We start from the raw sequence: 72089 nt of genomic DNA, 5'->3' as shown, positions 1-72089 counted from the left end.
TGCTGTGCCAGCATTCATTAGATATAATATGCTGGCTAACGTCCTTGCAGTGCCTGGAAGACCTACTTAAGGGCTTCAGGGTGAACACACATGAAGGAAGACCTTCCAAGATGAAAACTTTCTTCCTGGAACTCGAGTGTTTTGGCCTAAAAGCTTTTTGGAAAGTCTAGCATCTTTCCCTTGCATTCTTTCTCCTACCATCTTATTGTTCTTGTTTCAAGAGCCATTTTACAAATCAGCTTCCCCCAGTTAATAGGATGAGCAGTATGGAGGAGGCTAGATGTTTATCACTGTGTTTAGATTCTAAACTGCAGGGGCAGGGGTAGAGGAGGATAAAAAGGGTTCAAAAAATGCGTAAGTAAAACACACAAAAAAATCACTTTGGAAGATACTTTTTCTACCTAAGCTCCTGACCTTTCACCAATGATTACAGATTCTCCTCATTCAGTGATCTTTTCCCATCTCAGTTTGTGCCTTCAAATTTTTTGGTAACTTGAACATAAATGTCTTCCTGACTGAAGGCATGATCACTTGGGACACACAATTCAGAGATTTTCATTGATAACAATGAAGTTGATATCAATCTAGACCATGACTGTCTAGTCCATTTTCCAGTTGCGGTATGATCTACCTGTGCAGAACAATTCAAGGAATTGGGGAGTGCTAACAATCACTCCAAAAGACATAATAGTTCCTGTGTGTTTTCCAAGGCATTCAATGTCTTTCCTCTAGAACATTGTATCTGATTCTCATACAAATTTCCAAATCTAGTTTATGTCCCACCATCTGATTATAAATCAGAGGGGTTTGGTTAACAGTGGAAGCAAAGAAAATGGAATATGTCAAAGACAAAAATTAGATGACACTATCCATGGCAGGGACACTGTAGGTTTTCAGAACTCTTGAGGAGGTCCATTTTTATTGTAAATTTATGCATCAAGTTACATTAATGTGACATCATTAAATATTTGTTTAGTTGAATTTCTTTTGTTTTGATTCAACTCTTATCAAGTCACCTTCTGATTACAATTTGATAGCCTAGAAGGAAAAAATTGAGTGTATCTTCTAGACTTGGAATAGATTCATCTTAGAGACAGATGTATTTCACTATCAATAAAACTAGTAAATTGGCAGTTATGGTTTTACACATTGGTCACATGAACTTGGTTACCATGAGCTCAGTCCTGAGAGGTGAATCTACTCATGATGTACCAATAAAAATCAAGTTGTTAAGCTTGCAAAACTGACGATCAGTCTCTGGGCCACGTAAATCCACTAAAGCAAAGAATATCATATTGTGAGACCTACTAAAAGCCAACCAGCCACCATTCCATAGCAAATACACACTCCCTCTGTATCATTTTGCAGAGCTATGAGGCCCTTGCCCCATATAGTTGTTTTTCTGAAACTCAGCTACCCAGGAACTTGGCAACATTTGATTATTTATATCTTTACTGAATAAAATCTTCTTTCCCAAACATATAGATCAATTGCTAGTTAAGCTTTCCTCAGTTATTATCAATGCAACTGGGCTGTGTTAAACATGTTTCACAACCTCAGACCAATGACAGCATCTCTCCACTCGCCATTTGTTCTGTGGCTCCCATAAATGAATGGCTTCTGTCGTATCTCCTTGCCCCCTACTAAGCCACTATTAAACTCCTGATGCCACTCCTTCAGCTCATTGACTGGGGTAGGGGTGTCCATTTTTCAAAATAAATGATGTTGTGTATTCCCCAATACTGTGTATTTTTTGACATGATGGAGAAAAAAGCCACAAAATTACACCTAAGTACTGCTACTGACACATGATCAACCATTTGACCAGTGACCCAACATATCACATCTTGTGTGAAAACAGTACCTCTGGCTGTCTTGAGGTCATGCATGAAGCTGAAAGAATCCCCTCTACAAGAAAAGGTATTAGTCAAGATGCTCTAAGCCAGTCATAGTCAATTTTTTCTCCTTCAGATAAGCATTTTCCTTCAAGGAACTCTAGAAAACAGTAAACATTGAATTTCCTTGATTTTTTCATTTCTGTATTCCCAAGTCTGAGCAATGCTTGGCATTTAACTGACATTTAATTCAATAAATATATGTTGATTTAATTAATTGAATGATAAATGATTTTGAATTTTAGTTTTATGTTCTCAATTTTGTTTTTCTCCTGTATATTCCAACTTCCTTTTCCCTTTCCATCTTTAAAATGTTTCTCATATCACCTTCATGTCATAACTTTATGCTGTTCTTACTCTTTCTCAGGGATATATGATAGAAGTAGTAATAATTAAAAATGTATCGGCCATCAAAACAATAAGAATTAAAAGTTCCCTTAGAGCACTAAAGGATCACTCTATGACAGATCCTAAATGGCTTGTGAATAGAACACACTATGTATGTGATACATTAGTTATAAAGTATTTTCTCTTTCTTATCCTAAAATATAATAATCATATAAATCATCACATACTTGTATAGTGCTTTATGGGCACTTTCATAAACATTCTCTACTCTGATGCTTTTAAGAACTGTATGCTTTTTAATATGCATATCTCTACATATTGAACTTTTTAAAAGAGATTCTGATGTCCTACAGTCTCTTGTTTTATTCTTTAACCTATTTGTTTTTCATCTCATTGTCTCCTCTTCAAATAGCAAATCATAATTTCATCATTGCTCTTTCAGGTGTTACACCAAAGCATCTATATTTACGATTGTGTCATTGGTTTATATTTTTAGAATAAAGAACAAATGGCTTAGGAAAGGGTAAAATTAGAACTCATCATGGTTTTACATTATGAATACATTTCAGAAGATATGTATGTACACACTTCATTACACTTATATATTTGCTTAAATGTCACACACGTTTCCCAGCTCAACACTACACCAAAATATAGCTCTTCTGTTTCCAGAGGTATAAAACTCAGGAAAAACCCAAGTATGCTACAAATTTGTGTCTCCTTGTTACTACTCTGGGTGAGCTTGTAAACTCATATATACAAAAAGCTTAATTCCAAAGTCATTGTCCCTGGAAAGGAACTAAAAAGTTTCCTGACGTGGAATCTAGGGTTCCAGGGTAAGTGATTAAACCCACTGTCATCTTTGCAAAACAACTACATTAATGTTCTTCTCTTTCCCATTTTGAATTTTAATCTTTTTATTTTTTTACCAAAACTTCATTCACAGTTGAGCTTTGCCCAAATTACCAAATTGGTGATTCCTCATACTACATTCATGTCCATGTAGCAGGCAACAAATTCTCTCTATTTGACTTTCTTTTTATTGGAAGGTGAGACATTTCTACCATTGAGATGGGGTTAAGATAGCAAGGCAAGTCCAATAAAGGCCTTTTCTTCTTGCCAGGCACTCTGATTACACTCTGCACACTGTACTAGGTAGTTGGATTATAGTGGCACAGGTAGCACTTTTATGCTTCTGTCATAGTGAGGACTTAGGATACGTCTGTGCTCTATAGGATCCTAACTTGGTGTATTAGTCTGTTCTCATGCTGCTATGAAGAAATATCCCAGACTAGGTATTTTTTTTGTTTTGTTTTTTTGTTTTGTTTTGTTTTGTTTTTGAAATGGTGTTTCACTCTTGTTGCCCAGGCTGGAGTGCAGTGGAACGATCTTGGCTCACTGTAACCTCCGCCTCAAGTTCCAGTGATTCTCCTGCCTCAGCCTCCTGAGTAGCTGGGATTACAGGCACCTGCCACCATGCCCAGCTAATTTTTTGTGTTTTTGGTAAAGGTGAGATTTCACCATGTTGGCCAGGCTGGTCTCGAACTCCTGACCTCAGGCAGATTCACCCACCTCGGCCTCTCAAAGTGCTGGGATTACAGGCATGAGCCACTACGCCTGCCCTAGACTGGGTAATTTATAAAGAAAAGAAGTTTAATTGACTCACAGTTTTGCATTGCTGGGGAGGCCTCAGGAAACTTACAATCATGGCAGAAGGTACCTCTTCACATGGCAGTAGGAGACAAAATGAGTGCCAGCCAGGGAAATGCCAGACACTTATAAAACCATTAGATCTCATGAGACTCACTCACTATCATGACAATAGCATGGGGGAACCTGCCTCCATGATTCAGTTACCTCCACCTGGTGGTGCCCTTGAAACATGGGGATAATGCGGATTACAATTCAAGGTGAGATTTGGGTGGGGACACAGAGCCAAAACATATCATTCCACCACTGGCTCCTACTAAATCTCATGTCCTCATATTTTAAAACACAATCATGCCCTTCCAACAGTCCCCCAAAGTCTTATTCCAGCATTAACCCAAAAGTCAAAGTCCAAAGTTTCATCTGAGACAGGCAAGTCCCTTCCACCTACAAACCTGTAAAATCAAAAGCAAGTTAGTTACTTCCTAGATACAATAGAGTTACAGGCATTGGGGAAATACATCCATTCCAAATGAGAGAAACTAGCCAAAACAAAGAAATTACAGGCCCCATGCAAGTTTGAAATCCAGTAGGGCCGTCATTAAACCTTAAAGTTCCAAACTGATCTCCCTTGACTCCATGTCTCACATCTAAGTCACACTGATGCAAGAGGTGGGCTCCCATGGCCTTGAGCAGCTCCACCCCTGTGGCTTTGCAGGGTACAGTCCTCCTCCCTGCTGTTTTCACAACTGGCATTGAGTGTCTGTGGCTTTTCCAGGTGCATGTTGCAAGCTGTCAGCAGATCTGCCATTCTGGAGTTTAGAGGATGGTGGCCCTCTTCTCACAGCTCCACTAGGCAGTGCCCCAGAAGGGACTTGGTGTGGGGGTCCAACCCCACATTTCTCTTCTGCACTGCCCTAGCAGAGGTTCTCCATGAGAGCTCCATCCCTGGAGCAGACTTCTGCCTGGACATCCAGGTATTTCCATACATCCTCTGAAATCTAGGCAGAGGTTCCCAAAGCTCAGTTCTTGACTTCTGTGCACCCACAGGGTCAACACCATGTGGAAATGGCCAAGGCTTGGGCTTGCACCCTCTGAACCTGTACCTTGGCCCCCTTTTAGCCAAGGCTGGAGTTGAATCAGCTGGGATGCAGGACACCATGTACCAAGGCTGCAAGGTGGGTGGGGTGGGGGTGGCCCTGGGCCAGGCCCATGAAACCATTTTTCCCTCCTAGGCCTCTGGGCCTCTGATGGGAGGGGCTGCCACAAAGGTCTCTGACATGCCCTGGAAACATTTTCCCCATTGTCTTGGTGATTAACATTCAGCTCCTCATTACTTATGCAAATTTCTGCAGCTAGCTTGACTTTCTCCCTAGAAAATGGGTTTTTCTCTTCTATCACATCATCAGGCTGCGAATATTCCAAACTTTTATGCTCTGCTTCCTGTTGAACACTATGCCGCTTAGAAATTTCTTCTACCGGATACTCTGAATCATCTTTCTCAAGTTCAAAGCTCCACAGATCTCTAGGGCAGGGGAAAAATGCCACCAGTCTCTCCGCTGAAGCACAGCAGGAATGACCTTTGCCGCAGTTCCCAACAAGGTTCTCATCTCCATCTGAGACCACCTCAGCCTGGTCTTCATTTTACATATCACTATCAGCATTTTGGTCAAAGTCATTCAACAAGTGTCTAGAAAGTCCCAAACTTTCCCACATCTTCCTGTCTTCTTCTGAGCCCTCCAAACTGTTCCAACCTCTGCCTGTTACTCAGTTCCAAAGTCACTTCACATTTTCAGTTATCTTTACAACAGTGCCCCACTACCTCAGTACCAATTTACTGTATTAGTCCATTCTCACACTACTATGAAGAAATACCTGAGACAGTAATATATAAAGGAAAGAGGTTTAATTGACTCACAGTTCTGCATTGCTGGGGACGCCTCAGGAAAGTTGCAATCATGGTGGAAGGCACCTCTTCACAGGGAGGGCAGGAGACAGAAAGAGTGCCAGTGGGGGAAATGCCAGATGCTTATAAAACCATCAGATCTCATGAGACTTATTCATTATCACAAGAACAGCATGGGGAAAACCACTTCCACGATTCAATTACCTCCACCTGGTCCCGCCCTTGACACATGGGGATTATGGGGATTACAATTCAAGGTGAGATTTGGTGGAGACACAGAACCAAACGCATCACTCGGGTATTTTTATAGTGCATACTATGTATTAAGAAAACTACACTCTATTTCTTATTTTTGCATCCTACTTAGCAGTTAGAATACAGGCTAAAAGAAAGTTTTAACTCCTAAATGCCTTATCACTACCTTAAATGCTACAACTTCACATCTGTAAATGTATTTGTTTACATACCCCACCTAAGGTCTACATACCAATTTCCTAATTCCAAGTTGCCTGTCCTACTTTCTAAAGCTTCCCTGCCAAACTTAAATGAATGGAAGAAGATAGGGACTGTCTCTCTGCAGACCTGTCACAATTGCCCTGGTGGTTCCTTGGCTATGTGGAAAAGCCATCTGAGTCAGTCTGACCCCAGAATCCCCATTTGTCACCATGACCTTGCCAAGAACCATACTGCTCACTTGCAAGGAATAATATACCAGGAAAAAATTATATTCTCTATCCTTGAAAACATGTACTCTAGAAAAAGCAAGATATTATTGTTGCAATTTTAGATTTTGGTTTGCTTTGCTTCACACCAAGAAGTTAAATATTTTCTTTCTAGAGATATTACTGGATGACTCAGCATACCTAATTAGTAGAATATCCCATTCAGAAGGTCACCAAATCATGAATTGCCCCTCCTAAATGTCTCATTTAATTGAGGCTTGCATTTTCTCTCACTACACCTTCAACATATCCACGTGGCTCCCTTCTCCATTTCTGTCTTCCGCCCAATGTCACGAAATGCCTTTTCTAAGTTCAGACTGTGTCACTTCTTTGCTTATAAGCCTCTCATGGCCTCTCAAACATTTAAATCCAAATTAATGCCATGGCAACTAGTCAGCTAACAGATGGGTTCGGCCTTCCAATCCATTGTGATTTCTTCCCAACACTCTATGCTCCCCTGCACTGAACAGGCTCCACATCCCCATCTCTGTGCTGCTGCATAAGCCACCTCCTCTACCTCAGAGGCCCTCTCTCTCCTTCTCTACCTGATCATTTCCTTCATCTTAAGAGGCACATTTTCATGTTCTTGAGGTGGAGAAAATCTTACAAAGTTGATGTCAGAAGAAAACTGTTCTCTTCTAAGTAAGTGGTTAATCGCATGAGTATATGTGAAATCAGCCTTACTTAGGAGTATCTGCTTATCCGATTATCATCTCAATTAAGTTATTTGCATTGATAGCACAAATAGATGAAATTTATTTAAATGTGTATCCTTAATTGTCTTGAAAATATCTTCAAAAATATTACATTATGATTTAGCATTTAAATAAAAAGTTATTGGGAACATAGAAGAATGCTTGTTTTGTGCTTGGCAATGTGACTAGAGGCAGCAGAACTTGCCAAATCTAGCAAATTTTTAGAAGAGAAGCTGATGTGACTGATTCATGCATCATGAGGGATCGTCTCTCAAGCAGCAGATATCTGTCTGTCAGGAATTTCCACCTGAATTTCAAGAAAAGCTATTTAATTTCCTTTGGCTAAGGAGAAAAATGCCACATGTTTAACCAAACAGGAAATACAGATAAAACCTGGTTCTCTTCCATAACCCTCAAAAATTTTATTTTCAGTCCTAACAAGATCAAGATCAAAACTGTCAGCTATGAAAGCCCCATGGCACAGCCTTGCTAAATACATAACTATTGATTACCAAAAGTGATTCAGAAGACTCTTATTCTCAATATGGAGAAAGTTAAGTTGCAAACTTAGAGTGTGATAAGAAGAAAATACAAAAATAAAGACTGTTAGCGGGTTTTATTCAATGGTTGTATTTAATCTAATGCTTCTTTTTTCCAAAGTTGTTATTTGGTCAAAGACATATTGCCCAATTGATGACATCTTAGACTCAAGGAAATCTGATGTTTCTTTATGTCCTAGGCACTCTTATGCACAACTCTTTTCTTTCTTACAGCATGTAACAGAGAAGACGGATGTTATTTTTATATGATGTGATTATTACACATTGCATGCCTGTATCAAAGCATCTCATGTACCCCATAAATACGTGCATCTACTATGTACCCACAAAAGTAAAGTTAAAATTAAAAAAAAAAATTCTTACAGCAATGCTATGGAATACATACCCCACTTTACAGACAGAAAAACTGTGGCTCAGGATATTTAAGGCACTTGCCCAAGGTATATAGTGAGGAAAGTACTGAAGTACTTGAGCTTGGGTCTAGTGTAACTCCAGTGCCAAAGCTCTTGACCATTACGTGATATGCCTTGCCACTCTTTCCTAGTAGGAAGGCCACAGTTGACTCTGCTGAGAATGTGTTAGCTGTGTCTTTTGAATCCGTAACTGTCTGAATTAGTTGGCTTAATCGTCAATAGGAGAAGATCCAGTGACCCTAAGAACACATAGACATCATCAGCTGAGTGAATTCCTACGGCAATGTCAGTTTCTAAAGAAGGCTATCATCTTTTGGTCTCATTTTTCCCCATGTTGTAATGTTGCCAGATAGATTAAGATTCCGGCTGGGCGCGGTGGCTCACACCTGTAATCCCAACACTTTGAGAGGCTGAGGTGGGTGGATCACCTGAGATCGGGAGTTCGAGACCAGCCTGACCAACATGGAGAAACCCTGTCTCTACTAAAAATATAAAATTAGCCAGGCATGATGGTGCATGCCTGTAATCCCAGCTGCTTGGGAGGCTGAGGCAGGAGAATCGCTTGAACCCGGGAGGTGGAGGTTGCGGTGAGCCGAGATCTCACCATTGCACTCCAGCCTGGGCAATAAGAGTGAAACTCTATCTCAAAAAAAAGATTCCTTATATGCAGGAAACCATGGCTCATACTTCTTTTTCTCACTTGAACATAGCTGGACACATCATCATCAATAAATATGTATTTATTAACAAGTTCATCTTCAGTTTCTAAGGAAACAAAAATATAGTTTGTTATTAAAATATATATACACACACAGAGAGAAAAATCTGAGTTTATTCCCATACTATACTATTGTTCAATATAGTTTGGGTTTGGATCCAACAATTAAGGATCTATCAATGGGTCTGCATAAAACTATTTCTTCCCATTACCCCACTCCAACAATAGAAGTCATCATGATTTAAATTCAATAAATTACAATATCTCTATTTTACCCTTGGAACATTCATGGCACCCACTGATCTTCTAGGGCATGGCAGCTGGGATAAGGAGCTCCAAGAAGAGCAATCATACTTCCTGCCTCCCTATTCATTGTCCATCTTCCTAGCATGTGAGTACTCCCTCCTCAGTCATCTCCCAAAGAAATCTGATGGACAGTTGTCTCTGGAGGTGCTCAGAACCCATTCATGAAAGGCAGGAAGTGGCATAAACAAACAAAAGCTATTTTAATGGACTGAACCTTTAGGGCTGAGCTATTTGGAACTGACTTCCATACTTCAACAAAATACATTTTACCTTTGGTTTGTTTTCACATTCTAAAGAGCAATTGTGACAGTTTTGGTCTTTATCTCCATGAAACTCTGCCTTCATGGATTGAGACTGACAAAAATTATCTGTGAAATTTCATAGCTACTGGGTGTTAAAAAGAATGTACACCGTAAACAAACTCATTCTTGTGGGCAGCGAGTTCTGACTTTTATTGGCTTCTGAAGTTAAAAACTACTTAATAACCCGTCTTTGTTTTTCTATGGGTAGTATTTATACCTCAAAGTAGAAGTTTGGATAAAGTATTACTTTAGAGATTACCTTAGTAAGCCTGCCCTGAAAATCCTAAGGACCTAGAACATGTTCTAAAATTATATTTCAAAATTAGATTTGTCTAAGTTTTAAACATCTAGCTCTAACCTTATATTCCCTCATTTTGAGTTTTAACCACTATTTGGTATTTATGGAAAACAGCTCTAAGTTAATGAAAGAGAATATATACCATTAAAAATCTATATGCCGATTAGATTTATAGAGCATAATTCAATAATTTTTTATAAAGCAATAAAAACACTTGCCAACTCTCATGAAAAACAACCATATGTTTTGGTTTTAATAATGAAAATGTTTTATAAATAAGCTCCAATTATGGCCCATATTATTTAAAAAGCATTGAATCTTTTCCTCTTCCAAGTATATTTTTTCTCTATTTTTTGAGGCAGTCTTAATAATTTACATGTAAATTTATAGTATTTACAGGGTTTTTTTAACCACAAAAAAATCATTCATTTTTTTTTCTTTTAGTTTCCAGTGTTCCCTAAAAGGACATTTTTTAAGTTAGATGACTAATATATCAATTATGAAAAGATTTTATCTTTCTAAGAACTACTTTTACCTGTGGATTTCAAAGCAAATTAAATCATAACCACAGATTATTCTATCAAATTTAAGGAAAGATTCATTCCATGAATTAATATGCCCATTTAAATTACATGAAAATAAAACATTTGATGTATTTTATATATCCCCATATCACTTATGTGTAAGTATAAAATACTGCCGTATTCTTTCTGGAAAACAACTTGGCAATATGTATTAAGAGCCTCAAAAAGGTTCTTGCCCTTTGACCCAACATCTATCATAAGGACATAATCACCAAGGCTTACCAAAATTTCAATATGACTGTTTATTACAGTGTTATTACAATAGTAATAAACTAGAAATATCAGCAATGTCCAACAATATAGGCCTGGTTAAGTGACTTATGGTCAATCCATTTGATGGAAACTGTACAAACATTAAAATTAAAGTTTTAAAAGAACATTTAATGAAATGAAGAAATGCTTATGAAAAACGTTAAGTTAAAAGAAGACAAAATTGCATATGCTAGTGTTTGACAGTTTTACAAAATTGAAATTATGGTCTATATACTATAAATAGACAAGAATGGGCATACAGGAATGGAAGGAAACACACCAAAATATTAATCTCGGTTTTCTTTGAGTAGCAGGATTATGAGTCATTTAAGTTTCTCTTTGTATTTTTCATATTTTCTACGATGAATATCTATGATTTTATAATCAGAAATGTTATTAAAAATAATATTGCAAAAAGTCTAGCAAAAAAGAGTTATAGTTGAATAAATAATATTGAAGAAAATGACTTACTGAGATAGAAAGTTGTTTATAGATAAGAAAAAAAGTATGTCAAAAACATTTTGCATAATATGCTCCAATTTTTAAGTATACATATGAATTTGCATAGAAAAAAGTTGGAAGGATATATTTATAAAAATATAAATAGCAATTATCTTGAGACTGAGGGACTATAGATGAGTGACATTTTTTAAAGATTTAGACTGTCTTTTGAGAACTTTTTACTGCACACTCTCACCAGGGAGACTTTTGTATACCTACATATATACTTTTTATTAATAATATGTGTTCTACTATACTAATAACCTATACACATTATAAATTATACACACAAAAATAGAAATATTAAGAGGAGATTTAAAATACAAATAGAAATTCTTATATTTCTTATTTCCAACAGATGGTCTTAGAACGTGGACACTCAATTTTGGAGAGCAAAGATCTAAAAGAGCTAATATTTATGATCCTTTTTCTCTTTTAATAATAAAATATTTCAAACATACTGAAAAGCACAGAAAATACTATGACAGTAACACTATCCAGATTTAACAAAAGTTAGCATTTTGCCTTATTTGCTTCAGAACTTTAAAAAAATAAAATAAAATAAATCTATGTAGATTTAACTATTCCTACTTCTTGTTCCTCCAAGGAAACAACTATCGGAAAGATGTAATACGTTCTTCATCACTTTACCATTATACTTTTCAGCATATACATGTACCCACAACAAAATAGAGTGTCTAGTGATTTTTAAAAATTATTAATTATTTTAAAGTGCATATAGTGTATATATTTTGCAAATTTTCTTTTTTAATCAACTACATGTTTCTGAAACGTATCTGTGGAAATACATGTAGATCTAATTCATTCATTTTAACCACTGTATAGTATTATTACATTTTATTATTTTCAATTTATATTTCTATTTCATAATTGACAGACATTTATGTTGTTTCCAAATTTTGACCATTTCAATACTGCAGTGAATAGCTTTAGACAGGACTCCTTATACACATGAACAAATGTTTCTTTATTATATGCACCTAGACTAGGAATTGCTGTGTTATAGATAGGCTCAACTTCAACCATATTAGATATTGCCAGATTTTTTCCAAAGGGGTTGGATGATTTATACTACCAGCCCTAATATAAATGTGTGTGTGTACACACACATACATACACACAGTTTAATATTTTTGATCATTAATATACATTGCAAATATAATATCTTCTCCCTGTCTGCAGCTTGTTTCCCAGTTTGCATTTAATTTAATCTAATTCACCAATATTTTCCAATATGGTTTGTATCTTTTATTTAACATATCCTTCTCTTTCCCATTTTTATATAGACATTTTCTACATACATTAAAATGTATATAAAAAAATTCTAAAAGTTAAAAAATTTAATTCTAAACGTTTAAAAATTTTTCTTTTTTACACAACTGAAACGTTCTTTTGCATACGGTATGAGACAAGTAATCTCCACATTTACGTAGATACCCATTTGGCCCAACAATAGTTTTTAAATTATGAATCCACCAACATCTCATGCTCTCTTTGCAGAGTGTCCAATGCCCATATGTCTGTTTTGGGGCTCTCCGTTCTTTCACTGGTCTATTGTTCTGCCTTTTAACCAATACTCAAACGTCTTAATTCCTATACCTTTATAAAGAACTTTAAAATCTTCCAAAATGACTTTCCCCTTTTAATCATCTTCAAATCTGCCTCGACTATTTTTTATTCTCTTCCACGCAAACTTTAGGATCAGCTCTCCAACTTCTGTCCACCCTTTTAGTGGGTGAACTGTTTATACCCACAGTTTACTCCCAGAAAATGAGGACAGCAGAGTGTCATTGCTCCAGCAGCTTTCATGGCCTTCGTTGCATGGCACTTTGTTGCAAGTTCAATCCACCAAATCCTAGGGAGTTGACTAATCACCCATGATTCCTTTTACTCAGGACTTTCTTCCGTAAAATAGTTTCTTTTCAATACGATAAATATAGCTGCATAAATAATGTTGATGTTATTCTTTGGTTTTCTCTCTTTCTCCCCACTATATGGATATTCAATACACCCACACCCCACTCAAGAAGTGATCGTCTACTTTCTGAAGAGCTTGTTGAATTGTGAGCCAAGTAATTATGTATTTTCCAAACCCCAAAGCAGAGTGCACGATTTAACCTATGGTCTTAGAATTAGGAGAATATTTGTAATGAAAATAGACCTTGAGAAATCCAAGATGAGTTGTTTTCCAAATTATGTTCATTTAAACCTTAATAAGACTAATCATTGTGTCATGTTAAAGGCAGCTCTCTCTCAGAAGAAGGAAACAAAAAACAAAAAGGAGGGAAAAAAGGCAACCTCATTTTTTGCTGATCAAATTCAAGATTTTTCTCTGAAAGGTTTTTCTCCTGTGAAATGTTCAATTTATAAATGCATGCAAATAGTACATTATTTTTAGTTATTTATTTATAACTAGCATGTAATTTATTTTAAAAATTATATTGTAACTCATGTTAGCTAAGTATAAACATATTAATCACTTCACTGTATACTTCAATAAGACAAAAAAGACCAGAAGAAACTATGTTTGCTATTGCTGTTACTATTATTATTACAAGGAGATTATTTTTAGCACAGATCTCTGTTGTCTTTTTATACTACTTGCCCTGAAAATTGCTAAGCAGTAATTTCTGGACCAGAAACATTGTGCTGAGAAATGACAAGTTCCAGGAAAAAGGTAACCTGGTTGCCACAATTTCAAGAAAATATTCCCCAACAGGTTTCTGTGGGACCAATCCTACGCCTGTGGAGTTTCAGCCAAAAGGTGCCAGGATTGCAGTCCAGGATGTTTGTGGGAACTTCTAGTCTTTCTGACATTTTGCTATCCTGGTTTTTTACTTTGGGGATGTGAACTTCTTGGACAATCATTGGGAAGTTTAGAAATGTTGTTCAGTGTGTGTCCCTAACCTCTTAAAACCCACAGCCAAAGCAAACCAAGCAACAAAAAGATGAAGGGGAAATAAGAGGGAAATCAATATCAGAGTGGAGCAAGGGAAGAGCAGCTTCGTAAGCTGTGGGCCTGTCTGACGTGGGGTCCCTTTGTAAACTGAATCTGGTATTTTTCTCTTTTCTCTCCTTCCTTCCTTCCTTCCTTCCTTCCTTCCTTCTTTCCTTCCCCCCTTCCCCTTCCCCTTCCCTTCCCACCCCTCCTCTTCTTTTCTTTTCTCTTCTTTTCTTTTCTTTTCTTTCTTTTTTCTTCTTGTAAGGTCCTGAGGAGACAGCTTGCCCAGCTTAATTCTAGGCCAGCACTGAAGCTGAGTGATCTTTTGACTGGACTCTGCAGCTGCAAGAGACATCAGCCCTATCAGGCCTGCACCCAGCAAGTGTGAGAGCCTATAATCATTCTAGGCAAGAGAGGGCCTAGACCAGGCAATCAGGCTAGGGGCAGGGCAAAGGAGGCAAACCAAACAGGAAAGCTGTGTGTGTGTGTGTGTGTGTGTGTGTGTGTGTGTGTGTGTGTGTGTGTGTGAAGCTACATGTTCTGTCTTTCACTCTTTGTCAACGTTGGTATCAAGCACTTGAGCACAAATGAAATTTGGTTTTATGGAAGGCGTTTAAATGGATGCTAAAATGAATCTCTAGCAATCTGAGTGTCCAGGCCCAGGTGGAAACTCATGGTCTACAAAGTGGGGCACTCATGCTAGGGATTCCTAGATTATCAAAAAAATATCCAAACAGCTCTATTTCACATTCAAATAAGTAAGAGGGCCAATAAAGCTTTCTCTCCCTTAAAAGTACTAGCATTTTACAACTGTAAAAGGCTCCACCATAGTCCATATGAAACCCTGATTGCACATGAAATGCCCAGTTAAGCTTGGGGGTTTGGCCACACTGTAATCTTGCTACAGTACAGGCCACATATGATGGAATTCAGCTTTCAGGATTTCAGACTAATTAGAGAGGCACCCAGTAGCACTATGCGGGTTCTGTCAGCATTTCCACTATAAAATCCCCTTTTCTGGGGTTTATAACTTAGCCAATAAAAGATAGCCCCAGGCTGGAATGTGCCACGCAAAAAAAAATTCAACCCAGGAACAAGATTTTTTGTTTTAAACTAAATTTCATTAAAAATAAGTTCTTGTAAGAACAGAGCAATAAAAATATGCTGGTTTCATTATTTCTGACATTTTCAACTCCTTGCTTTGTTTAAAAATAAAAAAGGAAAAAATAAATGCATTTTCCAGGCATCAGGTCTAGGTCTCTTTTGGTTGGTGTATATTTTAATGAAAAATATTTGAGTTATTGGGGCTTAGAAGAAACTATTGCCTGCCACACACTAGTTGTATTTCACATTTAACCTTTTGTTTCAGATTTAACCTAGTTCAAATCGATTTGGAAATAGAGTGTATGATGCGTTGAATCATAGGGATTTTAATGGTTTCTCATGATTAGCACATGTTAACCACCATCACATTGTAGAGTAAAATTCTAAATACCAGTAGGGCTTACTGAAAGCAAAGCTTTAGGATGACACTAGTGTTTTACATTATCCATTAGTGCTTGTAAATGACAACTCCATTTTATACATCTTGGCAACAGGAAATGGGTAAAGTACAATTTTCATATACTTACTATTATATACCCTTATGTACAAATAAAATTAAACATTATCTCCCTAGCTTTAGTTTTATTTATTTTATCCTTGCTAATTATAATTGTGTCTTCTTTATAGACATTTTATCTTAAAATATTAAAACAGCAGGAGTATTCAAATTTAGCCAAAAACCAAAAAGAAGGTAAAGGATGGGAAAACCAATATATCTTGAGCAATTAGTCTTATGCCTGCCAGTGTTTTAGGTGCTTAATATGTGCGTTCTCAATAAAAATTCAGAGCAATCTCATGAAAATAAGGTCCTGGGAAGTTAAATAACTTTACCTGTGGTCACAAAATTAATCAACAAAGCAGATATTCAAAGTCAGTGTGTCAGATTCTAAAGACTGTACTGTTTCTGTTATCATTTACTGTGAAGTCGACTTTCTCTTCCTTAAGTTCATTTATTATAAGACTATTGCCTGGTACGTTTCCTCAGTTTCTACCCACAGTAACTCTTAAATTACCCTTGCTTCTAGTTGGTAGAACTTTCTAGTCTTAAAGAAAATGGTGAGAGTGGAACTAAATTTCCGAGTGTTAGATTTCCAGTATGCCCTACTTTCATGGCAACCCCAACAAGATGAAGAATCAGAAAAGCTCTTCCAGAGAAATGCAAAGTGCTCCTTCCAAGGAAACTGTCAAGATTCTCAGGTCCACTCAACAGAGAATTAAACGCAACATTGAATACTCCAGAAAAGGGCCATCTAAAAGTCCATGTCAGCCTGGCCAACATGGTAAAACCCCGTCTCTACTGAAAATACAAAAATTAGCCGGGGTTGTGGCACATGCCTGTAATCCCAGCTACTGAAGTCTGAGGCAGGAGAATCACTTGAACCCAGAAGATGGGGGTTGCAGTGAGCCAAAATCGTGCCACTACACTCCAACGTGGGCGACAGAGCGAGACTCCTTCTCAAAAATAAATAAGTAAATAAATAAATAAATACATAAATAAATAAAAGTCCATGTGAGCCCTTTTACAGACAAGAAGTTGAAACTGGGTCTCTCTTTACTAAGGTACATTTACTTCCAGTATGTTTGACTTCAAGGCCTCTGACTTAAGAAAGAGTTATTTTATGCTTTTTTTGCAACTTACCACTGAGCTGTACCTCTCTATAGAACAAGCTGCATTTGCACCTTTGGAGGCCAATGTCGCATGCGATCTCCTTTTGTCCATTCATATGTATACACTGGGAAGAATGGCTGGGAGTGTCCTGGGGAGTCCCTGCTCTGCCAGATGACTTGCTCTTGGCCCCACTGATCTCTGTCCTGGTGCGGGAAGGAGTTGCAGGTAAGGGCCAAGAGGCTCGAGAGACATCTCCCTAGCTATTAACCCGCCTTTCCATTTCAACACACGCCATTCTTCTATCCAGCTACGGCCCTTGCCACAGGTATGATATTTGTGCCATCTACACATAAATGAAAGAAGTAAGGGGTACCTCCAATAAAAATGTCCTGAATTTTGTCTATTTAAGTAAGAGCCTTAAAGGAAAACCACATGCTTTTAATGGCCTTTAACTGGTTAAAGAGAACAGTAAGTTCTCTCCCAGAAGCTTGAGAACAGAGCTCCTTTCCTTCCGGATTTTTTCTTGGTTAACCAGACTAGGGAACAAACGAGTTGTAAAATATTTGTTAGGCTGTGAAGCTTAACAAAGAAATGTTAAACAACACTGATGATAATATTGATTTCCTTCTCTCCATTCCTGCTTACTCAGAATGACTGCCCTTGGCTTATGGCTGTTTGGAGCTATGCAAAGTCTAGGAGAAAGTGGCCCTCACTGACCACTGGCTACAGTCGGTTCTGCTTAAAAATTCCCTGGCAAGGTCAACCCACAATTCCCGCCTCTGATTACACAGATTCACTAAGGTACATTATACATGCATATGCACACATTTGTCCATTTAGGCCTGCTCAGGAAACACCCAATTTACCAAAATCAGATTTAGAGGAAAGAACATTTACGGTAATTTATCCATGTTAAAAAAGGTTCTCCTCTGCTTAGTAAAAGAAATCACGGCAGGGTTCCTAGAAATCACGCATTTCAAATGATTCCACTTACAGTCAACAGCTCAGCAAAACATCTATAATGCAAAATGAGGAAATGAAGCCTAAATACACATATCATATCTCTCAAACTGATTACAGTTTTTCTGAGATATATATTCCATCTTACATTCTTGAGGAAAAAAATATACAAGTATAAGGTTCAAGGACTTAATATCTTTAATTTTCTTGACAATTGCCAACAGTATGTGACACGGTGCTTTTTATAGAACCAGAGCTCAGAAAGACTCTGTTACCAAATGACTTAAGGCCTGCAGCACATGGCTCAATGCCCATTAGGATCATAAATTACTTGAGTAATGCTAATTATTTTTTGCCTTCAGTGCTCGTGATCAATATGTTTGTGTTTGTTTTTTTGTTTACTTTAAATGTATTTCTTTGCATTTATTAAATTTCTCAACAGTGAGCACAGGACCAAGGGCAGAGAGACCAAGCATGTCACGTTTTTCATTGTTTCCTCTGCACCTGCCCAGGTGAGGAGCACACAGTAGGCATACAATAAAAATTCATTAAATAAGCAATTGGATCATTGAAAACATCTGCCTTTACTAAGGCAGGCTTAATATACTTGCAAATATATTCCATAGCATTGCTTTGAAAACTTTTTTCTCTGAAAAACCAATGAATTGCAGAGAAATTCCTGGGGGTTCTTCTAACATAAATGAGTTCAGAGGGACATGGTTAATTCCTGCCTGCTCCATAGCTATCAGATTTGCATTCCAGGACGAAGACGGATGTGAAAGAGCTCTCCAGCTTCAGAACGCTTCAAAAGCCTAATTGTGTTAAGTCAGTAATACTCTGTTGAGTAATAATTTGCTACCTGACATTAAATGATGAAATGTTATAATAAAACACTAGTATGCTAAATTAAGTGCCAACTAAACAACAGTTCACAAAACCCAGATTCACCACAAATTAAATTCTAAACCTCCTTCTTTTGATGAGCGTTTTCTTGGTTTTTCAGCACTGCCATTGCAGACCAGTGATTCCTGGACAACTCACTCCCAGTCTTCGCACCCACTCACTTTCCTTTGCACCCCCTTTCCCCACAGCTTAAATCTTGTCGTCAGGGACACAGGCTAACTCCCATGCATGCCCTGTGGAAAGCAAACTCCGATGGGGAGGAAAGAAACAAATATTATCAGGCTCCCGAAGCATGTGACCCTGGATCCAACAGAAGACATTTCAATTTTCAGATCACTCTCTTTAATTCACCCACAGGTCTGTGGGCCACAGTCTGAGCTAGCCACTTCCCTGTCTGGCCATCAGTCTTTACTTCTCTTCCTTAAGTGAAAGAGCAAGAAAAGAAAGAAAAAAGAACAGAAAAAGAAAAGTATCTGAAATTTTAAGGACACAGATAACAAGCAAGGGGAGTATTAAATAGTTTTGAAGTTTTTTAAATCTCAGTTTTTTCTTCTTCCTTTTTTTTCTCCACCACGCTACCCCCTGCCCCACCAGGAGTTATTCTGAAGTTCTACGTTGCTTGCCGGCTCTGCACTGAGTTCTCACTCCCCAGCACTCATCAGGGATGATTACAAGCCACATTCCCTCAATAAAAGCAAATAAGGAAACAGCTTTCCTTTACCATCCTGACCACATATGTGTGTAGTGAAAGTGGGAAGGAGAGACCATAATATATGTCCTAGCAACACAAAAGCACACCCTCCACTTTGCATACATATTTACCCAATTTCATCTAGAGGTCCCATGTGCTTCAATTGCTCATTTATTCTTCAACCTTGGATAAGGAGATGAGGGAGGGGGAGGGACAGACAGTCCTATAGATGACAGATCTGTAGACAATGTTGTTAGCATGCCAGATCTTATTACAGGACCGTGGGAGGTCATGTACGCCACATCCAGACTCCATGGGGACCACCACATTTAAAACAAGATGAAAAAAATGTGATGTGGGGGGAAAAAACCCTCATGGGCAGCCTTCAAAGGCAGAGACAGGTTGTGACTGGATTAACATTTATTGACTGTTTAAGCCTGCTTTTTTGCTTCAGGACAGAGATACACGAGTTTAATTGCAGAGGCTGTTCTGCCAAGTGATCACCAGAGTGGCAACCAAAGCTTAACTAATCGGTCCTTCATTAGCGAAAAGTCTCTATTACAAAACAAATTAAGCATGCTCTGATCCTAACCTACAGGTCCAATGGCATTACGGCAAAGTTTCAGCTGTTAGAGCTGTGAAAAACTTATTAAGGGTTAGCGCTGAGATAGCACTTGGCTATTGATTTTACAATACACAGGTATTATGATTTATGGAGTGCTGGTGTCACTCTAACAAGCTGAAGGACACACAATATCATCTCCAGCCTCATTAAAATTCAGAAGCCTCCAGAACTAACTCATCAACCACTGTGCATTGTCACAGACTACGGAGCCAGGCCCCAGCTTCAAAACGTCCGAAGCTTTGAGACAGTCACCTCCCTACTTGCTTGGCAATCAGAAGTATGGACCAGCCCTTCAAAATGCTCTCAGTGCCTTCAATTAACAATCAGAGGCTATTTTCATCCTGAGTTGTGAAATACATTTTGTTATTTAATTTTGCCTTTTAACATCCAGAAGTATTTTGTGCATATCTACTACACAACTGTTTAAGAAAGAAAGACTATACACCAAGGCAGTATGTAATTCAGGCAAGGATCTAACTAAACCATGCCAAAAAAACAAGATTTTTTTTTAACACATAAAAAGCTGGCAGAAGTAGCTGTGGTAATCCATCAATAGATATTCAATGAACACCAATTAAGTTCAAGTCATAGTAATAAGAGTTAATCGTTATTAAGCATTTACTATATTCTAGAATTGTTCTGTCCTTTCATTTTATTAATACAGTTAATCCTCATGAAATCCTTTGAAATTAAAAGCAATTTTTTATCTTCTTCTTAGTGATAAAAATACAGAGAGACAGAGAAGTTAAGTGTATTGCTGCCAGGCAGAACAGCCAATATTTCAAAGTGAGGCGGTTTGATTTCCAGGTGTTGTCCTGGGCCAATTCCTAAATGTAACAATCATTTCTGTTAACAAAAGCTGCATCTTTTCAACTAACTTCAATGTCTGTAAGTCTGTAATTTGAGGATGTTTCCAGTTAAATCGAATTTAACAGCTTAAAAAATATTGATCATTAGTTTTGTTGAAAAACCTTCCCATACAGTGTTATTGAAACACCCTTCAGTTATTTTCTGAGTTACGTAATCACAATGAGTATATTCTTTCAGAGCACCCATTTTCTGTGCCTTTAATCATTTTTGATACTTTCATTTATTTGTATCTTTCTACTTTGCATAAAATGATTGATACATCAAACACATAGTACTTTTTTCTTTTTTTAAAAAAAACCATCATTTCCCACTCCCAAACACAAACTAAGCCCTATACTGAATTTTTTACAAGCATCTGTGGTATTTGCAATCAAAGTTGTCATAAATAAATTAAACTACAAACTTCTAACTTAGTTTTATGTCTGTATTTTTCCCTAACAATGTTTACCAAAGAGTGGAAATAGGCAAGTGATGTGTCTATATTGTATCTGAAGCTAAAGAATTTGGGGACTGGTGTAGCTGGAGAGTCTTCTTTCAAAGCTCTCTCACCCTTAGGTTCTGGGGCTACAAAATATGGCCCTTGGAACAGTGTTATAATTTTATTATTGATTCATGTTCAACTTCATAACGTCAGATCATTTCCTCTTTAATGTGCATAGTGAATCATTTTCTAAATTTCATTTGAGATTTCTTTTCCCATGTACTTCACACACATTATATCCCTATTAAAGATTATTCCAATTCTTACTAGCCATTTTTACAACTTGAAAGGTTATTAGATTTCCAATTCTGTTTGTCATTGCCTCCCACTGTCCTGGTGTCTTTCATCATCTAAGTGCCCAAGAATATCATAGATGTTACAGATGGATAGCTGGCATCTATTTGCCTAGCCAATATTGAGTTGGGAAAATCTCCTTTGTTATTTATCCACCCAAGCAGATTTCCTCTGCTTCTCAATGTAACTTGCCAGTACCAGGGGGTCTCCATGGTTCTGATTATCTTTGGATCGTGCTGGCCCTTTAACTCAAAGTGCACTTCCCTCCACTCTCCACCTATAAAATCACAATTCATTATTAGTGGTAGGGTCAAGTGTTATCCCTTCCTGGAAACCTTCTGTGATTCCTTAAGTTAGAATTAATCACTGTATCCTCATTTGTTTCCCTGTGTTAGCAACTTAATTTTGACTGAGTCAAAAGCTTCGCTGAAAGGAAGCTGTATATGAAATCAGAGTTTTGCCCAAGTGCAGTTTCGTTGCATTTACTCAACTATTCCCTGGGAGTTTAGACTCTTCCATAGTATTCATCTCTAATACTTTAGTCTTGTTTTCATGTCTTGCAAATATTGTTTTTCTGACCCTCAGCCCTTTCGGTATTCATTTAGTCAAATTTGTTGCTCAGTAGCTTGTATCTTTCTCACATCAACCATGTGATAGAATTTCTTGTGTCCATCGTGGTATTTCCTTTTAAAATATGCACCCCTTCTGAACTCCTTTGTCCGATGGGATATGCCTAACTGTGACTTCAGCTTCACTTTGATCCACAAGATCCTTAAGAGCTGGTGGAGACCTCAGCTATAAGCTTAATACAACTTCTCATCTTATAGATAAGAAACTAATCTGGGGAAGACTAAAGGGACTAACTCCAAGTCATCCTGCTAGTTAGGGTGACACAGATGGATTACCATCAGTATCCCGTTTTTAAACCTGAGAAGATCAAATTAACCACACCTAAATGTGGAAAAATAAAATCAACCATGATGGTGCTGGTCATGTGGAGTTTACTGAAATAAGCCTTTACACAGCCATGGGCTCTGTCCCAGTGGGGTATCTTGACAATCCTCCTAAGTTTTCTGATTTTTATTTCTAAAAATTAATACATATTCTATATTTGCCTGAGTTTCTTTCTATCCTCTCACAACCTTGACCTCTAAATTTATCTCACCTTCACCAACGCAGTCTTCATCCTCTGTAGCTTTCCCTATCCTCCTTTCTCAGGCAGAACAAGCCAACACATCTTACAAAGCTTCCACAGTTTCTGCACATAACTTCTCATTCCATGAACAGCCTCCAAGTCTTCACACAGGGAATGTTCTTCTCTCCAGCATAGCCCCTCACAATCCTAAACTTCATTCACAACTCATCTCAAAGACCAACTCATTTTCCGACCACATTCAACCTCCTCTCTTAGAATGAGTTGTTTAATTGGCTTCTTTTCACAGTATCTTGCTTTTGCCTCAGTGCTAACTCTTAGCCCAATCTGTTTTCTATTAGAATTTCTTTTTTATTTATCATTTACTAGACTGCACTCTCCGAAGAGAGCTATTTTCCTTTAGGCACTGAGTGACCTCACGAAGCATGACCTAAATAAATGTTTGTTGAATAAATAAATGAATGATGAGAAAGGCATTTTGAATATCTGTTGCCTATTCTACATAAATAGATCTACCTAAAACTCCAGAAATGTCTTGTTAGTCAAGGCTTTTAAAATGTAATTTTTTCTAGAACGGATGGCATAAAGGAATTCCATGGTGCATAAAAACAAAGAATGTTATGACATGCTTTATATATTGTGAATCAGTATTGCTATCTCCAAAAATGACCTAAACTTTATATTCAATTATGATCAATTGTAATTTCTCTTTTTGGAGGGTAATTGCTCTTACCTTCTTTATCTGAGATGGCAGGGGGAGACAGTTTCAACACCTACAGTCTCACTAAAAATAAATAACTTCACAAAAACTATTATGAAGCAGCTTCATCATTGATATTTAGACAGTTTCAGCCCATTCCCAAAAGATTCAAATGAGGACAGAAAAAATAATTCATTCCTCTAGATATTTCATCTAAACAAAATACATATTTAAATATCAGGAAATACCACTGTAGCTGTCTGGATATTCTTTTTTCTCTTTGGCGCACGGTCAGATCAGTCAGATCGTGTCCACACCATTAGGTCAAGGGTGTTCTCACACCAAACCTAGATGTGTCTTTGCTTCTCCTCATCACCTGTAACTTGTGACGTCACCCTTTCACTCCTTGAATAAATCCAGTATCAGCCCCAGCCCATATAAATCTGTTCTGCCCCTTTGCTTCTGTCTTCATGTACAGCATACTGTAAATAATCATAATGGAGTGGTGTAAATAGTTCTGTAGTACACTGGAGACCCCTATTGGTGAGACTCAGACAGTGACTTCGGAGCCTGACATCCTAGCAAACAGAACTGGATCTGCGTCTGCTGGGCTCCTTGGGGTTCCAGTAAAGCAGAGAACGATGCCTTTAGCAATTTTTGCACATTGATTAATCAGTTTATGAAAGCAAATGTGTGTGTGTATTTACTGTACTTTGTGTTTGTATGATGACATCACTAAATAAGAAGGCAGCACAAATAACAAAATATATATATTTTATATATACATAATAAATATATATATAAATATATATAACCTCCTGTAATTTTAGGGTAATTCATTTTCAGTAGACAATACACAATAAGGATACATGCAGCATTGCTGTTATATAAATACATATTGATCAAAATATGGCAAAGCATTCACACAGTTCAAAACTCTGAGCGTTAGCTAGTAAAACATATACTCCATTTGTTCATCTTTGAAAGCAATATCCTGTGCTTTTCAAGATTTCTAAGATAGAGTTTAATAAATAACTAGGTTTTTCAGGGCTCTTAAAAGGTACTTTGCTTAATTTAAACTAAGAGTTACCGGTTTAGAACCTCTGAACGTTTAAAATTCTGATTTCAAATTATAAAGGAAAAATTAATTTATAATAAAGAAATCACTACCTCTTAAACACCTCAGCACATTTTTCAGTGTGCATATTGAAATTAGTTTGACAGCTTAAAAGATGCAAGAGGTACAGTTTTTATTGTAAGTATAATGTAAAAGGTAGTGGAGAATGCCAAATGTACCACAAATCATTCATTTCAGGTGTGGGATCGTCTGAGAATGTTATTTTGTGAATTTGCCCAGTGTTTTTCCTCTTTATTTTCCACAGATACCTTTAAAATAAATTTTTAGAAGAATAATGGCCACATGAATGAGCTATTTCAAATAGGTGCTTTAAAAACACTAAGATTTCTACCCTGGCCACACTGTTCTAAAGAAGCAAAATCATCACTTACCAGATGAAAAATGCCTTTGTACCTAGACTTGAAATGTCCATATCCCTTAATTGGCATATTCATATAATATAAAAATAATTTAATAATATTAGACAAAATGCTAATGGAAAAAAACTAGAAAAAATTTACGGAAACAGTCAGTTCTTGATCACCTTTACTACTGGTTTTGGTAGTATTTTTATACTTGTTTTCTTCTCCATTTCTTTCAAATTAAATTACTATTCTGCCTTCCTCCTACTTTCTTCCCAACACACAGACACACACACACACACACACACACACACACACACAATCTCCTCCTCAAAATGCAATATTTGCCTTGACTTTAGCTGAAGCTCGAAGCATAGGAAAGGTCCTGAGTGTAGAGCGTAAAAATCTGATACCAGTGAGTTCAACATAAAATACAAAGTCCTGTTCACACACTATGATTATTTGATGATCACATATTTCTTTGCTGTCCATACCAGCCTATCCCACATGCATGTGTAATTTATTTGTGTTTACTTCCTAATCTTATTTGAAATGGAGAAAATATTTTTTCTCTGCTACATGCAACTGCTGCTAACTGCAAGGCTCAGACTTAATCCCTCAGGCTGAAGACTGAGAGGGGAGATGATTGGGAAAAGAATGTGGACCATGGTCCTGTGAGACCTGAGCTCTCCCTTTAGGGAACACATTCATCTCCTTCCCTGTGAAGATCCTAAGTGAACGTGGCCTAATAGAACCAGCACAGAAGCATTGCATTCTTGGTATGGAGTTCTGAGTGTGGGACTGGGGTGGGGGTGGGAGGCTGGAATTTTAAAAAGGTCAGAAAGCTACAAGGCCTAGTGATGTAGACATCAGAGAAGGGAAACCCCTAAATTCTAATCCCAGCACCGTTACCTCTGTCACCACCTTCCCTGGATGTTTTTTTTTTTTTTTAAGGTAATTTTCTTGGAATATATGCACCGTCTTTATTGCTGGAGTTAATAATTGAATGATGATTTTTAAATACAGAGTGCTAGAGGCTACATTCTGGGATACCTTCCCGGGCCATCCAGCAATGCCCAACAAAGTACACTTCTGGAATGCACACTTGGAGCGAGATAATGATTCTACAAATAACAGGCTTAATAACATTTCTGCCACACTCTCTTGGCTCTTGACAACTGTTTTATCCAGCTCAGAGAGGTGAAGGATGAGTGCCCTGTACAGGCAGTATTTCTGCAAACTTTAATGATAAAAGGAAATAGTATTATAAGGAATAAAACCACTTTGTTCAGAGGAAAGAACAAAGGGCAAAAGTCAGAAAGTTCAAAGAAGAAAATGATCCAAGCTCTGCCATAAGTGGATTTTATAACCTCTCTCTTTGTTTTGTTTCTCCTCATCTATCGAGTGGGCATCATAATTCCTCCCCTGACTGTGTTATACATGAGAATCAAGGGAGATGATATATGTAAAAGTGCTTCGAAAGGCTACAAGCCTCATCTCCATGCGTGGGATTATGATTATCCTCACTACTGTCAAAAAACGCCAATGCTGCTCAGTGCTATTAGCAAAATCCAATTCCTTTTGTTTGAATTTTGCCTATAGAAAGCAATAAAGTGGAATAAATATCCATTAGCCAGTCGTCAACAGCTGAAACACCAAATCTTCTTAGTCTGAAAGTAGAACGCTAAACTAATGTTATTTCAGGAGTTGTGGGGGGAGCGAGGGAGAGGCATTGCTGAGTTGAGGTGGGGAGTAGATTGGGGAGATGCAGCTGCAATAGGGCAAAAAAAAAGCCTCTTTCTCCTCCCAAGAAAACGTCTCCACTAAATTCCATTCAATCTAATTACGCATAAGAGAAAAGTCAGGAAGAAGGGTCAGCTTGAACAGAGGCCTGTTATTGGTCAGCATTAAGATGATATTGATAGAAAACATAATGCAATACATTTTCCTCTGCCACACGTTTCTGAATAATAGCAATTTGCCCACTAGCTAACCACCTCAGCATAAACACTGGAACGCTCCTGCTGAGTCTCCGAAAGCCTACTTGTCTGCAAGTGCACAATATACAAGGAACATCACCATAAAGCTCTGTGCCACCGTTCAATGCAAACAGTCCTCAGGTCCTGCTGTGACTTGGCACACCCCGCTGGACAGCTGGAGACTGGAGAGGAGAGGCTGCTGCCAATAACACGTGACGAGGGATTTTCGAGCAATTTTTTGGAAACCAACAGTCCTGTGCTTTATTATTTCATGGGCAGATATTGCTATGAGCTACATAGAGATATATTATGGTGCAGTGTACTGTCTATTTGTACCTGATATGATATACAATAAAACACTCCAACGCTTTCCCAATCCCATTTGTGAGCTCGAGCAAGGAAAAATAGGGAGACAACTTGCCATAGCCTTATGTTATGCCTAATATAATTTTGGAAATCAGCTATTGCCCCAAACAACATTTTATTACATGCATCAAAAAGATTTAACTTGCCAAGGGTCACATAAGTGTACTCAGAATGTGCTTCAGAGCTAGAGACACTAGAGATAGATGGTTTATTGTACATCTCATTCCTTCCCCTGCCCCCAAGATCGCTTGCAATGAAATGCAACCAGAGATCATTAAAAAAAGATTGCTCATTTTATGTAGCTTGAATATATAAAATGGTAGTTATCTAAATTCCAGTGGCAAGAATGTTTGGAAGACAATGCCAAGAGATAAACAAAAGTGAGTTAAATCGGGAAGACAGGCTCTGTAGCAATTAGTCTAATGTCATATCATTTTTAATGTAAAGAAGCTACATTTTCTAATTTTCACTAAAAGCCCTAGGTGCTGAATGGGTTATAATAAATGCATGCAATAAAAAACAGGTACACTCATCTTATAAAGTAGCCTATTAACCAGACTGCTAGTGCTGCAAAATCCAGTACACAGTAAACAATACTTTTCCTGTTAGAATAATGATGCATAGTTTACTCTTTTATACCATGCAGCACTTGGGGACCACATCCACTTACCAAAATAATACCAAATTAGTACTGTAAATATTGAAATCAGACCTTTCAGGCTAACCAGTGGCCTAATTTTCTCTTCAATCTGCTCTTAATCTCAATTCATCAATAACACTACCTTATTATCAGACTTTGACAGCAAGCTAAGGCTTGTGATAAATTATACATCTCAAGCCAGATTTAAAATTTGAAGCTCAAGTGCTAATTATCTGTACAGGCCTAGTTAATAACGAGATTTCTTGTTAAGTATCTGATCACAGCATGGGCATCATTTGTCAAGATCCTCAAGTCTACCTTAGAGACTGGCTCTTCGAATCCTCCCTTGCCTACCATATGTAAAATTGGGATCTTTGTTTCTATAATAACCTTTTATTAGGAAGCTGACATAATGATTAACTTCACTGTAGACACACACAATGAATTAGACAATTACCCTTGCTGCTTTAAACCACTCAGACTCCTAGCAAGACAAAATAATTAATATTGAATTTTAATTTGATGTGTTCCACATTTAAACCCCAATTTGCAAAGTACACCTGGAAAGCTGCTGCTGCTACCTTGCAGTTTGTGCTGATGAAATAAAGGCTCCTGCAGTTTGAATGTGAAAGCACAGAAGGCACGATGCGCCACGATCACTTCTCAGTGGAGCACGGAATTTTCTAGCATTAATGGGAAAGGTAATTACCTAGGTCTAACTTTATAGCCTTTTCTCTAATGAAACTATAATCTCCCAGGCCTACACACTTTAAGCATTTGCATGATTTTAATGATTTCAGTGCCATAACTGTTGGTATACCCCGTCATTTTGAAAGGAAATGTCTTAAACACAAAGACGTTAATTATCCTTCCAGGCTATTCTTATTGGCACAAAGTAAAGCTGAGTCAAAAAGAAGCCCCATTACAAAAACAACCAAGGGCAGCATTTTTCACATGGCCCCCCAAAACCAGGCCGCAAGTACATAAATCCATTTCTTCATGTTCATCATTCCCCAAACTTAACGTACACCACACAGCCATAGGGCACACAGGCTGAGGTCCTTTTGACTTTGTTCCCACACAGAATGGGTATAACATGATAAAACCATGAAATATTGCCACTCTCTAACCAAATTCCCTTTCAGAAAATCATTAACCATCCTAGCTGGGGGCAGTTCAGTCTCATGGGAGGGGCTGGGAACTACTACAATTTTTCTTTCATGAAAAGGTTGGAGTTTGGGAGAGGAAAGGTGACTTCCTTCCGTACTATGTCACATAGTGCAGGACTGAGATGCCAGACTAAACTGAATTATCTGTTTTAAGGCCAATGAAGGCAACTCATGTTATTACAGGAAAGGAATAAAGATTCACAATCCATTTATTATGAACTCGAAAAGCTCTTATTCATCCAGATCGAGCAGCTTACATGCTCCTGAGCAGGGTAGCTAAGTTCAGAAACAATGGATTCTCCACTCTCCTTGGGCTTTCCTCTTATCTCCCTTCTTTCCCAAGGGTTCGATGCCTTCCGGGCTCCTCCCCTACTTGAATGGCAGCCAGAGGAGGATCTAATACTGCAGAGGTGTGTTGCTGGATATAGAGGGGTACCAAGGAGATGTTTTAAAATTACAGCAACCTGGGGCAGGAAAAGGTTCCTACTCCCTCTCAGTCAATGGCATAATGTATCCCAAGATCTTCATGCTTTGTTCTGCCATCCATGCCAAATAGCAGGCACTTTTTCTTGAGCACATTTCTCCCATGAGGTCTGTGCAATACCCAGACAACTACAAAGTCAGGAGGAAATGATTCCTGAGCTTGAATTTGGTTCTTTGCTAAGTTAGAGATGAAGAGCAGATTTATTGATAGCTTACAATATAAACTTAACAATCACTTACATGAAAGTCTCCAAAAGTCCAGAGCTATTTCCCCAAACTGTAGATGAGGTCAATGGAAGGAGAATTAAATGATAATTACTTTATAAGAGAAATATTCTGGAAAAAGAGGCAAATTCTCAGAGCTCCCAAATGTATTAAACGGGTAACACTCTATGTCCTCTTAAATTTTATTTTGATTATTGTCATTAAGCTATTAAATCAAAGTATTTAATAATGCTTTCTTCCTAGATCCTCTTATTTTACAACTATATGTTAATCTAGGCTCTGCAAGTTACAAACTGTGCAACATTCACAACAAGTTAGGTAACCTCTCTGAGCCTCAGTTTCATCAAAAGTAAAATGAGAATGACAAGTGTCTACTTCTTAGAATGATTATAGGGATTAAATAAGATAATGTGCATCACACTGTTGGGACAGTTGTTGGCACTAGTAAGTGCTTAGAAAACATTGGCTGCTACTAATAGCATGGTTAGTTGTCATTATTGTTATTTTGAAGAATATTGCAGACATTTTTCAGTAGCCCTTAAACAGATCATTTGCTTTTGCGAGTCTGACCACAACACAATCTAAAGATCACAAAAGCCTTGTTTCTAAGAATGACAAATCGACAGTCAAAAGCACTTCCCTCCCTCAGGCAGTATTTGCAACTAGAGCCACAAGTCTAAGTAAATATAATTGATGGTTATTTTAAAAAAGACATTATGTTAACAAAAACACTAAAAGGAAATACATTACATTTTTTACTGTAGTAAAAAAATAGATAATGTAAGATTTCCCATCTAAACCTTTTTTTTTTTTTTTTGAGACAGGATCTCGCTGGGTCTCCCAGGCTGGAGTGTTGTGGTATGATCTCCGCTAGGTGCCTCTGCCTCCTGGTTCAAGCAATTCTCGTGCCTCAGCCTCTTGAGTAGCTGGGATTACAGGTGTGCACCACCATACCCAGCTAAATTTTGTATTTTTAGTAGAGACGGGGTTTCATCATGTTGGCCAGGCTGGTCTCGAACTCCTGACCTCAAGTGATCCACTTGCCTCAGCCTCCCAGAGTGTTGGGACTACAGGCATGAGCCACCGCACCCGAACACCATCTTAGCCATTTAAATGTATAGTATAGCAATGTTAATTATATGTGCATTGTTGTATAATATATCTCTAGAATTATTTTCTTCTTATAAAACTGAAACTCTATACTCGTTGAACAACTCCCTTTTTCCCCTTCCCCCGGTCACCTGGCAACCACCACTCTATTTTCTGTTTCTAAGAGTTTTACTGTTTCAGACATCTCATATGAGTGGAATTACGCAGTATCTATCTTTCTGCCACTGACTTGTTTCATGTGACATAATATCCTCAGGTTTCACCCATGTCATAGTCTGTAACAGGACTTCCTTCTTTTTAAAGGCTGAATACTATTTCACTATATGTATATACCACATTTTATCCATTCACCTGTTGGTGGACAGATACTTCCACCTCTTGGCTTTTATGAAGAATGGTTCGATGAGCATGGGCATGCAAATATCTCATCAAGATCCTCTTTTCAATTACTTTGGATATATAGCCAGAAGTGAGATTGCTGAATTAGATGGTAATTCTAATTTTAATTTTTTTAGAAACCTCCAGACTGTTTTCCACAGTGGCTGCACCATTTTACATTTCTACTAACAGTGCACAAGGGTTCCAATTTCTTCACATCCTCATCAATGCTGTTATTTTCTGTTTTTGTAATAATGGCCACCCTAAGGGGTGTAAGGTGATAGCTCATTGTGATTCGCCTGATGATTGGTGATGTTGAGCTTCTTTTCATATACATTTTGGCCATTTGTATATCCTCTTTAGAGAGATGTCTATTCAAATCCTTGGCCCACTTTTAAATTTGATTATTTGGGGTTTTTTGTTATTGAAGTGTAGGAGTTCTTTATATATTTGGGTGTTAACCTCTTATCAGATAGATGGTTTGCAAATGTTTTCTCCTATTTCACTGGTTGCCTTTTCACTCTGTTGATTGTTTCCTTTGCTCTGCAGAAGTTTTTTAACTTGGTGTAATCCTATTTGTCTTTTTTGCTTTTCTCACCTGTGTTTTTGGTGTCGTGTTGAGAAATCATTGCCAAATCCAATGTCATAAAGCTCTTCCTTTATGTTTTCTTCTAAACGTTTTCTAGTTAAAGGTCTTATGTTTAGGTCTTTAATTTACTTTTAATTAATTTCTGTATGTGGTATAAAGTAGGAGTTCAACATCATTGTTTTGCATGTGGATATCCAGTTTTCCAACACTATTTGTTGAAGGTCATTTGACCATATGCATGAGGGTTTATTTTGGGCTTTCTGTTCTGTTCCATTGGTCTATATGTCTATCATTATGCCAGTACCACACCATTTTGATTACTATAACTTTGTAATATGTTTTAAAATCAAAAAGTGTGAGGTCTCCAGCTTTATTTTTCTTTATCAAGATTATTTTGGAGAAATGTATAACATTTTAATGCTATTGTTAGTGTCGTTATCTTTGGCTAGTGGGACTATTGGGATCGATCTGACTTTTGCAGGTTGTATTTAATGAACAAACATTACAAATGGGTGTAAATCAATGTAACTGGAGAGGAGGAGAAAACATTTTATATTGTGTAATCTTGATTCAAGCCTTCACTTCTGCTAATGATATAAAACTTAATCCTACTAATTTCAGCTATAGAGCTGGTACAATAAAATGATTTTTCAGCTAAAAATGACCGATTTTCAACACAGTGCCTAACACCGTCGCTAGTCTCGCCTTCCTCCTATCTGTCCTCTGGGTAACAGCTGATAGCAGCAAACGGGGTGATGGACAGTGGAGAGAAAAGGAAGAGCTCTCATCTAATACAGTCACTGAACAGCCACTCAGGCTCACCCCTGGGCTGGTTCCTGGAGGTTAATGCCTGATGCTTGCTCTGACTCATGGTGATAAGATGATCTGATAGAATCTTCTGGCTTTCAGCTCAGCTTTTGTAGTGGTGATATCCCTGAAATGTAGCCAATTTTCCTTCCTAATGCCAGTAAAACATTATATGTTTATTTTCAATGCCATCTCTCAGCTTTGCCAGGCAGTCTCAGGGGCAATCACATCAGCACAGCCCCCTAAGTACCTGCCTCAACACACCTGGGACTCACAATACCAAATAAGGCAAGGATCTTCCAAAAACAGGAGAGGGGAGGCAGACTTTGATGTCCTGTTGTCTCTGTACTACTCTTTCCAGTGATCCAGTTGGCAACATGTATGTCTGCAAGGGCTGATGCTCAAAAAAAAAAAACAAAACAAAAAAAAAAAACGTCTCTTTGGGGAAAGAAAATACCACATTTACTCCACCACCACCACCACTTCCTGCTGCTTATTGCAGATGTTCCAATTACACATTTGGTACCAGGAAAATGACCATCAGAGGGGTCTTCAGGCCTAATTTACCCACCAAGGCAAGGACTCACTGTACTTTTGTAACATGTTTTAAAATCAATTCATTCATTTATCACCTGGCTCTACTATGCCTGCAGTCTAACGGGAGGGCAATGATGATGCTTAGGTTCCAAGTATTAATGTCAATTAGCATTCTATGTCTAATAATTCTTGAAATGTTTGGGTGGCCAGTTACCTGGTGCTCACTTAGCCAGGTACATAGCAGTAGACCCCTTTAAGAAAGGAGTAGGAGTATTGTTATTGTGTATACCTGCTGTGGTGTTGCAGGCTTCTACCAGGGAACTGAGATTTTTCTTCAGCCAATATGCACCAGACCTTAAAACTGGCTCAGGTCTACAAAATTGGAAAGGAATTGTGACTTTTTATTAGGAAAACTTCCCTCAGCCTTCTGGTCATTTTTACTGGATTGAATAGTGTTTCCCCAAATTTTATGCCTATTTGGACCTTGAGAAAGTGGCTTTATTTTTGGAAATAGGGTCTTTGTAAATTTAATCAAGTTAAGATGAGTTCATACTGTACTAGAGTGGGCCCTTGTCCAATGACTGGTGTCCTCATAAGAGAGAAATTGGAACAAACACAGAGGAGATGCAATGTGAAGATGGAGACACACTGGGAGAATGCCATGTGACAGCAGAGGTGGAGACTGCAGCGACGCACCAACAACCCAGAGGATGCCAAGGACTCCTGGCAACTGCCAGAAACCGAGAGAGAGGCACGAGACACATTCTCCCTCTGAGCTTCCAGAAAGAACCAGCCTTGCTGACACCTTGATTTTGGACTTTTAGCCTCCAGAACTGTGATAGAATAACTTTCAGTTGCTTTAAATCACCCAGTTTGAGGTACTTTGTTAACAGCAGCCCTGGGTAATGAATATACCCTCCGTCCTTGATTTCTTTCACTGGTCCCGATTGGTAGCAATCCTGTCACCGCCCATGTATTTTATTCCTAGGAATGCTGTGTTCTATTAAACACCCACAGCTCTGCGGGTTAGCAGCCCCACTCCCCTCCACACTTGCTACTCATTATGGTTATTGCGTCTGCCTGGCTTCTGCAGGCTAGTCACTGCCACCAGGCCTCTATGGTGTAGCACTTTGCTGTCTAGATCTACCATCCATCCTTGCCTACAGAGGACAGCCAGCATTAGACTTCTTGGCGATGCTGATGCCTTTTTCACAGTGAATTCCGTACGGTGTTGGTAAATAGTGTATCCTTCGAACCTGCACATGGGACACAATCATACTGTGAGATTTCTGGCCTTTCGCAGTGCTCTGACTCCAACACACTGACATTGCTGAGCTTTTATGTCTCTTCTTCCACCCTCTGCCAGGGCCATTCTGACATTGCAACCTAACTTAGTGTAGGCCATCACTATTGTCATGCCTTTAGGAGCTATTGTAGAAGTGAGTTTGCACCATATCCCGGAGTCCATGCCAAGTGTTAAATCCTGTATATTCTTGGATCAAGTAGGCTTAGAATCCAATCCCATGCCTCCTTTTCCAGCACTTGCAGATACAGGATGGCAGATGTTACAACTTATTTGGGAGGTAGTCCTTTTCTTCTCTTATTAGGTCCAGCACAGCTCCAGTTGGGCCTATGTTGTGACTTAACTCTAGTTACAGGCCCAGTGCCTGGGACAGAGATGGTGGCAGATCACAGAAGGAGCAAATGTGCCTCCTGGGGGAGCAGTGTCTGCATCACCTCCAATCAATGGAGGAGTGCAGCTCCTAGTAGGGAGGGGAGGGCCAAACCTTTACAGGCTCAGGGCATTCCAGAAAGTCTGGGGGTTTGTGATTTTCAGGGTTATTAACCCAGATGTCCTCATCTCATGTGTCAAGGTCCCAGCCCTGACCTTGGTATAAGAGACTGGTTTTAATTGGAAATTTAACTTTCATGAGAGCTTGGCTACTCTGATGATTAAGTCCTAGGCCTGGTCCTCTCAGTCGGCAGGAGATAAAGCTGCTTTGTGTACCATAAAGGAGGCTCTCTGGCTTTCATACTTAGCTGTTAATTGGGAATTAATCCCTCTCAGCTTCTTATTATCTGTTTTTTCCAGAGGTCAATTGAGCTTAGCAACAGTTACCCAATTCCATTGTACTTATATAGTTACTATTTCTATTGTATTTTTCAAATGCATGACATACCACACCAGCTAATGCATTACCTGCTATACCATCCTGATTCTCCATCAGTGAAAGTTTTAACAAATGAACTGTCACCTTGGGCCAAGGACCCTCTGTGCTCCACCTGCCACTGGTTATGGCATCCTCATTGCCAGCCAGAAAGTGACTGATCCAGCTCCAAAATCTCATCTCAGCACCTGCGCTCTCAGACTGCTCCTAGTACCAACTGTGACTGCATGTTCCCAAGGTGCAGGATTGCAACTGGATTGGCTTTGAAATCTCCTCCTAAGGAAGAGAAGGCAACAGGAATGGAAAGAACAAGCAGTCCTGCTGCAATGGAGATATAATGATGACCTCAGCCAACCCCATATAAGCTCTGAGACCTGGACTGTTCCTTCAGGACTTTTCCAACTTGAGTTGAGATGGCCAGGCCTTTATACTCTGCATCCATCAGTGGGATGCCCCAGAAAGGGGTGTGACCTTAAGTGAGGTAGTTCTAAGCCACCGAAGCAACCCCTGAAGGCTGTCTGCCAACATCGTCCCAGTAGCTGGGACAACAAGTCATTTATTGAAGGAGAATCTGAATGTCTTCACAGTGTCCGTGACAGCTTCCCCTACTCTAAAACAGATATGCGGGTAGGAAGTGAACCTAGCTCTCCTGGTTGGCACATACCCTGCACTTCCCTCTGAATCCTATCAGCATCCCCGGGTCTTTACTGTAAAAGTTGACAACTTGTCCTCTGCTGGTCCTGGCAGCCCAGGATGTGCATGGGAGGATGGGAAGGCAGTCTAAGGAAATTATAGAGGAGCATCTGATGTTTGGTGCCTCAAGTTATTAGTTTGTAGAGTATTGGGCTTACAGTTTGGATCAACTGCCTGAAAGACTGCGCATAGGGTTAATTTGAGGGGGTCAAAACTAAGGATAGATAGATGAGTTTGAAGCTAGTACAGTAATCCAGAGGAAATGCAGCAAGACCCTGAACTGGGGTAGTGTTCATAGGAATGAAGTGGAGGCAAATAGATCTGAGAAATATTTTGCTGGTGAAATGCCAGGACTTGGGGATTGATTAGATGTGGAGTATGAGGGAGAAAGAGGAGTGAAGTGTTACTTTCAAGATGCTGACTAGGATTATTAAATTTTTGGTGGTGACACAAACTGAGATGGGTAGTTTTGAATATGTGACATTTGAGATGTTATGAAGTGCTATGTCTAGCAGGTAGATGCATATTTGAGTCAGAAGTTCAGGAATGAGAGAGAAGTCTATCCTCCACATAAATATTTGAGAATCTTGGCATTTAGGCTGGGCTAAAACTATGTCTCTAAGGAGAGCCCAGGGAGAATGTGAGAGGGAAGCCAAGCACGGACAGAGGACCGATCTCCATAATTCACCTGAAGGCTAAGGGTAGAAAGAGAACCCTATGAAGGAGGGTAAGAACAGGAAGGCCAGAAAGCTATGAGAGCAATGCAAAGATTGTGGTGTCAGAGGAGTCAAGGGAGCAGAGTGTTTCGAGGAGGGCTTGATTAACCGAGTCCAGAGCAGTAGAGAGCTACAATATGATAATCACTAAAATGTCCGTTGCATCTGGCTGCTCAAAGGGTACTGCTGACCTTAGTGAGAGAAGTTCATGAATGTGGTGGGGGTGAATGGCAAGTCACAACTGGTCAAGTAGTGGATCACGAGGTCAGGAGTTCGAGAACAGCCTGACCAACATAGTGAAACCCCACCTCTGCTAAAAATAAAAAAATTAGCCCCGTGTGGTGGTGTGCGCCTGTAATTCCAGCTACTCAGGAGGCTAAGGCAGAAGAATCACTGGAACCTGGGAGGCGGAGGTTGCAGTGAGCCGAGATTGTGCCACTGCACTCCATCCTGGGCAACAGAGTGAGACTCTGTCTCAAAAAAACAGAAAAAAACAAAAACAAACAAACAAAAAAAAAAACAAGAAAGTAAGAATGTGACATCAGAAAGTGCCCATAACTCTTTTCTGCTGGATAAGACACATAAGATCCATTCCACTCCCACTCCGTTCTGAGTGCCTTCCTGTACCAAAGAACAGAAAAGAGAAAATTTCCCAGACTTCTTTGCAGCTGGGATCTGGATACACATCAGATGCACCCAGTGAAACTGGGAGGAGGAAGTGAGGCAGGAGCCCTCTTCCTACAGGCAAGCAGGGTCTTGGAAGCACAATGTTTGGAGAAGTTGCTGCCCCTGGACTCTGCATTCCAGAATCTGGTCACCAGCCTCCTGGGTGTCAAAGGGCAGCATTTGTTGTACCTGGCCTCTGTGTGACAACCACACCACTGGTACCTTTTTATCCCTGAGTCCCTCCCTCCAACCTTTCTAATAATCCCCTGTATTTAAACCCGGTTCAACAGAAGCCAAAGTGCTTTCTGTTGTGTGCTCTGACAGATTTTTAACAATGTTTATATTTTAAAAAGGAAGAGAAAGGAGGGACAGTAACTAGAGAAGGCAATGTCAAGAAGGAGCGGAAAGTAAAGGCAGCCTTCACAATACTGGCAGCAGGGCCCCACCAGTCAAAACAGAACAGGGAGGGCTGGGAGTCTCAGATGGGTGGGCGCTTCAGGGAGCTTGGAAGTGGTGTTTTGCAACTTTCACAACTGGTACTAAAGCATGTCGTATTTTCACTGCTGGTGTGAGTGCATTAGTGAGTCCCAGAAGGGAAAACACTTGAGAATGAATACAGAATTGGGGGGAAATCACTTGGGGGTACTTGTCAAAAATGAATATTTCCAGACTCATCCGCAGACATTCAGATCCAAGAGGTCTGGAGTAGGGCCCAGGAATTTCTTTTGTGAGTGTTCCAGGAGATTCTAATGAGGAGGCCCACAGAACATGTCTTGAGACATCCTATTATAGCAGAGGAAGAGAAGGGGTACTGACAGAGCAGGAAGCAGGGGGTACTGAGGCCAGAGACCAGAATCAGCGAGGCTGTATCTCCTCATTCCACCAGAACCCAGCAGACCAAGTGTAGGAGCCAAGCATGTCAGTAGCCACATGAACCCAGATTCCAGAATTTTCCAGAATGGTGCCCTGAAAGGATGCAATTAATCAGGGGTTATAGTGAGAGAAAAGCTCAAGCTATCCAAGCAGCAAGTGTCTAGGCTAAGCAGGAAGAAAGAGGAGCAGAAATGGGTTGGAAGATTGGAGGAAAATTGAGAAATCAAGCAACTACAAGTCTCCATGAGATCACAGTTCGGGGTGGGGAAAGTGGGAGTGTGAGAGAGAAAGGAGGAGGCTTTCTAACGTGAAACAGCGCTGGGTCAGGAGAGCCCTCAGTGCTGGTTGTTCAGGAAGTGGGTGGCTGAACTGGAACAGAGGTGGAGGTGGTTTTCAGGAATGGCAATGCTGAAAAGAAGACCGCCCCCACCCCCGGCCCCCCGCCAAAAAATAACCATATCCTTATCCCTGGAACCTGTGACTATAACCCTATATGGGAAAAAAAAAAAAAAAAGTCTTTGCTTATGCGATTAAGTTAAAGATCTTGAGACGGGGACATTATCCTAGATTATGTGGGTGGGACCTCAACACTATCACATGTATCTCTATAAGAGAAAGGCAGAGGGAGATTTTATATAAGCAGGGGAGCAGAAGGCCATGTGGCCACAAAGGCAGATAGGGATGATGCAGCCACAAGTCAAGGGATGCCGGAAGCCACCAGAAGCTGGAAGATGAAGGGAATAGATTCTCCCATAGAGCCTCCAGAGGAGAATATCCCTGACAACACCTTGATTTCAGCCCAGTGATGCTGACTTCAGACTTCCAAACTTCAGGACTATGAAAGAATACATTTCTGTTGTTTTAGGTCACTAAGTTTGTGGTAATTTATTACAGCAGCCTTGGGAACTGAATAAAGCTAGGATGTTGGGTGTGTTCTACAGACACTGAAATATTCTATTAATAGCTTTACAGTGGCTTGGGTAGAGTCGATGATTAAGGGGGAGCATGGCTCAGTAAGAACATTCATGGAGAGGAAATGCCAGGCAGTGGAAAGACCAAAAGAGGAGGAACTTTTATAAGAAGGTAGAAGGGTAACTGTCTAGAAATGTCCATGGGAGAGCAAGATGAATGCCAAGCCTCCCTGGCCTCAGGAATGTGAAGAAAGAGCACTCACCCCCGAAGGCAGCTTGAGGGAAGGATAGATCCAGAAAATTAACAGCTGGACTCTGGAGTTTTGTTTTGTTTTGTTATGTTTGAGGTAATAGAGATGCAGCAGTGTGGGGATAACTTTTCTATTGTTCTTCCATTGCAATTCTTTAGAGTGCCAAATGCATTTTTTAAAAAAATTTCAACCAAAGATTTAAGATTTAGGATACTGTAAACCACGTGTAACTCTGATGATTATTTATCTTCTTACGTTGCAAACACGGGAAAATCGTGGTTTTGTGATACCTGAAGGTTACACAATTTGAGGAGGTTTCCTTAAGAAAGAAAAAACAAAATTACATACACAACATTAAATGAAGTTATAGATTTTTATTTTGAGTGGAAAAAACTAACTACAAAAAGTGAAAATGTTTTAAAAGCTGGCAAATACCATAAACTTCATAAAATTCAGAAAAATGCATATGTAATTATAATTAACTTCCTGGTACAACTCTGTGTTTTCTATTTTTTGGCTGCATACTCTGAAAAATTATACAATATATAATCTTAAATTGAGGCATGTACAGGGACAATTAAAACATATTTTTAAACTACCACTACATTGTACTGAGGTATAATAATTGTGTAAATCAAATTACTCACACAACATCCATTGACTCAATAAGTGTATGTCGATTTGTGTCTTGACTTTTCTGTTTGCTGAATCAGTGGCAATTTTGTGTGCCTTCTTCTCTGGAACCACCAGTCTTTAGCAGAGCAATATACATCAGTATCTTAAAGACACAATGCAATATTTGGGGTGCACACAACATGCAACCCCACCTACAGATGTTTGTGCTGTTGGTAGTAATGCTACAACATTTGCCCTGCCACACAGGAATTCTTGATGCCCCACAGAAAAGAAAATGTGTGGTGCACTTATAATAGCACACTGCATTATCAAAAATAGTTCTGGCAGAGGAAAAGTTTCATTTTGATGAGACTTTGATGAAAACCAAACCTTCCATTCAAAAATTTTACATCTGAACTTTTTGAAAAAATGTTTAATCATGTTTCTCCTCCAACACCCACCTACTCTTTGTGTCAGGCACTCTAAGGCACGTTCATACTGTGGTCCTACTTCCGGTCCTGCACGTTCATTTCACAAACTTGGGTGTATCAGCCTAGTAGGCATCAGAAGTATTCCTGGAAGTCATTCTTTCACCAGAATGGCTAAAAATAACTTAACTATATACAGAAGTGACTGAAAACCACATGGATATATCCCTCTAAACCCAAAATAAATGTACACCCAACTCAATTTCCCCTTGCCAGAACCCAAAATTCCTGTAGCCATTTCAACACCACCCAATTCAAGGAGAGGCACAAAGGGGAGGATTTGGGAGTGGAAAGGGACAATGTCAAGTTTTGGGAGCAAACTTTTCAAAACCGCAGCTATGTGACCACATTGCTAAGTTTTATTTGACTTCACAGTAAAACTGCCTCTGGTTTCAGGGGTCAAACCATGCTCAAAGAGGCTACCTTCTTGCCAATGGTCATTTGCAGACGTCTCAATCATTCAGAGCTGAGGTCTGACCTACTATAACATAGCCCCTGAAATATTTCTGGTTAGTCAAGTCCCACCCTAACAAATTCCAGTGACACATCCACCTTCTTTCACTGTCCTGAAATTTGATGGTGTTGGAACTACTTACATGAGTGAGTGCTTGAAATGGAGTCTACAAATGTTTGTGATTGGCAAGACCTTGTCATCGTGATGGCATCAGTAATGCAATCTGACGTGCATTGTCCTCCCAAGGTCATTTTGCTTTTTTCTTTGAAGTCCATATACCATAAAAATGGAAAATGAATATTGAACAGAGAAAGCTTCAGCTTTTACTTTCCACAGGGTTCTTAAGATAGTCACTGTCAGGCAACAGAAATGAAGTATGTTGTATGAGAATGCAACATGTGTAAGCCAGATGTAGTGCAAATAATTGGTAGAAACTGATCAGAAAGCCTTCACAAATCGTCCAACTTTTGTCAATTTTGTATCATCATCTGTTAGATGAGAAAGTCAACACCAGCTTATGAAATGACTCTCCAGTGCTGGGAGAGTACAGGAACCCAAAACTGCTGCTCGCCAGATTTACAGGTGCATTTTGGGGTAAACTAAAACAGCATTCACATTATGCAGGATTAAAAGACATATTTCCAGTTGATTATAAGTCCATGTGTTCTGCTCCTAAGTGAGCCAAAATATTCTGGGTTCTAAATGAGAAAAATGGCAGAAAAGCTTGGTGTGATAATATACCACCTTCCCAACAGCAAGTTCCCCAGCCCCAAAGGCCTGGCTCTGATGCTCACTACCATTATCCTGGAGGCTAGGAAGTGCCAGTCATCATTATCCCCCTTTTCTAATTACGGTTTGCCCAGACCCATGGACCAACCAGAGGCAGAAAGGGGAAACTTCTAGGGTGTGAGCATCCCCTGCGGTCTCATGCCTGGACAGAGCAGCTGCTTTCACATATCCTCGTAAAATAGCAGATTTGGATTCTGTTCTTCGTATAGCATTTGGTACAGTAATTAATCTCCAAGAGGCTAAAAGACATGGCATTAAATCTGTGTTAAGGTTATAAAGCTACAACCATGTGGAAAAGTTCAGTGCCCTTACCTTAACACTGACTCTAAGAGCTATCCTGATACATCAAAAGATTTAATTAATTTGATCTTGCATTAGCTAAAGGGAAAAATGAAGACAACAAAGGATATGGTAAAAAAAAAAAAAAAAAAAAAAAAAAAGGAAAAAAATTTAATTCTCTAAAGTACCCAAATTATACGTATCCTATGAGAACATTGGAAAGATTACCTCTATCAGGATGAGCACCATTTAAAGCATTGTTATAAATTGTTCAAATCCTAGATTGTATATCTATGTTGGAACTGTCAGAAAAGATGTATTAATACATATTTTTGTTCATCAGAGGCATCTTTATATGTAAAAAGAATGGTGGCACTTCTGACATGAGATTTCAGGAAAAAATCTACATTCACTACACCTTATATTTTTTATCCCACTCCTCATTAAACTTCATAAGGAATTTTATATTCTTACCATTTTATACATAAGAAAACTGAAGCCCAGAAAATTGAGCGCATTGCCCAAGGTCACAGAATTCTAACCCAGGTCCATCTATCTGCCTGCAATGCCCTGTTGATACCATGTTGCCTTCCCCAAGCTCCCAGCAGCCATCCTTGGCCCAATTCAACATAAAGAACTAACCCCTATCTGCTGGGTCTAGTCCTTGCACTTCCTTCTCATGAATAAAGCCCTTTGGCCCATAAGCAGAGCTAAGATTTAAAATTTTAAAGTCCCAGAAGACTATTTCCATGTGTTAATTTACATGAAGGCACAAATGTCTAATTTTACAAACTTTTTGTGAAGAGAAGTTTTGGTAGAAGTAAGGATCCTGTAGAAATGATTATTCATATCTACCCAGCACCCCTGTAGAAGCCTCTCCCATGCCCAAGTAGTAACATAGTTTAGTCTGCATCACTCACTGTTTTATTCCCTTGCCATAGCAATTCTTCCATGGGCTGGAACAATATCATACAGATTTTGCAGCCACATGTTACACACGGCAGCCTGTGTCCCTTAATAACTGCATGGAGCAGAGCCAGCTGCCCTCCCCTGTCTTAAGCTACCCCATTATCCTGGAATACCCAGTGTAGACTGCTGTGTAAGAAAAAAAACTTTTTTTTTGTTGTTAAAGCCATTTTTATTTGGGGGTATATTTGTTATAAAAATTTAGCCTACACTAAATAATGACAAGTATCAGTAAATGTTAATTTTATTCCCACCTCCATTCCTAGATTTTCCCCTTTAGAATGCTTCAAGGTTCCTAGTAATTTTATTGGGGATGCTTTAAAATCATTATGAATCTACAACTATAATAGATGTTATGGTTTAAATGTTCCTGCCAAAACTCATGTTGAAATTTAATTGCCATTATAACAATGTTGAGAGGCCCTACAAGAGGTGATGAGGGCTCTGTCTTCATGAATGAATTAATTTCATTATCTTGGGATTGGGTTTATTATCAGGAGAATCGGTTTGTTATAAAAGTAAATTTGGCCTGATTTCCTCTCTCTGCCTCTCCTGCTCACTTCTACCTCCACCTTTCTGCTGTGAGATGACTGTCACCAGATGCTGGAGCCATGCTATTGAACTTCCCAGCCTGCAGAGCCGTGAACCAAGTAAACTTCTTTTCTTTGTAAATAACTTAGTCTGTGATATTCTGTTAGAGCAGCAGAAAATTGACTAAGAAAAATAGATATGTAAAAGTGGCCACTTTTATAAATAACAAAAATAATTTAAATACCAAAATATATACATATTTTAAAAAATAAAAAAATGAAAATAATTAATCATCTTCCTTTTACCAAATTCCTTTCCAGGCATCTAGGGTAAGGTTAGACTTACTAAAGAGCAACCTAATATGGAAAAAAATGAGTACTTTTATTCTCTGATAGCAACCCAATACCTGAACTTAAGGAGAAAAAAATACTCCCCTTCTACTACATAAACATATAAATAGTATCTCTTCCTCCATTTTTACTTCTCTACTGGAGAAGTTCATCAGACTATCCAGTTTATTAGTTGAAAAGCTAAAGCAGAGTTTGGACTCCTGGCTTGTAAGTAATGAGTTTGGGAACTCTAATGTGACTTGTCTTCAGTAATTTGGGCCATATCTGACACTAGCTGCATACTTCCCTGTCATAAATGACCCAGCATAAGTAAACCCAGTTACAGCACCTAACATCTCTTAGCAGATAAATTTGAAAAGACACATTGCGCATATCAGTAGCTTTAAACTTGGAATGCTTTGGATCCCAAAATTGAACTCAAAAGCCAATTTAACCCATAGTACAATGATTTTCCAAACGTGGTTCATGAACCAGCAGCATCAGCATCACCTGAGGCTTGAACCACAGACCTATGGAGTCAGAATTCTGGATTGTGGCCAAAGTTGCAATGCAAATGTATTGTCATAATTTACCAAAACACCAGGCCTATGTGATCAAAAGTGAATTACAACAAGCATATATGCCACCCAGATCTTGGTTTCTACTACTATTCTACGATAAAAGGAACCAGCGCCACTTGGAAAAATGGCTGTTTCTAACACTGCACAGGAAATATACAATATGAGCCTGGAACATCTTGTAACATCAGAAAGTAAGGAAGTGCTTTTAAAAATACAGAGATGTGTTGCCGGGTGTGGTGACTCACACCTGTAATCCCAGCACTTTGGGAGGCCGAGGCAGGCAGATCACAAGGTCAGGAGATCAAGACTATCCTGGCTAACACAGTGAAACCCCGTCTCTACTAAAAGTACAAAAAAATTGGACAGGCATGGTGGCAGGTGCCTGTAGTCCCAGCTACTCGGGAGGCTGAGGCAGGAGAATGGTGTGAACCCAGGAGGCAGAGCTTACAGTGAGCCGAAATCACGCCACTGTACTCCAGCCTGGGTAACAGTGCAAGACTCCATCTCAAAAAAAAAAAAAAAAAAAATATATATATATATATATATATATATATATACACACACACGCACACACACACACACACACATACATAGACAGAAAGAGAGAGAGAGAGAGGTGTAAAAAAAAAAATAGACTAGCTAACTGAAAGAGCTTCTGATGGCCAAGGCAGGAATAATTTGAGCAATAAAATCAAGAAATATAGAATTATATTGAAATGGGGTCTGTATTCTGGTAAATCATGTAAAATCAGGTAAAAAAATCATAGTTTCTTGCTAAAGAAACTTTGCTTTCTATTGCTAGAGTCTATTGCTTGGACTCTTGTTTTCAAGTATCCATAGTATCATAGTCTTTCCCATACTTCTCTTATTTATTTTATTCTCCTTCTCTTGTTTTCATGCTTTCTGTATATCTTGTGCCACAGGTCATGTTGAGTGGATTGAGCTCTCATGCAGAGATTGAGAGTTCAGTCTAGTAATAACCCTCTGAGGGATCCTGGATGCCAGACTCAAATTCTGAATGTGATTTCCCATTCAGAGTGCCCTTTTCTGGATTAAAAGCTTTAACATGGCTGGGTGTGGTGGCTCACACCTGTAATCCCAGTCCTCTGGGAGGTGGAGGCAGGCAGATCACCTGAGGTGAGATAATATAGCCCTCCATCTGGCCAACTTTTATCTGGTCCATGTGATAAGGTCATGAATGATTTTGACCCAAGTCCAGGTCCCCAAAATCACAGCCCTTCAGTTGCATCCCACGGGAATCCAGGGTGGGGTATGGGAAGTCAAGACTAAGAATTTGTTGACCCCAAAGCGAGTCACTATGGATGAAGAAAATAAGTCACCCTCATCCTTCCATGTTCTAGCCCACCCAAAGGCCAACATGGAAGAGGACTAGGTGGAGGTCATAGATCTAGAGGGCGAAAGGGGACACCACAGTGAACCAACCACTCCTCTCATCTTATTAGACCAAGATGTGACAGCCATAAATGACTAGGAAGAAAGAAGAAGTCCCTGGAAAGAAAATAAAGAAGAAATGTGTCTACTGTCTACTGAGGTCACTTACATATAAGGGAACTGCAAAATACAAACATTACACTCAAAAGACAAATTGCAGCATTAACTACTCATTTAACAAAATGACTAACCACTTAATTTCCTTAAATAAAAAAGTCACCCAGGATATTTTTCAAATGTTAAGATTTGCCAAAGGCTATTTGCACACTACTTTTCAGAAGCACATCAACTTCCCAACGACCCTAGTGTAGACCATGTATGGTAAAAAATACAGGGCTGGAAATGCTGAGTATGTAGAAGTAAGGACTGCTTGACCTTAAGATATTACTTTTATTATTATTTCTAGAGCAACAAAGGACATGCCTTTTGAAAATAAAAAAGTCAGTTCATATCTTTTAAATCAGCACAAGAAGCAACTTTCAGATTTCAGTCTTTGCAAAGAGACTGCCATAGTTTAAAAATCAGCCTGAAAACATTAAGTCTAATGAAAGATCAAAGTTTCTGTGTTCCTTATGAGGATGTCTGTATATGTCCCTGCTTAGAGGTTGGGATATATTTGGTTCACTAGTAATTTTTGTTTTGTCAAATCTCTTTTTATTCTCTATTTCTTTCTCTTTTAATCCTTCAGGCACTACATTTCCTTCAATTAAAATTTTAATGACAAGGGCATCTGGTACTTGCCTCCTTCACAAAGAACAAAAATAGTGAGTAGATAATCACACTTCAAATAGATCATCTAAGAAAGAACACTGGAATTCAATGGAGAAGTGACAACAAACACCTAAATCAAGGAAGGAGAGAAAAACAGGACAGTCTGCTTGGCCAGGATCTACTGGGAGCCCAATGTGGGAAAAGGGTAAGTGAGCGACCTTCAGTGGTCCACATTCCTACCGCGGAATCCTGCAATCCTAGCTATGGGGGAGGCTTCAAATCACATAAACCCTGAGACTAACAGGGGGAGCTGCCTGGAGAACACAGGAAGGCATTGCTCCAGAGAGGGGACCCATGCTGGCTCCCACACACCCTGAGCCTTAAGTAGCTACAGCAAAGTGCCATATGGAGATCCAGCCCCCAAAAGACTGAATCCTGCCTGCAAGCCCAACAGCTCTGTATCTCCACCTCCCTAGATCCTCATTGACATTCCCCACCCGTTGCCACTACCTTGGCTGACTGCTGCTGCCAGGGTGGAATTGTGAGCCATTGGCAATGACCCTGCTGCCACCAGCAGAGAAACCACCATGCATGTTTACACACCTCAAGGACAAACTCCCCCACTGCAGCCACCATCACTGCAGGCTGCCATTGCCTATGGCCAAAGAGCAAGTGAAGCACTTGCTCCCCAGGCACCTACAGATAGCTGGGGCCACTGAGAAGAACCCTGCCCTCCCCAGTGGCAGAGTTACATACATAGCCAGCACCTATGCACATCACCAGGAGACCTGAGAACAGGCCTGCTAGGCCGGTTTCTGCCTCCCCAGTGCCTGAGCATGCCATCAGGGGCCTGGGGACTGCCCCGCCCAGTCTTCCATCATTGGCACTGAAGCACTCCTTCTGGGGACCTGAGGTCAGGCCTCTCCAACCTGCCACTACCACCATAGTTGACATTGCCTGCACATATCTCCTGCAGGCCTGAGGACTGGCCTGCCCATCCTTTCGCAGCAACTGCTAACACCAGTGTGGACCAATTAGGAGCCATATAATTGTCCTGCCACTTCTACTGCTAATACATGCACTATGCCTGTTGCCCATAGGCTTGAGAATCTGTGTACCCACCTGGCCCTCCACTGCTACTCATGGCACCCAAGCAAGCTGCCTGAAAGCTCAAGAATTGGCAACCTGGACCCACTAACACCTGCACCAGCATATGCCACCCTGGAGCCCAAGGACAGGCATGCTCAGCCAACAACTGCCACCACTGGAACCTGAGGACAAATTCACCTGGCATCCCTGTCCCCAGCAAACCTTCATCAGAGCCTCCACTAACCATTGCACCCTGAGGCACTGAGGAACTCACATATACTATTGACAGTGGTTATAGCCAACAAACTCATACAAAGACTACACTACTGCATGCATCAAAACCAAAGTGCTGTACCAAACCCGTGTCATAGATACATATTCAGGAAAAAGTTCTACCCTACCAAAGCAAATACAAAAAAAATTTTGAAGACATGATTGTCACATCAGATGTGCAGATAGCAAGGTAAAAATACAGGAACTATGAAAAAGCAAAGAAATAAGACACCTCCAAAGAAACAGTAATTCTCCAGCAACAGATTATAATCAAAAAGAAATTTATGAAATTCTGGAAAAATCATTCAAAATAATAACATTGAGCCAAGTGCGGTGGCTCATACCTATAATCCCAGCACATTGAGAGGCCTAGGCAAGAGAACCATTTGAGCCCAGGAATTTGAGACCAGCCTAGGCAACACAGGGAGATCCTGTCTCTACAAAAAAATCAGCCAGGCATGGTGGTGCATGCCTGTGGTCCCAGCTACTTGATAGGCTGAAGTGGAAGGATTGCTTGAGCTTGGGAGGTTGAGGTTAATGTGAGCCATGACTGCCACTGCACCCAGCCTGGGCAACAGAGATCCTGACTCAAAAAAAAATCCAAGTAATAATATTAAAGAAACTCAATACAAGAGAATACAGAAAAATAATACAAAGAAATAAGAAAAATAATTCATAATGAGAAATTTACCAAAGAGATAGATATCATAAAAAGGAACCAAACAGAAAATCTGGAAATGAAGAATTTATTAAATGAAATTAAAAATACATTTGAAACCTTCAACAATAGACTAGATCAAGCAGAAGGAATAACTTGACCTAAAGACAGGTCTTTCTGAAATAACCAAGTCAGACAAAAATAAAGAAAAAAGGATTTAAAAATGTACAAAGTCTAAATGACATATGAGAGACCATAAAGCTACCAAATATTCAAATGTTCAGTGTCCCAAAAGGTGAAAAGAAAACAAAAGAGTTAGATAACCTGTGGAACTAAATAATAAAAATTCCCAAGTCTACTAACAAATTTAGACATCCAGATACAGGATGCTAAGAGATCCCCAAACAGACACAATTCAAAAAGATCTTCTGCAAGACACATTATGGTCAAACTGTCAAAAGTCAAAGACAAAGAAAGAATTCTAAGAAGAGCAAAAGAAAAGCATGTAGCCACCTATAAGGGAACCCCCACCTGACCAACAGCAGATTTCTCCACAGAAACCTTACAGGTCAGAAGAAAATGGGATTATGTATTAAAGTGTTGAAAGAAAAAACTTTCAGCCAAGGATACTACACTCAGCAAGGTTAGCCCTTATAACTAAAAGAAAAATTAAGTCTTTTCCGACAAATAAGAACAGATAATTCACCACCACTAGACTGGGTCTACAAGAAATGCTAAGGGAGTCCTACATCTGGAAGCGAAAAGACGATATATAACATCATGAAAACACACAAAAGTACAAAATTCACTGGTAGAGCAAACACACAAATAGGGAAAAGAAGGGACTCAAATGTTACCACTACAGAAAACCAGTAAACTGCAATGATAAACAAAAGAGAAAGAAGCAAAGAATATACAAAGCAACCAGGAAGCCATTAATAAAATGACCGGAAATAGCCCTCACATGCCAATAATATCTTTGAATGTAAATGGATTGAACTTTCACTTAAATAATACAGACTATCTAAATGGATTTCTTTCAGTGACCCAACTACACGCTGCCTACAAGAAACCACCTCACCTGGGGGGAAGAAAAAACAAACAACAACAAAAAAACATAGACTGAAAGAAAGGGGGTGGAAAAAAAATTCCATATAAATGGAAACCAAAAGAGAATGGGAGTAATTATACTTGCATCAGATAAAACAGGCTTCACATCAAAAAAAAAAAAAAAAGTAGGAAGAAGATGCACTTAACACCAGAATACCCAGATACGTAAAGCAAATATTAGTAGATCTAAAAAGAGACACAGACTTTAATACAATAATAGTTGGGGGCTTTAACACCCCACTTTTAGCATGAGACAGATCATCTAGACAGAAATTCAAAAGAAACATTGGATTTAAACAGCACATTAGACCAAATGGACCTAATAGACATTTACAGAACATTTTATCCAACAGCTACAGAATATATAATTTTTCTCATCAGTATGTGAAACATTCTCCAGGACAGACCATATGTTAGGACACAGAACAAGTCTTCACAAATTTTTAAAACTTAAAGAAAATACTTGAAATCAGGCCCGGCACAGTGGCTTAAGCCTGTAATCCCAGCACTTTGGGAGGCTGAGGTGGGCAGATCACAAGGTTAGGAGATCGAGACCATCCTGGCTAACATGGTGAAATCTCGTCTCTACTAAAAATGCCAAAAAATTAGCTGAGTGTGGTAGTGGGCACCTGTAGTCCCAGCTACTCGTCTCTACTAAAAATACCAAAAAATTAGCTGGGTGTGGTAGTGGGTGCCTGTAGTCCCAGCTACTCAGGACGCTGAGGCAGGAGAATGGTGTGAACCCAGGAGGCGCAGCTTGCAGTGAACCGAGATGGTGCCACTGCACTCCAGCCTGGGTGACAGAGTACTCAAAAAAAAAAAAGAAAGAAAGAAAGAAAATAATATCAAGTATTTTCTCAGACCACAATGGGATAAACCCAGAAATCAACAAAAAGAGGAACTCTGGAAACTGTAAAAATATATAGAAATTAAACATGCTCCTTAATGACCATTAGGTCAAGGAAGAAATTAAGGAGGAAGTAAAAAACATTTACTGAAACACAAAATACCAAAACCTATGGAATACAGCAAAAGCAGTGCTAAGAAGAAAGTTTATAGCAATAAATGCCTATATTTAAAAAGCAGAAAAATAATAAATAATCTAATGATGCACCATAAGAAGCTAGAAAAACAACAAATCAAGCAAAAAATAAGTAGAATGAGAGAAATAATAAAAATGACAGCTGGGGAATGGGGACAAGATGGCCAACTAGAAGCAGCCACTACAGGAAGCTTCCATCAAAATGAACTATAGCATGTAAATCCTGCCCAGCAACTGACATATCCAGATTCTGTCATTAGAACTGACTAGGTAGTTGGTGTGACCCACAGAGAGGAAAGAAGAGCAATGTGATGTGGCAGCCCACTTGAGGGCCACGTGGGGCCGGGTAGCCCCCATCCGCTAGCCAAGGGAGGCAGTGAGTGAGCATACTGCCCAGCCTGGGAAACTGTGCTTTTTCCATGGAACTGTGCAACCCATGGATTGGAAGATCCCACTTGTGAACCCATGCCACTGGGCCTAGGGTCCCACCCCTGGAGCTGCACAGATTCTCAACAGCCTCTCAGCTAGAATCAGCTTAAGCCTGCTGAGCTCCCAGTGGGGAGGGGTGACCAGCAACACAGCTGCATCTGCCTGCTGTCTAAGCCATTTGAGCTCCTTGGGGAAGAGGCAGCAGCCAGCACTGGGACAGATAGTTGCCTAAGACACTATGCTCCCTGGGAAGGGGAAGGGCGGCAGCCTTTTCTAAGCTTCAGGCTGTATTTTTCCCCTGCTGGAGCCAGGGAGGCTGGACAACTTGTTCCCAAGAGGTGTCCCCCACAGCCCAACACACCAGCTGTGGCAAACTGCAACCAGAGTGCCTCTACAGGCCTGCCCTGACCCATTCCTCCTCACTAGGCAGGGCCTCCCCTCACAAACTCCAACAACTTCAGCCAGGGGCTCAGAGACGGAACCCTGATCTTTCTGGGCCTGAGCCCCTAGGGGGAGGGGTGTCCACAGTCTCTGGACCAGCAGACTTAGCCTTTCCTCCTGGTAGTTCTAAGGAATCCAGGCAGCCCAGATGAGTGGGTTTTTCCCCCAACAAAGCACAAATTGGATAAAGAGTCAAGACCCATCAGTATGCTGTATTTAGGAGACCCATCTCATGTGCAAAGACACACATAGGCTCAAAATAAAGGGATGAAGGAAAATTTACCAAGCAAATGGAAAGCAAGAAAAAGCAGGGGTTGCAATCCTAGTCTCGGACAAAACAGATTTTAAACCAACAAAGACCAAAAAAGACAAGAATGGCATTACCTAACGATAAAGGGATGAATTCAACAAGAAGAGCTAACTATCCTAAATATATATGCACCCAATACAGGAGCACTCAGATTCATAAAACAAGTTCTTAGAGACCTACAAAGAGATTTAGACTCCCACACAATAATAGTGAGAGGCTTTAACATGCCCCTGTCAATATCAGACAAATCAATGAGACAGAAGATTAGCAAGGATATTCACGACTTGAACTCAGCTCTGCATCAAGTGGACCTAATAGACATCTGCAGAACTCTCCACCCCAAATCCACAGAATATACATTCTTCTCAGTGCCATATGGCACTTATTATAAAATGGACCACATAATTGGCAATAAAATACTCCTCAGCAAATGCAAAAGAATGGAAATCATAACAAACAGTCTCTCAGACCACAGTGCAATCAAATTAGAACTCAAGATTAAGAAACTTACTCAAAACCACATAATTACATGGAAACTGAGCAACTTACTCCTAAATGACTCTTGGCTAAATAATGAAATTAAGGCAGAAACCAAGAAGTTCTTTGAAACCAATGAGAACAAAGAGACAATGTACCAGAGTCTCTCAGATACAGCTAAAGCAGTGTAAAGAGGGAAATTTATGACACTAAATGCCCACATCAGAAAGCTAGAAAGATCTCAAATCAACACCTTAACATCACAATTAAAAGAGCTAGAGAAGCAAGAGCAAACTAATCCAAAAGCTAGCAGAAGACAAGAAATAACTAAGAGTAGAGCAGAGTTGAAGGAGATAGACATAAAAAACCCTCCAAAAAATCAATGAATCCAGGAGCTGTTTCTTTGAAAAAATTAACAAAATAGATGGACAACTAGCTAGATTAATAAAGAAGAAAAGAAAGAAGAATCAAATAGACACAATAAAAAATGATAAAGGGGAGGCCGGGTGCTGTGGCTCATGCCTGTAATCCCAGCACTTTGGGAGGCCAAGGCGGGCAGATCACGAGGTCAGGAGATCGAGACCACAGTGAAACCCCATCTCTACTAAAAATACAAAAAAATTAGCCCAGCGTGGTGGCAGGCGCCTGTAGTCCCAGCTACTCAGGAGGCTGAGGCAGGAGAATGGTGTGAACCCGGGAGGTAGAGCTTTCCGTGAGCCGAGATGGTGCCACTGCACTCCAGCCTGGGCGACAGAGAAAGACTCCATCTAAAAAAAAAAAGAAGATAAAGGGGTTCCACAATAGGCGACTTAGAAGCAGAGGCTCTTTTGCCTATACCTACTGTAACTTCTCCACCTATGGACCCTAAAGGCTACTGCTGCTACTATGGGGCCAGACAGTTACTGTCTCAGCTCTGGGATGCAATTAAAAAACAGTCAAATGGAAAAACAGTGCTGTAGTCATCTTATAATATACCCCTTGTCAACAATGTATACATTCCTGCTAGGTGCATATTCATTGCTTTAAGCTCAAGTCACATATTACTGGTGAAGTATGCTGCCAATGAAGAAAACAAGTATGATTATCTTCCAACTACTGTGAATGTGTGCTCAGAACTGGTGAAGCTAGTTTTCTGTGTGCTTGTGCCATTCTGTGTCATAAAGAAAGGCCATGGCTGTTGTCTTCTCAAATTTTAGAATTATAACAACAGCTCTTCTATTCAGGACAGTGCTGAAGAGGCATCTAAACTGGATCCAGTGGGCTTCCTTCCTGATTTTATTTTTGTCTATTTTGGCCTTGACTGCTGGGACTAAAACTTTACAGCACAACTTGGCAGGACATGGATTTCATCATGATGCCTTCTTCAGCCCATCCAATTCCTGCCTTCTTTTCAGAATTGAGTGTCCCAGAAAAGACAATTGTACAACAAAGGAATGGACTTTTCCTGAAGCTAAATGGAACACCACAGTCAAGGTTTTCAGTCACGTCCATCTTGGCATGGGCCATGTTCTTATTATAGTCCAGTGTTTTATTTCTTCAATGGCTAATATCTATAATGAAAATATATTGAAGGAAGGGAACCAGCTCACTGAAACCATCTTCATACAGAACAGCAAACTCTGTTTCTTTGGCATTCTGTTTAATGGGCTGACTCTGGGCCTTCAGAGGAGTAACTGTGATCAGATTAAGAACTGTGGAATTTTTTATGGCCACAATGCATTTTCAGTAGCCCTTATTTTTGTAACTGCATTCCAGGGCCTTTCAGTGGTTTTCACTCTGAAGTTCCTGGACAACATGTTCCATGTCTTAAGGGCCCAGGTTACCACTGTCATTATCACAACAGTGTCTGTCCTGGTCTTTGACTTCAGGCCCTCCCTGGAATTTTTCTTGGAAGCCCCATCAGTCCTTGTCTCTATATTTATTTATATTGCCAGCAAGCCTCAAGGTCCAGAATACACACCTAGGCAAGAAAGGATCCGAGATCTAAGTGGCAATCTTTGGGAGAGTTCCAGTGGGGATGGAGAAGAACTAGAAAGACTTGCCAAACCCAAGAGTGATGAATCAGATGAAGATACTTTCTAACTGGTACCCAAATAGTTGGCAGCTCTCTCGAACCTTATTTTCACATTTTCAGTGTTTGCAATATTTATCTTTTCACTTTGATAAAGCAGAAATGTTTCTAAATCATATTATTATTTGCATATATCTAGCTACTCCCTAAATGGTTACATCCAAGGCTTAGAGTACTTAAAGGCTAAGAAATTCTAAAGAACTGATATATGAGTAACAATATGAAGAATTCATTAACATCTCAGTACTTGATAAATCAGCAAGATATATTTGCAGATTATTTTCCTTGGCCTTCAAGCTTCCAAAAAACTTGTAATAATCATGTCAGCTATACCTTATATATACACATAGAGATCAATTTGCCAGATATTCACAATTACGTAGTTCTGGTTCACATGCCAAAGTCTTCCCTTTTTTAACATTATAAATATATAGGTTGTCTCTTGAATTTTGAGGCCCTAGAGATAGTCATTTTGAAAGTAAAGAGCAATGGGACCCTTTCTAAAAATGTTGCTTGAAGGACCTAAATACCTGGCCATGCCATAGATTTGGGATGATGCAGTCAGTGCTAAATATTTTGCTGAAGAAGCAGTTTCTCAGACACAAAAATCTCAGAATTTTAATTTTTAGAAATTCATGGGAAATTTGATTTTTGCAATAATATTTTGATGTTTTAAATGTTGATTCCCTAGTCACCATAGTTACCACTTGTACTTTAAGTCATTTAAACGAGCCATGATGGGACATTTTTAGTTTGAGTATTACAAAATCTTGATGTCATTACTCCTGAATTATTACATTTTGGAGAATAAGAGGGCATTTTATTTTATTAGTTGCTAATTCAAGTTGTGACTATTGTATATCATTCCAAGAGTTGAGATGCTGGCTTCAGAATCATACCAGATTGTCACTAAAGCTGATACCTAGGAGCTTTTAAAGGGATCCTTTCAAAAGGATCACTTAGCAAACACATGTTGGCTTTTACTGATATATGAATATTATTACTCTAAAAATAGAAAGACCAGTAATATATAAGTCACTTTACAGTGCTACTTCACACTTATAAGTGCATGGTATTTTTCATGGTATTTGCATGCAGCCAGTTAACTCTCATAGATAGAGAAGTCAGGTGATAGATGATTTTTAAAATGAGCAGACAAAAGTGACTTGCTCAGGGTCGTGCAGCTGGGTGATGATAGAAGAGTGGGCTTGAACTGGCAGGCCTGTATGTTTACAGACTACCATACTGTAAATATGAGCTTTATGGTGTCATTCTCAGAAACGTATACATTTCTTCTCTCCTTTCTCTTAAGTTTCATGCAGATGAATATAAGGTAATACTGTTAAATAATTCATTTGTGATATCCACAATAATATGATTGGCAAGAATTGGTGGAAATTTGTAATTAAAATAATTATTTTTTTTAAATGATAAAGGGGATATCATAGCTGACCCCACAGAAATACAAACTACCACCAGAGAACACTACAAACACCTTTATGCAAATAAACTAGAAAATCTAGAAGAAATTGATATATTCCTGAACACATACACCCTCCCAAGACTAAACCAGGAAGAATTCCAACCCCGGAATAGACCAATAAAAGTTCTGAAATTGAGGCAGTAATTAATACCTAACAACCAAAAAAAACCCAGGATCAGACAGGTTCACAGCTGAAAAAACATCAATATGTCAAACGAGTACATACATCCCATGTTTATGGCAGCAGTATTCACAATAGCAAAGATATAGAATCAACGGATAGGAGTTCATCAATGGATAAATGGGTAAAGAAAATGTAGTACATATACACACAATGGAATGCTATTTGACCATAAAAACTGAAATCATGTCATTTGCAGCAACATGGATGGAACCAGAGATCATTATGTTAAGGAAAATAATGCAGGTACAGAAAGACAAATATTGTATGTTCTCACTCATATGTGGGAGCGAAAAATGTTGATCTCATGGAGGTAGAGAATAGAACGATAGTATCCAGAGGCTGGGAAGTGTGTATGGGTGGGGGGGGAGGCGGGGTAAAGAGAGATTGATTAATGGCTACAAACATAAAGTTAGATAGAAGGAATAAGTTCTAACGTTTAGTAGCAAAGTTGGGTGTCTGTAGTTTATACCAATATGTTGTATATTTTTAAATAGCTAGAAGAAAAGACTTGAAATGTTTCCAATACATAGAAATGATAACTACTCAAGATGATAAATAGCTCCAATACCCTGGCTTGATTATGACACAATCTATGCATGTGACAGAATATCACATGTGCCCTATAAATATATAAAATGTTATGTATCAATAGAAAATTCATGATAAAAATAAAAGAAACATGTTGTAATAGCATGTTCTCAGCAACAACAAAAAAGAACAGGGAAAGAACTCTGCAATTGCCTTTTATACTATCCTCTGATAATCCTGCTAATTTTATTTATCTAGTTATTTTGATGTTAATTCTTAACGAGCATTAAAATTGTGTCTACTTTAATGTGGAATTTCATGTTTGTCAGAATATGTTTTGCCTAATGGTTTGAAAGAGAGAGAAAGTCTGAAAACCAAAGGACAGAAAAGGAAGAATAAAGTGATTTTAAAACAATTTTGAATTGGTGTTAAGAAGTAGTAAAGGCAAAAGAAAAGCCATTCATAAAAGCTTGGATAAATTAAAAAGTCATCAAAACAGCCTACTTTGCCTGGGATGGAGAGGGCTCCTAGGATGAGGGACATACAGTGCTGAAGCCAGGATAGTCTGGGGCAAGCAGGGATGACTGGGCATCCTGGAGAGAGCCTGAGGTGTTATGGAATACATGCTATGTGCACCTTATTACTGCCTAAACCCGGAGTGTTCTGAATTCTGAAACCCATGTGTCCATAAGAGGTCTGAATACACACATACTGTCTCTGGAAGGGACAAAAGCACTGGCCACAGCATCTGGGAAAGAAATGGGTGGCTAGAAAACAGGGACAGGAGAGAGAGTTTTTCACTGCAAATTATTTGCATCTTTATAAATACTGAAATTACTGGGGGGAAATGTGGTCAGCATTAATTTGGGGTCTCTATGCATCTGAAACAATTAAGTTTCCTGGTTGTTTATAAAATCAGTGATTTCCAGTACCACTTCAAATTACTCCCTTACTCTTTTTTGGCCATGTGTGCTATTACTATGGACTGAATTCTTCCCCCAACAAATTTATATACTGAAATCCTGAGCTCCAATTTGATGGTATTTAGAGGTAAAGCCTTTGGGAGATAATTAGGTTATATGAGGTAATGAGGGTGGGTCCCTTATGATGGGATTAATGTCCCTATAAGAAGAGACACTAGAGATCTTACTGTCTTCTTCTCTGCCCTCTCTTCTCCTCTCTACTCCTCTCTTCTCTTCTCCTCTTCTCTCTCTCTGTCATTCTGCCGTATGTGGACGTATCAAGAAGGCAGCCATCTGCAGGCCAGAAAGAGAGAGCCTTCACCAGAAACTGCATCACCCAGCACATCGATCTTGAACTTCCCTGTCTCCAGAACTGTGAGAAAATAAACTGTCATTGAAACCAAAAGAATTATATTTTCACTAATTGACTTTTAACTTTGCTTAATGATATTTGACACATGACATATTGATCAGGATATTTCATTTTGTGTATAGGACACCATATGTGTAGGATACCAAGTAAGACTAAGGCCTTACTTTGGTCCCTGGCCTCAAGAAGCTCACACCAATGATGAAGAAAGTGAATGTATGGAGGGTGGGGTGGAGAATAAAAGATATCAAAGGAAAAACTTTCATTATAGCATCACTTTTAATAGTCAAGTTTGAAAACAACCTCAATTTGGAAAATAATTATGTAATAAATAATTATGTAATAAATACAAATATAATTACTAATAAGTCATAGCATTACACATGGTAAATCATTGTGTAGCCATTTATATTTGGTTTATGAGGAATTTTATATGCTATAGAAATTTTTACGTTGTAATATTAAGTAAAAAACTGGAACACGAAATTATATGTGCAGTATAGTAACAGCTATCTTTAAAAAATAGGAAAAACAGTGTAGTTGTCTTTGGGTGGCAGAGTTATGGATGACTTCTTTCTACTTTTCTATATTTTTTGATGACCACCATTTTTACTATAGCAACACCTAATGAGACACTATTTTAAGCATTGTATACATTTAACTTACTTAATTTCTCAAAACCCCTTTGAGTTAGGTACGTTGTTATCTCTGCTTTGTAGAAAAGTGAAGAGCAGACTTAGAGTAAATTTCCCATCACACAGCTATTAGGTTGTGTAGCCAGGATTTGAATTCAATCTGGCTGCAAGGCTATATGTGTCCTATAATAAACATGTATTAGTTCTTATTACTGGAAGCCTTCTAATACTTTTTAAAAGGAAGTACACACAATTTGCCACAGGAATTCAAAGGAAGAAGATAAGCCCTGCATCCTGGGAATTAGGGAAATCTTAGGAGAAAGGTTGGGTGAGATTTAAACGTGCATTAATTGAAGGAAGGGCATGTCAGATAATGGAACGGCAGGAGCTAAAACAGTCAAATTTAACATTGATGGCCTGCAAACGATGAAGATACATTGTTTTTGTGCCTGTCGTTTACGTTATTTGGTGTCTTTAATCATTCTGTGTCTCCTGGGAGTGCCTATTTTGCTCCTGCACAGAGCTTGCTTTTCCCCCAAAATCCAATACCGCTTCAGAAAATGTCAGAAGCAAAAGGTGTAATCTTGGACAACCTCCCATTCAGAGCAAGGACCCCTTTATACAATCTTAACAAAAAGCTCCTCTATGTCACTAAAGAGCCCATTTCATTTTTAGAAAACTGTAAATCGTTAGAAAATTCTTCTTTATATACGGGCTTAAATCTAATGCTCCAAAACTTTTAACATTGGTCTGGTTTGTCCCCAGAGGTATTCAAAGTAACACTAAGCACTCCTTAGTTCCTGGGCCCTCAGTTATCAGACTCATCTTGATCTTTTCTTCCCCATGATACAAATCGTAGTTTCTGTCTGCAATTTTCCATGGGACTTGATGCTCAGATCCTTCCCATCATCACTCATTCTTTTCAGGAAACACTGCAGTTTTAGAATGATCCATTTAACATGTTGACTCAAAATTGAACAAGGACCCTCATATGCAGAGAATCGTGAAATAACTACCTATCATGATCTGGGCCCCATCTATTAATGCAGCTTGACTTAGAAGCCTCTTTATATTATTGCCTCTTGTAAGATGTCATCAACCGAAACTACTGTATTTGTTTTTCTTTTTTTTTTTTGAGACGGAGTCTCACACTGTCACCGGGGCTGGAGTGCAATGGTGCGATCTCAGCTCACTGCAACCTCTGCCTCCTGGGTTCCAGCGATTCTCCTGCCTCAGCCTTCTGAGTAGTTGGGATTACAGGTGCACACCACCATGCCCAGATAATTTGTGTGTGTGTGTGTGTGTGTGTGTGTGTGTTTTTAGTAGAGACAGGGTTTCACTAAGTTGGCCAGGCTAGTCTCGAACTCCCGACCCCATGATCCACCCTCCTCTGCCTCCCAAAGTGCGATTACAGGCATGAGCCACCACACCTGGCCAGATCTTTTTAACATATATCTGTGTGACACTAGGTATTCTTAAATATAGATTTTATTATTTATTCTGCTCAAGAAGGAAGAATATGATCCTGGCGTTTGGATGAAAAAGAAATCCAATAATGGAATTTGACAGTTTTCACTTCTCAGAGTAGGCCATACACTAAATCACTGGGTTTTGGACATTGAGAAGAAAACAGGGAGGTTGTGTCATGACTTTGCAGATCCAGAGGTTAAAGCGTTTTTATTTTCTGGGGATATATGTGAGAGATTTTTTTTAAAATCTGCCTTTCCCTTGCAGGATAGAAGAAAGACACTAGTTTCCACCAAGGGCCTACTGAGAGCACTGTAATATCTCATATTTTGTGAGGGGCAGCATTTGCTCCAAGTGTTGTGTGTGGGCCCTGGACAGGTGTTCATCTCTGACGACATTGTCACTGATTCAGGCAAAATTAGAGGAAAGATAAGAACAACGACTTTTATGAAAAAGCCCTTGGCTGGGTGCAGTGGTTCATGCCTGTAATCCCAGCACTTTGGGAGGCAGAGGCAGGTGGATCACGATGCCAGGAGATCAAGACCATCCTGACTAACACAGTGAAACCCCGTCTCTACTGAAAATACAAAAAAAATAGCCAGGTGTGGTGGTGGGTGCTTGTAGTCCCAGCTACTCGGGAGGCTGATGCAGGAGAATGACCTGAACCTGGGAGGCAGAGGTTGCAGTGAGCCGAGATTGTGCCACTGCACTCCAGGCTGGGCGACCGACAGAGAGAGACTCTGTCTCAAAAAGAAAAAAAAGAAAAAAGAAAAAGTCCTCTACCTTGTTTGGTTGACAAAGCCTTGTACTAGTCATTTCCTGCTTTCTTTTCTGTGCCTTCCTGTGACACTGGAGTTTCAGCAGAATTTCCCTGAGATGTAACAAACATCCAGTCTCATATTACTCAATTAGCTTGGGCTAAACTTAAATGTAAAGCACTGTTCTGCCTTGTCCAGGATTATTCTGTTTTATTTCACCTGCCATTAAGAGGACTGCCATGGCAGGCTTTGAGGGGGACTCTCACATGATATGGCAAAGACCAGCTGAACATAGTGTTCACAAAATACTCTGTTTCTCTTTCTTTATTGGCATACAAATACACTGTATTTCCCAGTTCCCCTTCTATTAGGGGTGGGCGGGTAGTTGAGATCTCCTAGGCTGTGGCTAGAAGGCTAAGGCTTTTAAGAAGTAGGCATGTCCCCTGCATGCTCTCAATCTCCTTCCACTGGCAGGAGGCAGTGAGGCCCTAGGGGATCACTGAGCCACAAAATGGAAGGTTTGGTCTTTGAACCACCTTCTGGAAGACAGCCACCTACCAACCTGAAACATGTCTCTTGGTTTGTTGTCTGGATGAGAAATCAACTTCTATTATGCTTGGGCCATTGTTATATCTTGGGTTCTAACTGTTACAGCAGCTGGTGACATATTTAGGTTGGTGCAAAAGCAACTGCAGTTTTTGCTATTACTTTTAATGGCAAAAACCGCAATTACTTTTGCACCAACCTAATACGCATAATCTTGACCTTCTCATTCTGTTAAACTGGTTCAGTTTAAGCTATTCTCTCTCTGCGCCATATTTCCTTGGAAAAGCAGCCTCTTTTACGGCCTGAGCCTTCAGTCTTTCTCTCGTCTTTCTCAATTTTGAATTGACACTGTCTCCTCACAGTCATCTGAATTCAGTATATACACGTTGGATAAGAACTTGTCCAGAGATAGTCCCCAACTAGTTTTTCCTTTCTCGGTCCTGGGTGGCAAAGCTGAACCATGGCGCTGAGCCAGCATACTTCCTGTGCCTGCCTCTTTACTTATGTGTGTTGTTTCTCAGAAGCAAATAAAGTTACATATAAGACAGGGCTAAAAAATGTAAAAGCACTAGAGCAGCAGTTTACAGATGCCAGTTCACAGACCTGAACTGAGCTGTCTTCGTCAGAATTGCCTGGAAAGAATTTTTGAAAATAGAGATTCATGGCCCTCACACTCAGATATTTCGATTTCATGTTTCTGAGGGAGGTGACCAGGAATCTGATTTTCGAAGTATCTTCATGACCCTGATGCATAACCACTGTCCTAGACAATATCTCGTCAGGGTCAGCATTAGTGCTAGCAAATATTAACAGTGAAGCATCCCATGATGGCCAGCAAAGCATAGTGGGTAAGAGCTAGGAATCTGAAGTCAGACTTGAGTCTGAGTCCAGGTACCATCACTAATAAGCTGTGACTTTGATAAACTTACTTAATGTCTCTGAATCTCAGTTTTCTCATCTGGTACCTGGGCTTAAAAATGCACAATAACAAACTTAAATGAAATAGTGACTGTAAAGTCCCTGGCTTAGAGAAAAGAAGAGCTAAATAAATAATAGGGGCGTGTGTGTGTGTGAAAGAGAGAGAGAGAGAGAAGTTCATTTACAGAGATGACAGTTGTAACGACTTCCATACTGGGTAAGAACAGCATTGGAAGAATACTGCATGTTTAGATCTTCCTCCCACAGGTCACATTACCCTTCATAAACTACTCTTGGGGGCTGGTTTTGCTGCTCCCACCACTACTGGAAGTAACCACCACAGGAAGTGATTTTGCCCCTGTCTGATCTTTTGAATCTAACCACAATTTGGGTTTCCCCTCCCTCCTTCTTTAAGGAAAAACAAAGTGGAACCAGGCCCAATAGTCTGATGCACGAGTCTAGCCCTTGTACACAAGGAGCACAGGGCAATCTCAGCACCCCCTGAGTACAAAGCAGGTCCCATTCAGGGCAGCTGGCCTCCTGCTATCTGCTGACCCCAACATTGGGCGCCCTGGCTTCCTAGCAGCTGGAAAAAGCTCTTTTCACATCACCCAGGACCTCCAACAGGCCTCCTCCGTCTGGCCCCTCTCCTCCAGTTCCAGGACGCAGGCCCTTTGACTGAAGGTATAAGAGCTGGCTTGACCCCTCTCTGTCACTTGCCTGCTGTACAATCCTAGACTCGTCACTTAATCTCTCAGAGCTTGTCTCCTGATCTGTAGACTCATCAGTTTCACAGGGTTTTCATGAGGATTAAGTAAGCTAATACACATGAACATGTCTTGTAACTGGAAAGCGCCATGTGAGTGTAATGCATTAATGCTAGCATCAGTTAGCATGTAGCAGGAGGACACAAACCCCACTGCAGCATCACATCCAGTATACTCTGCTTTTCCAATGAACTAGTATCCTACTTCCTGTTTCTTCAAGGCAACTTGATGAAAACCAAAGGATTATTCTGCTTTAGCTTAGTTCACTTTCCCAAGTTAGAGTAAAGAATGTTTGTAAACCCTCAGAAAGCCCCATTGTGTCACATCTGTCCCAACTGTCCATTGATTCTTCACAAATTCACAGTGAACTGAGGAAGCTGGATTTTACTACAGGAAGGTCTATGCTCAGGGTAAGGGAATCTTTGGGTTAGAAAAGTGATCCTAGAAGACACTACTAGGAATTGCCAAAGGACTTTTAAGAATTAAGGAAGAAAAATTAATTTAGGTTCTGGGTCAATGAAGGACTGAAACAAAAATCAGAAGCTTTTACTTCCAGAACTGCCATAAGCTCGTGGGGAAAAGACTTCACCATGCCTCAGTTTCTTTGCCTCGAAAATGGAGGTAACAATCTGCCCTCCCACTACTCCATAGAGTTTTTAGGGGGGTAATATAAAATAATTACAATACAAAAATAATGTTGAGTACCTACTGTATGCCAGACACTGTTTTCAGTAGTTTATGCTTAAATCTTCGGAACAAACTCATGTGGTCAGCACTATTACCCCATTTTATAGCTGGGGTAAACCAGCTATAAGGAAACCCATAAAGGAACAATAGCTTTCAAAGTGCTTATTGATGATTATCATGATTAAATATAAATGTTCAAGGGGAAGGGCATAGGACTCACACTTGTAATCCCGGCACTTTGGGGGATCGAGGTGGGAGGATCACTTGAGCCCAGGAATTCGAGACCAGCCTGAACAACATGGCGAAATCCTGTCTCTACCAAAAATACAAAAATTAGCTGGGCATGGTGGCACACGCTTGTAGTCCCAGCTACTCGGGAGGCTGAGGTAGGAGGATGGTTTGAGCCCAGGAGGCATAGGTTACAGTGAGCTGAGATTGCATCACTGCACTCCAGCCTAGGCCACACAGCAAGACTGTCTCAAAAATAAATAAATAAATACGTTTCAGGCAGTTATATTTCTGCCTTGTGGCACCCTATGAAGACATGGGCTTTTACTAACCAGATGATAGAGACTGTCAAGTGAGATGAAGTTTTCTGGGTTTCCCCTTAGAGCAAGACCCTTCACAGTAGCACATGTTAAACATGACTGCTCCAAAAGGCGGACATCCATGGGTTAAGGTAAAGGACTCTAGGTGCCATCAAACCAGAATGGGGTGCGATGGATGGATCCTCATCCATTTCATGGAGGACAGTAGGAGCCAGAACACAAGGTGACCTCCTCTATTCTTTTGTTGATTTCCCCTTCTCCACCCTGCCCAGGTCACGAATACCCTCCTCCCTAATTCTCTTTCTCCCAGGAATACTGCTTCTCTTCTTCCAGCTGCTAAGGAAAGGGGGGTAGACAAAACTCTGCATTACATCATGGAGATGGCTGTTTAATTTGAGATGAGTGTTACATTACTCATTGCTCTGAGCCCCCTTTGATCCACCAACATTTGCTTCTTTTATCCCCATGTAGTGAGTACATTAGTGCCTGAATGCTGCGTGGTCTCGTTGTCTTTTAGATGCTGTCAGAGATTATTTACTCAGGAAAACAGATGAATATCTTGTTTAATGTCAAAATAATTACTATTTGGCTGGCCTGATAGTTTATTTATGCTTTCAATATTTTTATGTTTACATCAAAAGAGCATTGCTAAAATTGTATTTTGCCATTAAAGTAAACAGGATATGACAATTTTTTTAAACTTAATTTTTCTGTTTGATGAGTTTGTTCATTAAAATGGTTAGAAGATAACAGAACCAAGTGGAAATGGTCACTAGAGTTGAAATATGCAGCTTTGTGTTTCTTATTTGTATAACATCTTGAAAGAGGCAGTAAACGAAGCTTTAAGCGAGGGGCATTAAAATGCAGTGGTTAAGAACATAGACTGTAGCCCCAATTTCAAATCCCCGCTCTGCAGTCTTCATCTAGTTTTTCAACCTGTCTGTGCCTTGGTTTCCCCATCAGCAAAATAGATACGATTATTGTAAGAGTTGAAGGAGTTCATATACATAAATGTCCTGGCATATGCAAATACTGCTTAATATAAATAAACATAAGTTTTACAGTCATTCCGTGAGTGTGAAATGGGGAAAGGGAGTCCCTATAATTTTATAAGAGACTTGACCTAGAGTGAATCTCTGTGAGCCACCACCTTCCGGTATCTGGCCCAGTGGCCACTTTGCCTCCATTTTGTAAAGCAAGAAGCCTTCTAAATTCCAAAGCCCTGTCCTGACACTGGACAGATCTTCCTGTTTCTTGGCTGAGCTTATCTGGAAAGGTGTTAAAAAGCCAGGTTTACTTGGCAATAATGTGCCCACTGTTTCTCTTTTTGGGGGACTCTCTATAAGATAAGTTTATCTACCCAGACAGGTTTCTCTAGCCATAAACCTGTATTCATTTTCATTCAGCAGCTTTTATTTCAACTCTTTTGTTTACCGAAGAAGCTTAAGGGAGGAAAAGCCCTCCCGGCAGGTTACAACCACTATGGCACTTGGAAAGAGACACAGGATGAGGATTCTGCAACATAACCTTGCTGGGAGCTCTTCTGGTTATTTTGGCTTTGCTTTTGTGTCATATGTTACTTCTTTATTCTTCATATGACTGCAACTTTCTATTAAAATAAGCACATATAATTAGATACTAATTCATTAATTCACCCAAACCAGGTTGTTTCTATTTGCTTCTCAGCTGGGTGATAAATGTATTGGTTTAGCCTCAGGTTTGCGTTCTCAAATTCAAGTTCTTTTCTCAAGTTTACAATGACTTGTGGAGACTCATCTTTCTGCAAGATGTCATTTCTTAAGAGCGCTTCTCTCTACCCTGAAAAGAAGGAATCCAGAAATGGTTCTGTTTGTGTGTTAGGTTACCAGGTTTGGGGCTTGTTTCAAGTCTATGGAACCTTTGAATTTCCCTCTTTACCATGGAGAGGTAGGTAGGATAATTGGAATCAGGACTGCCAGAGAAGACTACAGAGCCCCTTATACTCCCAGAAAGTAAGCCAGGGTGGGGCTGGCTTCCTTAATTTTCCCAAAGCCCCTTAGCAGAAGACTAGGGGCCCCACAAAAGACATATTCTGTCTTGCAGAGGTTAGATGCCATACACTATTTTTTTATTCAGATGGCAAGAATTACACGTGGCATTCCTGCCATGTTGTAAATTCTATGTATCTGGCATTAAAGATCTGAAAATAATAACATTTTGTATTATTCCTTGACCAGAAATTAAATATCAACATTTAAAAGCCTGAGATGGGTGCAGTACCAGGCTACAGTGAAAGTCAAGCACTAATGAAATGGCAATTTAATTAGAGTAGAATAGATGTATCATGGTGGAATACAATTCTGTGTGTTGGGAATCGATTCTTGGACCTGAAAAAAGCTATTTAGGACTCTTTTGATATTAAAAACCTTAGAGAACCACATTAACTGACCAAAAAAAAAAAATGTGACGTGCAGGATGTGGCAAAATATAAATACACTGCTGGTAGGGACATAAAGTAGTTCACTCATTGTGGATAGCGACTTGGCAATATATAGAAAACTGAAATATGTACATGCCCCTGCTCCACATATTCCACTTCTAACATATATACCTTAGGAAAGAATCTCATATAAATGCCCAAGCAGACAAGCAGAAGATGTTCACTACATATTTGTTTTACAAGCATAATATTGGATAAATATTGAATATCAATATGAATTGATGAATATTGAAATGTTCATCAATCAGGAGATAGATAAATAAGATATATTTTTACAATATAATATAATACAACAGCTAAAATAAATAAGCTGAACTTTGTGTATCAACATGCATAAAAGTTGGACCAGGTGCAGTTGCTCACGCATGTAATCCCAGCACTTTGGGAGGCTGAGGCAGGAAGATAGCTTGAGGCCAGGAGTTCAAGACCAGCCTGGACTACATAATGAAACCCCATTTCTAAAAAATGTTAAAAACTTAGCCGGGCATGGTGGCAAATACCTGTGGTCCCAGCTACTTGCAGGAGGCTGAGGCAGGAGGATTGCTTGAGCCCAGGAGTTCAAGGCTGCAGTGAGCTATGATCACACCTCTGCACTCCAGCCTGGGTGACAGAGCAAGACTCTATCTCTTAAAAATAAAAAATAAAAATTTAAAAACAGATAAAAGTTGGAAACAATGCTGAGAAAAATAAGTTGCCGAAAGATGTGTTCCCAGGATGATGTCATTTATGTGGAGTTGAGACTATATGCAAATACATACATTCCCAGTAAAAGCAAAAATACAGAAGGGAAGCATGCACACTAATTTCACAGCAATGCTATCTGTGAAGAGGGGAGGCCAATCAGGGAGGAATAAATAGGAGTTTCAACTGCATCTGTAAGAGTTTGTGACATTGAAAAATAGACATGAAAAAATATGGCAAATATTACTGTGGTAGACACATGGGTTTTTTTTAATTCCTTGAGCTTTTGTACGTTTCAAATATTTTTTAAATTCCCTGAACTTTCTGTACATATGCTTTCTTTCATCATCTTCACAATGTAGATGGCAGGGCAGCTAGGCTTTTCCTCATATAACATTTCTGTTTAGACTTTTTTATGATCATTAACATCTTTAATTCTTCAATCGCAAAGGAGCTTGGGGTTCAGGAAAAGCATTTTATTTTCTAATAAGTTCTTTCTGTCCTCAAGTCCTCTTGTTCAGAGAACTGAAAGTCATTTCCAAATTAAACTAACTCATCAATGTCTGGACAGAATTGCTTCTTTGCCAGTAGAGCTTATTCTTCTTAGGTATTGCCTCTGTCCCCAAGGGTGTTATGACACCTTTCCATCTAATTCCATCAGCCAGTTTGTGAAGGTACTGTTTGTTCTCTAATCCAGATCACTAATGACTCTGTCATGTGTTTCCATCTGATTCTCTTGGTTAGGAGAGAATTGTCTTCTGCCTAAGCTGAAGGAGAGATCTTACTCTCAGTAGAGACATTAAAGTTGCCAAAATAGCTCAATAGGATTGTCCATTCTGTCACCGCCTGTGTGCTTTCTCAAGGTTAGATTAAAAACCTGAAAAACTATGTTGCTTAATGAAAACCCAATGTATTGTCCTGGCTTACTGGCTTACCCCAACTATGCACTTACATCTTCTGTTTTTTGTTTTTGTTTTTGTTTTTAAGAAGGATTCTCCCTCTCTCTACCAGGCTGGAGTGCAGTGGCGCCCTCTCGGCTCACTGCAAGCTCCGCCTCCCGGGTTGATGCCATTCTCCTGCCTCAGCCTCCCGAGTAGCTGGGACTACAGGGGCCTACCACCTGCCTGGCTAATTTTTTGTGTTTTTTTTAGTAGAGACGGGGTTTCACCGTGTTAGCCAGGATGATCTCCATCTCCTGACCTCATGATCCACCTGCCTCGGCCTCCCAAAGTGCTGGGATTACAGGCATGAGCCACCGCACCTGGCTACATCTTCTTTATAGTTAGCTCAAACTCCAAGAAACTTACCTCTAATTTGAAACATCAGGTCAAGGTTAGCTATACAGTAAAGCAAACATTTAAATTTTCTTTGAAAAATCTTCAAGGACACTAAACGGAAAATAAAAGAAATAGACACATTTCTACAGGGCTGCTAAATAGACAGAAATGGGAAATTTTAGTGCTTGGGGTGTCTACAAGTCTCTGTCCTCTTCTATTTCCCAGTTCCTTTCAATGGGAACATTGAAAAATGTAGAAGGAAGAAATCTGGGATACACTGAATAACCTTAAAGATAGAAGCATAGGATGAGTTCAAAGAGGACAAGGTCAAAATTTTTTAATTAAGGAAGAAAACCCAATTTCTGTTATATGCCTCCATCATTTTATAAGCATGCTTATTCATGATAAATTATTATTATTGTGGAACAGATGGATGAATCTCAATCATTATACTATAATGGAAGATTAAACATTTTCTTAACTTCTATTCATCAAATTAAGTCTTTATACTCACAACAAAGGACAATGCATCAATGTTATCATTAGGGCTTTTTTAAAATATAACTTTAGCGTGAAGCGTAATAAGACATGATTAATGTACTGACAAAAGTAAATACTAAACAACACACATTAGTCTAGATTAGAATCACTTTTTCAGTACTTCCATGTTGTAGTTTCTCAGGCTGCTGTGAACTGTGTCAAAGAGAAATGATCATCAAAATAATTTGGTCTTTTCAGTTACATCTTTACCTGTAAAATATTGTTTACTCCCTAAAGCTGTGGGTTGAAAGGGTGATAGTATCTATTCAACTCCCAGTGAGGAGATAGGTTTCTCATTTGGTTGAGTTTTGTGTCACATTTAACAGATTGTCAGGGCTGGAGAGAAATCTCGGGATTCTTGGGATTTCTTGTCCACCCCTTCCCAACACACAAGAGCATCCAGAAGTACTGCAGATCCACAAAGCAGAGTCAATCTTTACAACAGCTGGGAAGGCAGTTCCGCAATCTCCCTCAAGATTGCATTTCAACACTTTTCATCATTACCAAACACTCATTTGTAGAGGAAATTTAAAGAACTGACAGTAGCAAAAAACTACATAGCAGGACAAAGAGCACTAACCTGGGAGTCGTGGGATCCAAGAACCGGAGGATCCTGCACATGCTGTTTAGTCTTTTATTTCATCTTATTTTTCACCTATAACATTTATTACCTTCTCTGACCAGCTGCACATTAAACACTTAGTATATAATGTCTCAGTTTATTCATTAGGAAACCCCTTCCCCCGCTACATAGGTCCTATTATCCCCTCTTATGCCCATTGTTATTATTCTTGCTAATTTATAAAGAACTGAAATACAACAAACTTACAAAGACTTCAAGAAAAAATTGTCCCGTGTGTAGTTCAGGTGCTTAAAAAATTAAAAAGAAAAAATTGCAAGAGTAGTTAACAGGGCTCACGCATTCATTGTTCAATGAAATATCAATAGTTAAATATTTGAAAACATAATAAAGAGGATCAAATGTCAGTTACTGTGCATCAGCACACCATCTATCAAGCATGGGAATGCCCAGCTGAGATACGGGCTAAGATTTTTAACGTAAAAAAAAATTTCACAACGACAAATTTTTCCATCAATACAACCAAATTTTGGAGGCAATATTTTTCAATCAATAAAGCCTAACAGTAGGGTACCATGTGGAAAGAAGAAAAACAATGGTCCACTATAGATTACAGTAATCTATTGTGTATTTCAAAATATCTGAAAAAATAATTCTAATGTTCCTAACCTAAAGAAAAGACGAATATTTAAAGTGATGGATATCCCAATTACACTGATTTGATCTTTACAAATTATATGAATGTGCCAAATTATCACATGTGCCCCAAAGATAAGTATATCCATTATGTAGCAATGTGAAAATAAAATTAATTTTAAAATGCTCGAAGATGCTGTGTGAAGTAAAATACCAGCAAAACCAAGTAATGACTCTATGTTTGCTTCACCTCACAGGGAGGAGCTTGATCCACACAACAAGAAACATTTCCGCTTTTCAGGAGGTAATGCAAGAAGGTAGTGGGACGTTGTTTAAGTGTCTGCAGTACTAGAATAATTACGTCTTAACCATAAAATAACCCTGATATACATCAATCCTTTTTTGGTAGTGATCCAGAAGTCATCTCAGATCTTGAGGCCCTGCAGCATCATTTCCTACATTATCACTGAACACAACTGTAACTTCAGAACTATAAAAAGATAGGCTGAATCCTGCTATCAGACCACTTGTCTGTCATTCATCTATTTCTTGTTAACTTTCAGTACAGACACATGCATGCCTACGCAGGCTCAGTTTGGACTCCAGATACAGAATTTATGATATATAATGTAAATCTAATCCTTGTTTAAATCCCATTGTCTTTTATTTTTAGACTAAAAAGACAAGATGAAAGATTTTGTTCATGAGTAAGATGCTATTGTAAAAAGAACATAGGCAGACTCTGATACCATGAGGAAGAAAGCAAGCTTGGAGGCAGGTCCCAGCAGGGGTAAGGGTCACACGTACATAGTTTGGTGTGGGAGCCAGCAAGCAAATATACTGTCAAGGAATCATGGAGATTGTTAGCGGAAAGAAGGCAGTTACACAGCGGTGTGTACAGTTTGATCTCATTCTACAAAAATACATACATATGTATATATACATGTGTTGTCTTGGAACTATGTGGACTAAGGTATAAACAGGAGTAGTCCCTGGGTAGTGGGAACATGATGTTTTCCTTTGCTTATTTTTATCTGTATTTTCTAACTTTCTTCAACGTAAAAACACTGATTTTGTAATAATTAAAAGTTTTGCTAGTTATTTACTTAAAGTAGATAACTTTCTCTACACATCTCATAGTCTTGCTTCACTGCTCCATCTTCTGTCTATTCATCATGGTCTCAACTGCAAGGTAAGGCTAGCATTTTCCCTTTTGCTTTGAATGTTGGAAAAGGACCAGTATTGAAGAATGTGCTAAAAGGCTGTGATTGCTGTCTCTTCCCTGCCCTTCTCAACACACACATGCACATGCACACATGCATACACACGGAGCTGTGCTTCTAACTCAGAAACCTGTGACTGACTCTAAGTTCCTCTATTTGTTAGCTCTTGGCCCAGACAAAAGAATT

At 39.3% G+C, this 72089-nt stretch overlaps 1 pseudogene; it reads left to right on the top strand.

The window, feature by feature from the left end:
- Positions 1-53502: 53502 nt before the first annotated feature.
- On the top strand, positions 53503-54684 carry LOC102124450 (UDP-sugar transporter protein SLC35A5 pseudogene; annotated as a pseudogene).
- Positions 54685-72089: the final 17405 nt, after the last annotated feature.

The sequence above is a fragment of the Macaca fascicularis genome, chromosome 12 (assembly GCF_037993035.2).
Source record: "Macaca fascicularis isolate 582-1 chromosome 12, T2T-MFA8v1.1".
Taxonomy (NCBI): Eukaryota; Metazoa; Chordata; class Mammalia; order Primates; family Cercopithecidae; genus Macaca; species Macaca fascicularis.
This window is presented reverse-complemented; position numbering and strand designations above follow the sequence as displayed.